General features: G+C 38.6%; 3 protein-coding genes and 3 long non-coding RNA genes across 10 annotated transcripts; 3 read left to right on the top strand and 3 right to left on the bottom strand.

Annotated features, from left to right (window-relative positions):
- Positions 1–1504: 1504 nt before the first annotated feature.
- On the bottom strand, positions 1505–10125 carry LOC145801967 (uncharacterized). Its single transcript, XR_014343938.1, has 5 exons — positions 9638–10125; positions 8663–8715; positions 3521–7897; positions 2545–2597; positions 1505–1779 (listed from the first exon to the last, which is right to left on the bottom strand). It is a non-coding gene; the product is annotated as an uncharacterized LOC145801967 (long non-coding RNA).
- Positions 10126–34938: 24813 nt separating this feature from the next.
- Positions 34939–38188, top strand: LOC114275381 (protein PLANT CADMIUM RESISTANCE 2). Its single transcript, XM_082893971.1, has 4 exons — positions 34939–35245; positions 35542–35613; positions 36304–36516; positions 37908–38188. Exons 1-4 carry the CDS (start codon positions 34939–34941, stop codon positions 37982–37984), a joined length of 669 nt encoding a protein of 222 aa, XP_082750097.1. The 3' UTR covers positions 37985–38188.
- LOC145801966 (uncharacterized) lies at positions 35755–53499 on the bottom strand. The gene is made up of 2 exons (XR_014343934.1): positions 53157–53499; positions 35755–38213 (listed from the first exon to the last, which is right to left on the bottom strand). It is a non-coding gene; the product is annotated as an uncharacterized LOC145801966 (long non-coding RNA).
- On the top strand, positions 38221–45167 carry LOC145801965 (uncharacterized). 2 transcript variants are annotated; one of them, XM_082893970.1, is made up of 4 exons: positions 38221–40541; positions 41299–43292; positions 43380–43962; positions 44072–45167. In XM_082893970.1, exons 2-4 carry the CDS (start codon positions 41313–41315, stop codon positions 44992–44994), a joined length of 3486 nt encoding a protein of 1161 aa, XP_082750096.1. In that variant the 5' UTR covers positions 38221–40541; positions 41299–41312; the 3' UTR covers positions 44995–45167. The 2 variants fall into 2 exon arrangements, with proteins under 2 accessions (XP_082750096.1, XP_082750095.1); XM_082893969.1 differs by lacking the exon at positions 38221–40541 and having other exon boundaries at positions 40548–43292.
- A 280-nt stretch (positions 53500–53779) lies between the features above and the next one.
- On the top strand, positions 53780–65102 carry LOC114302615 (uncharacterized). 2 transcript variants are annotated; one of them, XM_082893972.1, is made up of 4 exons: positions 53780–54604; positions 55201–55272; positions 57135–57274; positions 64747–65102. In XM_082893972.1, the coding sequence occupies exons 1-3, from the start codon at positions 54292–54294 to the stop codon at positions 57149–57151; spliced, it is 402 nt and encodes a 133-aa protein (XP_082750098.1). In that variant the 5' UTR covers positions 53780–54291; the 3' UTR covers positions 57152–57274; positions 64747–65102. The 2 variants fall into 2 exon arrangements, 1 of the variants encoding a protein (XP_082750098.1); XR_014343935.1 differs by lacking the exons at positions 57135–57274; positions 64747–65102 and adding an exon at positions 55969–56508 and having other exon boundaries at positions 53784–54604.
- Positions 58982–64326, bottom strand: LOC114302616 (uncharacterized). Of its 3 annotated transcripts, none has more exons than XR_014343936.1 (5): positions 64081–64326; positions 63378–63451; positions 63126–63307; positions 61705–62259; positions 58982–59358 (listed from the first exon to the last, which is right to left on the bottom strand). It is a non-coding gene; the product is annotated as an uncharacterized LOC114302616 (long non-coding RNA). The 3 variants fall into 3 exon arrangements; XR_014343937.1 differs by having other exon boundaries at positions 62177–62259; positions 64081–64324; XR_003643470.2 differs by having other exon boundaries at positions 58982–62259; positions 64081–64322.
- Positions 65103–72089: the final 6987 nt, after the last annotated feature.

Below are 72089 nucleotides of genomic sequence, written 5' to 3'. Positions count from 1 at the left end.
CGTTTCGTACTCAAAGTGAAGAAATGTGCCTCGATTCTTGGTCACCGACACTCTTGACTATCCATGATAGAGTTGTTGGCTTTAGGTGTTAACATGTGCATTCATTTCACATTGAGTCGTACAATTCGACTCCTCGGCCACCATGCATCGGAATGCGTGATTGGTGGCACAAGGATCGAGGACTACACTTCCTAGAGCTTATGCAATGACGAGGGGAGTAGTCATGCACACATATGTTGAAAATACCTTGCCTTCTCGCTCTTGCCTTTGTTGCAGAAAAACCAGAAACCAGGGGCAGAAACTGGTCGGCCGACCAGCTTTTGTGGTAGGCCGACCACCCTTTTGGATTTCTCCCACAAAAGGTGGTCGGTAGGTGGTCTCCAAGGCCATGAGCTGGTCGGTAGCCTTCCCATGGGTTCCCAGGGTGTAGTTTTAGCCTTCTGGAGCTTTGTGCAAGTTTCTGAAATCAATTGCAAACAAAGGCGAGTCGAGGCATCGCGATGGATTTCCCGACAAGGCGACTCGAGCATGCATGCATCCTTATCATTCCGAACAGAGCTGAGGCAGTCCATTTCATGTAGCTTGCATGCGAATTTATTTGCTTCCTTAGTTTAATTTGTTAATTAATTAATGTTGTGTAATATTTAGCTGTAATTCATTATTCATTTCGGTTGTGTAATAACTAGTTTAATTAGCTTAGATTAGCTAGTCGGTTCTGTATTATTTATTCGGACCCTCCGTCAAGAGGGTGAATTTTGTAATAAGTGTGCGTGTGTGTGCTGCATGTCTTCCAACCCCACGTCTTCTCCTTTTATTTACCAGCTTACGATGGTTAGTTTTAGGGCATGTTTCAATTAGCATCCTTATGCTTCGCATGTTTGCATTCATTCATCTGTCTTGCATGCACCAGGCTCGACGCATCATACTAACTGCATTGTATTTCAATTCCGAGTTGAATACATGTTATCTATAGCATCTCATATGCCATGTTAGAATACCCGAGCCTATCTTAGTTGCATTATTGCATGTGTTGCATTAGGCATCTCAGCATAGTTAGGATTCATGCATGTTTTCTAATTAGCTTCTTTTTTTGGCTCGGAGTACTCGGTAAGTGTTTATGCTTTAGCATCCTTGCATGCGTGTGAGTGACTGCCATGATAGCATGCTTACCACGAGGCTATGTGCTTATGTGATATAACTGCCTGATTGCCTGTGGGTGAAGGTTGGGTTGCTTAAGTTGGAATAATTCATCCAAACCCGTATTTTAGCCTACTTGCGAGTAGCAAACTTCAATCCATTTTCAAAACAAACTGATATGCGATGCTTTGCTCCAACTTAGGCAATCTAGTCTATACTTGTATGTTGTGCGCATCACATAGTAATTCTACGCTAATAAGCCGGAATAAGAGCACATATGTCACACCCCAAATCTAGGCATGACCGGCCGTGGCCCACAGGGACTTAGCCCAAGGCACACGTAAGCCTAAACACGAATCCAATCATATTGAACAACTGAACAATAGTCCAATAATAAATAACCAAAACTCAATCCAGACATGTCACAATTATAAACGGTAAAATCAACCGTAATCAAAAACCATCCAAACTTATGGCATAATAACAACCCACATATCAAAAATAATCCTAAATGAGCTTCGATAAGAATAAATATAAATATGCACAAACTTGACATAACACTCTAAACTAAAGGAATGCCCTAGAGGTCCATGCAATAGAGTCCCCGCTACGCCATGAGTCCACTCTAAGTCCTTCTAACACCTGGAAATGATAAAAACTAAGTCAGCTGATAGCTCAGTGAGTAGCAACATGGATAGTAAATACAGTTTTGAAAACAGGGTTCAATTCCAAAATAAGATATATATCACAGAAACTAGATTGGCATACAGTTTGGTAAATACAATCTGTTTCAAAAAGAAGGTTCCACAATTCAACACTTAAAATACTCATGTCTCGCAAGAACATGATAAACGACATTTTCCACTTAAAACAGATTATAACATGAACACCAATAATTTTCTGGGTACCAATAAAAACAAATAATCTGCCACACATTTCTCAGGCTATAAGCCTCGTTGGATCCAATACCGAACTAAGAGTCATCCTCAGGGTGGCACCTGGGCCTTTTCTCAAAGACGATCCGATTGAAGGTCACCTAGTTGTTTTTAAAGGTCTGTTCCTTACAATCGTTGAGCACTAGAGTCATCACGGCCCAACCCGGATCTGTTCCCTAGTGGCCAGAGTCACCACACACAGTGGAATAATTTCCCTGGACTAAATACACACATGGTCCCAATAATCAATACACATCAGTTTTCGCAAAACATGGTGGTTCATCATTATAAACATGAGACCAAAACAAATAGTTTACAGTATGCCAAGTTCACACGTGTTTCAGAAATAATTTGATTCAATTGATAATATAATAATTTATCAAAACAGTTTAATCTTGAAACAACAATTTGATTTTCCAACAATTTAGGGTAGGGGAACATTTATAAAAATATATAGCATGAAACTACTCACCTGAAACGCAATAATATAATCCTCGAATAGAGTGTAAAAGTCCAACTAGTGGCCTGAACCAAGTATAAAAACTACGCGTCACAATTAATTTAAAAATACTAAAGAATACGAACTAAGTAACCTCAAACTAAAGCGCACTAACACGGCTCAACCCAACTCACCGTTACTCTTAAATATTACCTAAGTTCATATTCTTCAAGGTCTAAAATCACCCAAGACATAGATTCCGATCGAAACTTAACTAAAAATAACTTTAAGATGAAACAGTGTTTTAAACAAGTTTTCCCAATCTATTCGCTAACTTTGAAAATTACAAAACTCACTCCACGCTATTCAAAAAATTCCAATAACCTCCAGATATAATCTAATATATCCTAAGTTTCAAAGCCAATTGGTTTCACTTGATTTGCTTATCAAAATAATTTTCTACAATTTATTATATCCAAACAGGTTATTTTCTGCAGCACTTTAAAGAAATTGACGGTTCTCTTAATATACACGAGCAATCAATGCAAGGCCAAAAACGTATGAAACTAGACTCGTAACCGGTTCTAATGACACTAATTTGATAATTTTTGGATTTATACCCAAAGAGAACAACAATCCCGAATTTACTGTTTCGGACTGGTTTCCTGGACAGATTTGAATACCTCAATTTATATGGATTTCGACTCCCAAAAATTATGAAAAAATTCAGATATGCAATTCAATGTGTAATTGATCTACTGTAAAAATTTCAGATTAAAATTCATCCGTTTGATATGGTTTCTTGATTTTTAAAGTTTGTGATTGTGTGCAGAATTTTTGAACTAAGAATTACACCCATTCTTTACACATAAATTTAGCTCCTCAAGTTTCTTAATAGGATATCTATATACACAATACATAAACCTACAACCTCTCCATCAATGAACAAAATAATTATAGAATAAGGATAAAGAACAAAAAGAAGAGAAGAAAACCAAGGAGGGCTAACCTTTGATGATCACACACAACACAACACACCCAAAAGTTCTTTGATTGCAACATCTTCTTCTTTTTTTTCCTTCTCTCTAACCCTCTCCCGTGGCTGCTGTTGTTGCCCTATGTGGTGCACAAATAATAGAGTAGGGTTTGTGTTTATTTTATTTTATACTAGTGGTGGGCACACATAGGTCAAATAAATAGATAAATATACAAAACATATGTATAAGTTACATGCAACTCAAATGGTAGGAGTCTTATATATTAACCTTGTGGTCTAGAGTTCAAGTCACCCCCTCCTCTCTCTCTCTTTTTATTTTTATTTTTATAATAAACCTTGTCTCTAAATTAAAGACTTTCACCATAAATTTATTTTAGGTTTAAAATTAATTAAAAGATCCTCCAATAATATTTAATTTGCACCTTAGAATTCACCACCAAAATATTTGAGATTGTAATATTATTATTTAATTATTTACTTAATTTTTATATTCGGGTTCTCACATTCTCCCCTCCTAAAAAAAAAGTTTCGTCCTCGAAACTAACCTGAGTAAATTATGAGAATAGATGTGGGTACTTCTCGCGTATCTCGTCCTCGCATTCCCAAGTCGCCTCTTCAACTAGATGATTACGCCACAGTACCTTAACCAATTTAATGACCTTTGTACGCAACCTTTTCTCTTTCGAATCCAAAATCTGAACAGGTATCTCCTCATATGAAAAATCCTCTCTAATCTGAAGCGGCTCATAATCTATCACATGCGACGGACTGTGCACATATTTCCTCAGCATAGACACGTGAAGCACATTATGCACTCCTGCCAACCTAGGGGGTAGAGCAACACGGTACGCAACCTCACCAACCTTCTCCAATACCTCAAATGGACCAATGTATCTAGGACTCAACTTTCCTTTCTTTCCAAACCTGATCACTCCTTTCCATGGTGATACTTTCAAGAATACCATATCCCCCTCATGAAACTCTAAGTCTCTCCTACGATGATCAGCATAACTTTTTTGTCTACTCTGGGCAGTCAATAATCTCTCTCTGATGGTGATAATTTTCTGTGTAGCATCCTCCACCAAATCAGTTCCCAACATTTGCCTTTCACCAACCTCATACCAACACAAAGGAGACCTACACTTCCTCTCATACAAAGCCTCATAAGGAGCTACTCCCAAACTAGAATGATAACTATTATTATAGGCAAACTCCATGAGCGGTAAATAATCATCCCAATTACCTCTCCACTCAAAGCACAAGCCCTCAACATATCCTCAAGGGTTTGAATAGTCCTCTCTGACTGCCCATCTGTCTGAGGGTGATAAGCTGAACTAAAATTTAACCTAGTACCCATAGCTGAGTGTAATGCACCCCAAAACTTAGACACAAAACGAGGGTACCAATCTGACACTATTGACACTGGTGCACCATGCAATCTAATAATCTCCTTCACATAAAACTGTGCAAATCGAGCTAGAGAATAGCTCATCCGTACTGCAATAAAATGTGCTGACTTGGTTAATCTATCAACATCTACCCAAACTACATCGTGATTACTACTAGTACAAGGTAAACCACACACAAAGTCCATGGTATCATGATCCCACTTCCACTCTGGTATAGGTAAGGGTTGTAGTTTCCCCGCAGGTTTCTAATATTCTACTTTAACTTGTTAACACACCAAACACTGAGCCACAAATTCTGCAATATCTCCCTTTATACCATTCCACCAAAAATGTTCATAAAGATCCCGATACATCTTAGTACTTCCAAGATGAATGCTATAACTATAACTAGAACTATGTGCCTCTGCCATAATCTCCTTCCTCAAATCACAACCAACAGAAACACAAATTCAGCTACGGAATCTAAGCAACCCGTCATCACTAACCACAAAGTCTACATTCTTACCCTCTGCCATCTCTCCTTTAATACACTCACACTGGTGGTCAATCTCCTTTGCTAAACGAATCCGTTCTCTAAAGGTTGGCTGAACTGTCAATTGACTACAATAAGCCCTATCACCAGGCGTAACAACCTCAAGCCTCAAACGTCTCATGTCTTCCACAAAACAACTCTTAATACACAAAGCAGCTGTATCTCCAATTGCGACCTTCTTACTCAAGGCATCCGCCACTACATTTCCTTCCCTGGATGATACAAAACATTTACATCGAAATCTTTTAGTAACTCAAGCCATCTTCTTTGCCTCAAATTTAGTTCCTTCTGTGTGAAAATATACTTCAAACTCTTATGATCAGTGTAAATCTCACATGACTCTCCATACAAATAATGTCGCTAGATCTTAAGAGCGAAAATCATTGTTGCTAACTCCAAGTCGTGCGTAGGATAATTTCTCTCATGTTCTTTCAACTGTTGTGCCGTATAAGTAATCTCCTTCTTATGCTGCCTAGGCACACATCCTAAACCTTGTCGTGAAGCATCATTATAAATCACAAAACCACCACCATCAGTAGATAAGGCAAGGATTGGAGCTGATGTTAACCTCTGTTTAAGCTCTTTGAAGTTACACTCACAATCCTCATTCCACTCAAACTTTACCTCTTTCCTAGTGAGGTTTATAAATGGCAAAGCAATACAGCAGAATCCTTCCACAAACTGTCTATAATATCCAGCAAGCCCTAGAAAGCTACGTACCTCTATCACAGAAATAGGTCGCGGCCAATCAATAATTGCTATCACCTTCGTGCTATCCATAGATACCTCATCTTTACTCACTACATAGCTCAAAAAGGATACACTGCTCAACCAGAATTCACACTTCTTAAATTTTGCATACAGTCTCTTCTCCCTAAGGATCTAAAATACTACCCTCAAATACTGCTCACGCTCCTCTTTACTCCTCGAATAAATTAGGATATCATCAATAAACACTACCACAAATTTTATCCAGTTTGGGGTTTAAATACTCAGTTCATTAAATCCATGAATGTGGCTGGTGCATTTGTGAGACCAAAAGGTATCGCCAAGAACTCATAATGCTTATAACGGGTTCTAAAAGCAGTCTTAGGAACATCCTCATCCTTTACTTTCAACTGTGCCTAACCTCAAGTCAATCTTAGAGAATACTTGAACTCCCTACAATTGGTCAAATAGGTCAACAATACGTGGCAAAGGATACATATTCTTCACTGTGACTTTGTTCGGTTCTCAACAATCAATACACAACCTCATAGACCCATCATTCTTCTTCACAAACAACACATGTGCTCCCCAAGTTGAAACACTAGGCTTAATAAAACATTTCTCTAACAACTTCTATAACTAAGTTTGAAACTCCCTCAACTCCAATGGTGCCATTATATAGGGGACTTTAGAAATAAGTGTTGTGTTGGGACCAAGTTAATGAAGAATTCTACCTTGCGATCTAGAGGAAGTCCAGGTAGATCCTTTGGAAAAGCATCAACACAATCACTCACTACAGGCAACTCCTCTAACTTCTATTCTGACAGTTCAATACTCACCACACAAGCTAAATAATCATTACACCCTTTACTTAACATTCGATTAGCCTAAAAGGAAGAAGTAAAACAGATAGAAGACCCTTTCCTATCCCCCTGAAAGAAAAACTCAAGTTGTCCCAACATAGCAAAAACTACCCCCATTCTAAAACAATCAATAGAAGCATGATGCTTCGTCAACAAATCCATCTCCAAAATCACATCAAAATCCTTCATCTCTAAAGAAATCAAATCCACTAGAAAAATCTAACCATCCATCTTTATCTGACAAGATCTACAGACATCTCTCAACACTACTGTTTCTCCTAATGGATTACACACGGTAATACAAACATCAAAGGCTCACAAAGAATCAAAAATCCGTGTAAATATCTAGGTACCAACGCTTAACCTCAAACTGAAATCAAGAAAGATTCAACACAAGTTTAAACAAAACTAACTTAACCAAACACTACTAAGTACTATAGGGACTCGGACCTCGTCTAAATGATGAAATGCAAGGTATGTAACTCGATAAACCTATAGCTCTGATACCACAATTGTCACACCCCAAATCTGGGCATGACCGGCCGTGGCCCACAGGGACTTAGCCCAAGGCACACGTAAGCCTAAACACGAATCCAATCATATTGAACAACTGAACAATAGTCCAATAATAAATAACCAAAACTCAATCCAGACATGTCACAATTATAAACGGTAAAATCAACCGTAATCAAAAACCATCCAAACTTATGGCATAATAACAACCCACATATCAAAAATAATCCTAAATGAGCTTCGATAAGAATAAATATAAATATGCACAAACTTGACATAACACTCTAAACTAAAGGAATGCCCTAGAGGTCCATGCAATAGAGTCCCCGCTACGCCATGAGTCCACTCTAAGTCCTTCTAACACCTGGAAATGATAAAAACTAAGTCAGCTGATAGCTCAGTGAGTAGCAACATGGATAGTAAATACAGTTTTGAAAACAGGGTTCAATTCCAAAATAAGATATATATCACAGAAACTAGATTGGCATACAGTTTGGTAAATACAATCTGTTTCAAAAAGAAGGTTCCACAATTCAACACTTAAAATACTCATGTCTCGCAAGAACATGATAAACGACATTTTCCACTTAAAACAGATTATAACATGAACACCAATAATTTTCTGGGTACCAATAAAAACAAATAATCTGCCACACATTTCTCAGGCTATAAGCCTCGTTGGATCCAATACCGAACTAAGAGTCATCCTCAGGGTGGCACCTGGGCCTTTTCTCAAAGACGATCCGATTGAAGGTCACCTAGTTGTTTTTAAAGGTCTGTTCCTTACAATCGTTGAGCACTAGAGTCATCACGGCCCAACCCGGATCTGTTCCCTAGTGGCCAGAGTCACCACACACAGTGGAATAATTTCCCTGGACTAAATACACACATGGTCCCAATAATCAATACACATCAGTTTTCGCAAAACATGGTGGTTCATCATTATAAACATGAGACCAAAACAAATAGTTTACAGTATGCCAAGTTCACACGTGTTTCAGAAATAATTTGATTCAATTGATAATATAATAATTTATCAAAACAGTTTAATCTTGAAACAACAATTTGATTTTCCAACAATTTAGGGTAGGGGAACATTTATAAAAATATATAGCATGAAACTACTCACCTGAAACGCAATAATATAATCCTCGAATAGAGTGTAAAAGTCCAACTAGTGGCCTGAACCAAGTATAAAAACTACGCGTCACAATTAATTTAAAAATACTAAAGAATACGAACTAAGTAACCTCAAACTAAAGCGCACTAACACGGCTCAACCCAACTCACCGTTACTCTTAAATATTACTTAAGTTCATATTCTTCAAGGTCAAAAATCACCCAAGACATAGATTCCGATCGAAACTTAACTAAAAATAACTTTAAGATGAAACAGTGTTTTAAACAAGTTTTCCCAATCTATTCGCTAACTTTGAAAATTACAAAACTCACTCCACGCTATTCAAAAAATTCCAATAACCTCCAGATATAATCTAATATATCCTAAGTTTCAAAGCCAATTGGTTTCACTTGATTTGCTTATCAAAATAATTTTCTACAATTTATTATATCCAAACAGGTTATTTTCTGCAGCACTTTAAAGAAATTGACGGTTCTCTTAATATACACGAGCAATCAATGCAAGGCCAAAAACGTATGAAACTAGACTCGTAACCGGTTCTAATGACACTAATTTGATAATTTTTGGATTTATACCCAAAGAGAACAACAATCCCGAATTTACTGTTTCGGACTGGTTTCCTGGACAGATTTGAATACCTCAATTTATATGGATTTCGACTCCCAAAAATTATGAAAAAATTCAGATATGCAATTCAATGTGTAATTGATCTACTGTAAAAATTTCAGATTAAAATTCATCCGTTTGATATGGTTTCTTGATTTTTAAAGTTTGTGATTGTGTGCAGAATTTTTGAACTAAGAATTACACCCATTCTTTACACATAAATTTAGCTCCTCAAGTTTCTTAATAGGATATCTATATACACAATACATAAACCTACAACCTCTCCATCAATGAACAAAATAATTATAGAATAAGGATAAAGAACAAAAAGAAGAGAAGAAAACCAAGAGGGCTAACCTTTGATGATCACACACAACACAACACACCCAAAAGTTCTTTGATTGCAACATCTTCTTCTTTTTTTTCCTTCTCTCTAACCCTCTCCCGTGGCTGCTGTTGTTGCCCTATGTGGTGCACAAATAATAGAGTAGGGTTTGTGTTTATTTTATTTTATACTAGTGGTGGGCACACATAGGTCAAATAAATAGATAAATATACAAAACATATGTATAAGTTACATGCAACTCAAATGGTAGGAGTCTTATATATTAACCTTGTGGTCTAGAGTTCAAGTCACCCCCTCCTCTCTCTCTCTTTTTATTTTTATTTTTATAATAAACCTTGTCTCTAAATTAAAGACTTTCACCATAAATTTATTTTAGGTTTAAAATTAATTAAAAGATCCTCCAATAATATTTAATTTGCACCTTAGAATTCACCACCAAAATATTTGAGATTGTAATATTATTATTTAATTATTTACTTAATTTTTATATTCGGGTTCTCACAACATATGTTTTCAAAAACAAGATATCATGTTTAGTAGTGGCAGATCTTTGATCGGGCGAACGGGGTGCTCATTGCATGACCTTCCCCAATCGTACCCAAGTTCCCAAGCTGAGGCAACTTTGGTGATGACGGACACGTGCCTTAGGCGCGAGTCAGGGTTTCCTAAATTCTCCCAAAATAAAATATTTAGGTGGTGACTCTGTATCTGGCAAAGCAGTCCATGTTTGGCACTTCTTTCTAAAAATCAATTTTTCAAAACGATTTGCCGGATTCAGACTCTTTGGTGATTTATCAATCTCGTATTGCATTTTACGAGATCATATTAAGAACCGTGACATCGACTCCAAACTGTAGTGAGTCCAATGAACAAAACGAGATTTTCCCGGGACGTTCAGTCGCGTCTACACACCCATTTTCCAGATGGCAGATGATGAACCACACGACGAGGCTTCTCCAGAGACTCCCTTAGTATTTCCACCTATTCTTGAGGTAGTAGAGCCAGCAGCTGACCTTGAGGCCAACCTTGAGGTAGAGTTCGATCTTGAGGCCAAGCTAGAGCCGCTACTGCTGAGGGTACAGCCTTTCGATCCAGAGAGATACCATCCCCAGGAAAATATATTGCCAGCCGGAGTCATCAAATGCTTCACAGAGTTTGCTCACGGTGCACCGGAGGACCTCCTACTGAGGGAGCTGGTTTCTTACCTGCCAGCCATTGTCGTTGAGGTATGAACTCTGTTTTCATGCATTTCTGCCTTTCTTTACTTGCATTTCTTGCATTGCCTTTTATTCGACTATACAATCATTACTGTTTTATCTAATCCATCTGTTCTTTATCTGTTGCATCTGTTCAATGCCACAAGGCGAGTGCCGTGCCTTCAGAGGGTACGGTGCTATGACTGCTCGAGACTGGTTTGACGAGCTCCCCGCTGGAGTTTGTGACATCATAGACGAGGCTGGCTTTGGCCTTTTCTGCTCTGGCCTAACACGGGTCATCGCGAGCCGTCCTCTCCTAGGAGCGCTCGTGGAGAGGTCGTAGGACACCACCAACTCCTTCTACTTTTCTACTACATGGGAGATGACGATGACTCCCTATGACTTCTCCATGATCACCGACTAAGACGTAGGGGAGATCCAATCCCTCTCGATATAGACGTAGAGGAGTGGGAGGCGGCCTGGTTCGAGCTGCTAGGAGCGCATCCACCCATATATCGGACAGGCATGGTCAGATACACCTAGTTTGCCAAGCGGTTCAAAGGGACCAAGCCCGAGACAATAGAGGAGATAGAGCAGTACGCCAGGGGCTTTCTGATGTTCGTCTTCGGAACCACCTTGTTTTTGAATAGGTGGAACACCGTATGCCTGCATTTGCTAAGCGCCCTGGTGACCCTTTATCGGGTTCGTTTTTATGACTGGGGCAGAGCTGGCCTCGCCACCTTATATGGCTACATGAGCTCGACCTCCCGTCTGAGAGGAGACTTGATCGGAGGCTACTGGCGAGCCTGGGAGGTACACATCTCAGTTCCCTCTTAGTACTTTACATATTCTACTTTACAGTTTCTACTTTACATCTGTTCAACACCTATGCTTTCTGCTTTGCACTTTCTGTATCTGTTCATACATTGTGCTTTCTGCTTTGCACTTTCTACATCTGTTCATACATTGTGCTTTCTGCTTTGCACTTTCTGCATCTACTCATACTGTATTAATCACATATCACTGCACTTTCTCCGTAACTATGGGTCAATGCATATTTTCCGACTCTTGCCCCAGAGTCTGTGGAGGAGCTTCCATTGGCAGTCCCCTACTCACAGAAGTATAATGGCCAGTTCTGTCATAGGACCTGTGAGACATTCACTTTTTTCTGCCACTACTTCGACACGGTAGCTGCCCATGAGGTAACCCAAAGCACAGTCATTTTCTGTTTAACGTTGTTCTGATTCACATTATAACTGATAGCAATTAACCATCCATGTAACTTCTATTCATAAATCATGTGGCAGCCATGGACCATGATGCCAGCAGGGATTCAGGACCAGTATGCCGGGGCCTGGGCCACTTCTCGCTTCTGCATTCTACTTGAGGGCCCAATCTGTCGGGCCTAATTCTTCGGCAAGCGATTCATGCGCCAGACTGTGGGCCTGCCTGACCCAATCGTCCCGATGGCGCCGCCAGAATCCATGCGATCAGCAAATAGCCTATCTGTTGAGGAGGTCATTCAATTTATGGTGGGCCTAGATGCCAACTACTTCCGAGTAGAGGGTGACTATGTGGCCTTCATTCGGACACATCTGATGCCACCTTTGACTGATGCTCGTGGAGGTAAGGAGGCGAGAGCTCTTGCTGCGCGAGAGATGCCCAGAATGACCCAAGTGACTAGAACGACCAGGGCCTGTGGTAGAGGGGCTTCCTGGGTGAGGCAAAGGACCGATTGGCTAGAGCTTTCGACTACGCTAACATGCTGGCGGCATACCAGAGATGCTTACCATGTTTCAATTGAGCCTATAGCGGCTGGTCACGAGCTTGTCGGGGTCCAAGGCCCGACTCAGATATGGACCATTCTTTACATTTGCACCCCACATTTCATTTCAGATATGTTCATTGTAGCTACTAATCACCCAAATGCATTTGCAGGACTCCATCGAGTACATAGGAGGCGCTCTTGAGGTGATAGCCTCCCTAATGGGTATGGTACAAAGGAGAGAGGCACTGCTCAGTCTCTACAGTATTCAGGTAATTTCTTCAGTTTAGATTTCATGCTATCAATTTTCCACTGATACACTAACACTAACATTTCAATTGAAAACTTCCCAAACTGCACTGATACACCGCATCTGATACACTATATTCATACGTTGTATCTAATTTCTGCATACACTCATTCTGTACATCATGCTTGCATCTGATATATATGTTGTAACTAATATGTGACAACTATCTTTCTAGATCCCACCCATACCGATGGCACCAACAGCAGCTGTAGCACCAGCACCAGCGGTACCTCCTCCAGCAACATGGAGGAGAGATAGAGAGAGAGAGAGAGACATGCTCCAACACGCGGCCGAGGTAGAGCTAGGGGCACCTGAGATGAGAGTGGTCCTTCAGAGCCCATTCTGAGTGATGATGATGCTGGGACGAGTGACTCTGAGGAGGCAGTGAGTCAGCATTCGGAGTCATCTGAGAGTGGAGGAGAAAACGTTGAGGAGGACTATGGAACAGAGGGAAAAGATGATGACGTCGGCTCAGGTTCCGACTCAGGTAGATTTAGACAGCGGAGCCGATGGAGACAATGCCCCAGAGTCCTCTCCTCTGAGGAAGAGGATGAAAAGGGCCTCTCGAGCCTGAGGCAATTGGCGCTGATTTTTTGTACTTTTGCTTAGTTTCTTTATGTTTATAGCATTAGTACACTGTATAGCTTCAGACAGGTTTATTTTCGTTAAAGACTTACACTCTTTTTTTGTAAAAAACCATGATCGGGATAAAAAGTAGTTTTTATAAATTAAAAAAAAAAAGTGTTGTATTTTGCATCATGAGCACCATATAACATGAAATGGACATGGAATCGAATTGGCCAAGAGCACTCTTGATTAAAACAAAATCTTAATCAGAGTAACGAACCGACCAACAACTGAATTACAAAAAGCAATATACAACTCGATAAACAAAACAACATACAACTTGATAAAGCAAAAACAACACAACAACTTAAATACAAAATAACAAACTTGCTAAAGCCGAAAAGACGCAAAACAAGACCTTAAAACACTCGAAGATCAAAACAAAACATATGCTTACACAGGTGGATAACAGGTCTGAGTGAGAGACTGCCAACCACAAATAAGGGTTACCGGCCATATGCCGACCATGAGAGGTGGCCTGCCAGCAACCAATGTCTCTTGCCGACCACCTGAAGGCCATCAATGTGATGGACCTCCAGATTGTTGACACCTGGCATCCACTCACTGCCTTATCTTCCACAAAAGGTTGAGCTTCGTGATTTCTTCATTTCAATTACAAATTCTTCACAAATGGAGGCACTTTTCGGCGAAAAACTTTCGGATTGGATTGTAACTTTAGACGGCTCGGAAAAGGTGAATTTTTGAGGTTTCAGCATAAATGCACTTTTCCTGCTGAGTCGTTCTCCGCTTTGTTTTTCGTTCCTTCATGCTGCAGCTAGATGTTGGAACCCGATTACACATGCCTTTAGTTTCGAGGGACAAGAGATATGCCCAACAATCGAAGAATTTCAGGTGTTAATGGAATCCCAATGCGATGAGGAAATCATACCTCAACCCCATTTCGGCCATGTCCAAGCTTTGGGACGAATGTGTGGGCTCATTTTACATGAGACTCAATCTTTGGTCCATAATGGAGAGCTGGATATTTCCAGTCTAATTCACCAATTTTCTGACGTCGCTGATCGAGGTAACCTTCTTTGGCAAGGTTTTCGGCAACACGCCCTTTGCTTATGTATGCTGGCTCATTTCCTTCTTAACCCTAGTTTCGACAGGTTTAGCATTCGGTTGATTGAAGTGGCCCAAGGTTTGAAAGAAGGCAAGAGTTGCATTGGCTTAGTGCTGGCCGAGATTTTGATGGGCTTAGACGCCTTCCATCAGCGAGAGACTAGCAAATTCACAGGGAGTCCACTACTTCTTCAGGTAATATTTCCCACCCTTGCTTATATGTATTTCTCACATCACTCGACACTCATACTCTATTTTTCTCTCAAAACCCTTTTCTCAATTTTCTCTCAACATACATCTCTCTAGTCTTTAATCTCTCTTTTCTTTCATCCATTCCCAGGTTTGGTTAATGGACAAGCTGAAGGTAGTGGACCCTTGCCCTGCATACTCAGCTCGAGCGTACTTCTTCCGCCAACAGCTAATGGATTCTGCAACGAGGGGTGGTGGTGCCACTAGATGTGCAGCAGGTCTGCTGCTGACATTGCTTAGCATTACCCCTGGCTTAATTTGACCGAGATGAGCTACAACATGACTCGGCAACCTGGCATACAGCTGATCGGCCTTGCACACTGTGTATTTTACTTCCCTTTCCAATTCAAAAGTTAGTTTGGACATGATCAAACTCGCCTAGAGGAGGGGGTAGAGTGCCCAGTTTCATTTCCTATCCAAGGTTCACATTTGGCTAGGTACCTCACTGCTTGGTGGATGAGAGAGCTTCTGGCCCCTGCCCCCAGTTTCAATTGCACCCTTTCTGGCAAATGCCTGGCTTGGCTTGAGGATGAGGCACAAATCGGGCCCACTTTGGCATCAGAAGCTTCCACAAGCACGAGCGGGGGACGTAGGAGCACCTGACTCATCTATGCCCCTAGTTTATTGCTTTGATCTTCTTTTCAAGTTTTTTGAGTGTAATGAAAGCAACTTTGATTTGTATCAAGAGTTGGAGAACTTTGTATTGAAATCAATGAAATTAAAGCTGTGGGCATAGAAAATTTTCCTTTTGATCCAAAAATGGTCTAAGTTGTAAAAGGTAAAATTTGAGCAAAAATTAACCTTTATTAAAACTTTTCAAAACCATTTTCGAAAAGGATCACCATTTGACATGCACGAAATCAATCCTCGAGATGTACAACCCCGAATCCAAAGATCACGAAATGCCCCTTGACTGAATAACACTACTCGGCACTATAACCAGTTTTCAGAATAGAGATCACAACCAAACTCTCAGATAAAGAACAAACAAAGATGACTTAATCAAACAGATGGATAGGATAGTTGAGTTAGAGGTGCTTACGGCCAGACTTCAGGATGAAGTTGCCTATGTATCCCGAAGATGGGAATCAAGCCTTACGTAGTTCGGTTCAGGTCGACTATTAACTCTCTCCTTTTGTGCTCTAACTTTTGCCAAGGTCGCCTACCTTTTGGGTTTTCGACCTAGCAAGCCTCTCAGGAATAGTATTTCTTCAACTTGTCCCTGTTGATCGCTTGCGAAAATTCTCAGCCATCCAGGTCCATGAGAATAACAACTCCACCTGACCAGATAGTTTTGATGATGTAAGGACCAGTCCAATTGGGTCTGAACTTGCCCCTATGGTAATGGATGGGAGCTCGGTTGTCTTTCAACACCAAAGCCCCTTCTTTGAGATTCTGGGACTTAACCTTCTTGTTAAAAGCCCTGGCAATCCTAGGTTGATAACACTGAACATGGTAAATGCTTTCAACCTTCTCTCATCAAACAACATCAGTTCTTCAAACCTACTCTACTGCCAATCCACCTCTGCTATTTGACACTCAGCCGTAACTCACAGCAACGAGACTTCTATTTTAATTGGCAGAACAGCTTCCATCCCATAGACAAGAGAGTAAGGAGTTGCCCCTGTAGACATCCGAATTGAAGTTCTATAGCCCTAGAGTGCAAATGGCAATTTATCTAGCCAGTCCTTGTGGGTCTTAACCATCTTCTGCAAAATATGCTTGATATTCTTGTTGGCAACCTTAACAACTCCATTGGTTTGCGGCCGGTATGTAGATGACTTGTGAAAAGCCGTATTGTATTTCTCTAACAAGTCGATCACTTCTTTCTTGAAGTGGGAGCCATTATCTGAAATGATCTCATTTGGGACTCCATAACGACAAATGATATTGTTTCGGATGAACTTAGCCACATGCGCTGCTTTCAACACTGCGTAGGACTGAGCTTCCACCCACTTTGTAAAGTAGTCAATTGCCACCAGAATGTATTCATGCCCATTCGACCCTTTTGGTGTGACTGCACCGATGACGTCGATTCCCCAGACCTAGAAAGGCTATGGTGATGTCATGTTGTATAGTTTTGACGGCGGGATGTTCATGCAAACAAAACCGATACAATCCTCCTCTATAGTGGACCAGTAATAACCTTTCCTGAGAATCTTCCGAGCTAACATTACTTCGTTCATGTGCGCTCCACACTCTCTCCCATGGATAGCCTCCATCAGGCGCTTTGCTTTGACACACAACTTGTGCATTCCTAGATGACCTCTTTTGTACAGTTTACCTTCGTAGATGATAAATTGGACGGCCATTCACTGTATTCCCCTTTTATACTTGGCGTTTGCACCTGGTGGATAAATCTCCTTTTCCAAGAAGTTCCAAATATTGTAGTACCAAGGGCTTTTGTCTTGAGCTTCGTCTATTGTGACGATAGTCTCATAGGCCGGCATATATCTCTGCTCAATGATAATCGGATGCATCTGGACTTCAAGCAGGATGTCTATCATAGAAGATAGAGTTAATATGGCGTCCGCGAACCTATTGTTTTCTCTTCGTAGATGCGTGAAAGTCAGCTTTTCAAACCTAAGAATTAGAACATCTAGGATTTGGTGATACATCTTCATCTTTTCTTCTTTGACCTTCTAGTCTCCATTTGCTTGAGAAACAACTAGGTTTGAGTCCCTGATAACATCCAACCTTTTTGCCCTTAGTTCCAGGGCGGCTTCTAAACCAATGATGCACGCCTCATACTCTGCTTCGTTATTGGATACCTTGAACCAGAGTTTGAAGGGTAAAGATATATGGGAATTGTCAGGTGTTATCAGCAACACACCTATCCCATAACCATACTGATTAGACGCTCCGTCAAAATACATTGTGCAAATCTCTTCCTCAACTTGCAGAATAACTTCATCTCGGAACAGGTATTCTACCATTTCATCTTCTTCCACTGGGTGATCTACCAGGAATTCCGCTACAGCTCTTCCCTTGACCGACTTGCAAGTGACATACTTCAGATCAAATTCGGAGAGAAGAAGCAACCAACGAGCTAGCCTACCCGTAAGCGCTGGTTTCTCAAAGAGATATTTGATGGGATCTAATCTCGAAACCAGAATTATGAAGTGAGCTAACAAGTAATGCCTTAACTTCCTGGTAGCCCATACCAAGGCTAGGCACGCTTTCTCCAGCGGGGTGTAACGGGTCTCATATTCCAGAATTTTCTTGCTCAAACAATAGATGGCTTTCTTCACCCTATCCTCAGATTCCTGAGCAAGCATGCATCTCATTGTTGTGTCGATTATTAACAGATATAGAATCAAGGCCTTCCCTGACTCTGGCGGCGACAACACAGGTGGATTCTGAAGGTACTGCTTGATCTGCTCAAAAGCGAATTGACATCAATCACCCCATCGAAATTTGTTTCCTTTCTTTAGGAGACCAAATAGTGGTTTACAAGTCAAGGTTAATCTAGAAATAAATTGTCTTATGAATTGCACTTTACCCAGAAAGCCTCGCACCTCCTTTTCAGTCCTTGGTGGTGTCATTTGAAAAGATCTACCTCTATTTTGAAAAGATCTACCTCGATGCCCCTCTGCGTAATAAAGAAATCAAGCATTTTCCATGCTGTTACACCAAAAGTACACTTCTGTGGATTCAACCTCAGTTTGTATTCTCTGATCTGTTGAAAGAATTTCTTCAAGGCGGTGTAGTGGCCCTCTCTTTTTTTGGACTTGATAATCATGTCGTCCACATACACCTCAACCTCTCTGTGGATCATATCATGCAGAATTGTGGTTGCAGCCCTTTGATAGGTAGCCCTAGCATTCTTCAGCCCAAACGTCATCACTCGATAGCTGTAGGTTCCCTATGGCATAGTAAATGCAGTTTTCTCTCTATCCTCGGGCACCATCAAAATCTAGTTATACCTAGAAAACCCGTCCATGAAGGAGATCAATGCATGACCGTGGTGAAATCCACTAATTCATCAATGTGGGGCAAAGAGAAGTCGTTCTTCGGACTGGCTCTGTTCAAATCCCTGAAGTCTATACATACCCAGATTCTACCATCCTTCTTCGGCACTAGGATGATATTGGCCAACCAAGTCGGATATTCAGATACTAACAAGAAACTTGCTTCGATCTGCTTGGTTACATCCTCCTTAATTTTCAATGCCCGATCCGGGCGTATTCTCCGGAACTTCTGTTTGATAGGTCGGGCCTCGAGATCGATAAGGATCCGATGCTGAACAATCTCAAGATCAATTCCAGGCATGTCTTCGTAGGACCACGCAAAAACATCTTTGAAATCTTTTAATAAAGTGACTAAGTGCTCGCGCTCCTCCAAAGGCAACGTGGACCCGATCTAGACCAGATGCGGATCGTTCTCAGTACCCACATTAAAAGCAATGATTTCATTAGCAAGGGGTTTTGCAAACCTCTCCTCCTCTCGATTAATCAAAATTTTCAAAACCAGAGGAATTCCTTCCTCTTCGTTTTCATTAAAATTTTGAAATTCCTGATCAATGCAATAAACAAGCGGCACAGAGAAATACTCAGAATCTGCAATAGCATTCTCATTCATAAGGTCCAGTTCATCCAGCTCTTCGATTACAACTGACTCAAAAGAAAAAGAAAAAGACGACTGGGACAAGACCTTGGCATCTGGGTTATCACCCCCAAGAATACCGAACTCTGACTCAGAAGAACCAGAATCTGATTCTGACTCCACAGACTTTGTGGAATCAGATTCTGGTTCACTACCTGACTCAGAACTACTAGAGAGGTAGCCCTCCTCCAACTGCCAAACGAGAGATGGCGCTTCAGACGTATCCAAAATGCTGCTAGATGGGTTCACACCCGGTTGGTCCCCGATCATGGAGATGGTTAGGTTTTCCCCCTGGCTCTTTGAGTCGACCGGAGGATCTGAAAGGAGACATGCTAGTGTTGCTCTTACTCCAAGCTCGCCGTTATCCAAGTCATTTTCTATGCTCTGTTCAGCTTCAGCAGTCGGTTCAGCCTTTTCCTCTGTATCATTGTCTTGCAGCTGCAAGTCAAAGAAAATTTCAAAGCCCGAAACACGCTACTTCCCAGAATTCAACCAGGGCTCGGGAAAGCCGCAAAATGGGAAGTATTCCCCTTCTTAAACAAAATGGCCATTCAGCGTTCCCTAGATCGGCCTATGAACAAACTCATAGCATTTCCCGGCTTATTTGGCTCTAGCTTTGCATACCATCTCTTTTCTTTTCCTGACCTAATCTTCTTTGGTGGGCGTATAGCCAAGACCAAAGGCATGTGGATTATATGGCACATCGGCCAATGCTGTGATACCTTTCCGGCCACTTTTCCCAACTCCGTTCCTCGCAAATGTTGAAGCTTGTTCATGAAATACACGGATTGGGCGCTAACATACAAACCCTCATTAGCTGCCAAGATGTTCTGGACCACTCGGGCATTGGCCAGAGTAAACCCAGAAAGGAATACATCCTCTTCGCTATGAACGATTTCTAACACAGGTGTAGTTACCTATGGCAGAGGATGGATGGACGAATTCCCAAAGGCGACAGCCACTCCCTTCCCATGAGGGTATTTTAGCATTTGGTAGAGGGTAGAGGAGACAGCTTTTACCTGGTGCAACCAAGGTCTCCCAAGTAGGACATTGAATTCAATATCCTGTTGAGCTAGGGCCACTTGAACTCTAATCTGTACCGTGGCCATAACCTCTATGCTCATATTGTCATACGCCCGAATCACCTGCGCTGTAGGCACGAAATCTACTGGTTTCAAATCGTTGGCAAAAGTTGTGCGAGATAGACAGACGTCGATTGCTGAATCGATGTTAACCAATACCACTGGCATCCACTTTTCTTTGCATTCAACTGATATGTACAAAGGTTTGTTGTGTGCTAAGCCTTTTGGCGGTAGTTCTTTCTCAGAAAAGGTTAGGGTTGGGCTAGCACCACCTGGGAAAACTAATCCCACTAGTTGTTCAAGGGTGGTGTCAATGGACAATTTGGCTTTGTCCATTGCTGATAATACAGCCTGTCGATGCACTCAAGAAGCCATGAGCAGCCCCAAGATCGAAATATCGGCTTGGATCTTCTTCAGTTGTTTCAAAGCTGCCTCTTCTTCTAACTGTTCTTCCTTCTACTTTTCAATTTCTCTATCTTTCACGGAGCTTCAACTTTGTCCAAGTGCGGCGGCTTAAAGTACCGTCCACTTCTTGTCATGTGATCAATCTCTTCAGTGTACCAGGTATTGTCTGGCAGGTCTTCACCCCAATCTTCATCAGTGTGAGCCAAAAGTAAATCGTCATCCTCCCACCATGCACCTCCGGTAGCCAACAAACAATTTTCGGGCTCTGGTCTGATCATTCTCACATTGGAAGTATCCCCCGCAGGGTGTTGGGCTTTTCCAGCTTCCCATTTGTCTTGATCCATTTCTTGCACAAACTGCTTCAACACGGCTTCCTGTTCTGTATCCACAGTCCTCACGGCGCCCAATTCCTAAGCTAAATTCTTGATGTCAGTGCTCTCCGGCAGTTTCTCATTTCCTCAGCCATTCCAGCCACTATAGCTATTCTTGCTTCCTTTTCTTCAGGTTTTGGTTCAGTTGCTTCCTCCTTGTCAGGTTCATCACTTAACTACCCCGAATTGTCCGTCGACCCATTCAAATTAAACCAGTCAATCTGCACGTCCCCTTGATCTTATTCGTCATAGAATTGCATATTGTCTAAGTCCTCTTCCAACTCTGCCAGATCATCCAGACCTTGTCTCGGGCCATCCTTCTGAACCACATTGACCTCTACTACTGTTGGTAATACCACTTCAGGCTTGGCTTGACCAACTAGCACAATGTAATAGCACGAGTCATATTCTCCCTCAATCAAATCCTTAGAGCACTTAGGCAACGGACTTGTACTCTCCTCTAAGGCCAACCTCTCTTCTTCTACCATTGTCACCACTACGGGTTCAGGTTAAAGTGTAGACGTGTCCATCATGCACAAGTCTTTGCTTTCAAGAATGAACACGGCCGTCTTGGGTAGGTAGAAAGGGGTAATATATACGCTAGAATCGTATGGGATGGCCAATGTATGTATCAGGCTTAGGTTCTTGGGTAAGGGAACTTGATTGTGGGCCGAGAGAGGGTTGGTGGTTACATTTGGCTTTTGGGATGGTGCTATCACCTTGTTTTCAATTAGATCTTGAATCTCATGACGCAGCTTGAAGCATTGGTCGATGTCGTGACCGTGCTGCTGGTGAAAAGCGCAGTGTTTGGTTGGATTGTGTTTAGGTGGAAGAGGATCGGGTAATGGGCGAGGCTCTAAAGGCTTAAGATGCCATTTTTTGATTAGCACCTTCATGGCTTGGGATAAAGGCATGTAAAGTGAGGTAAAAACCCATTGGGATCGGGCCTGGTTATTTGAGGCTTGTGGCGTTATGGTGGCGAAAGGGTTGGCGGTCTTGGCTGTAGTGGTGACGACATTCACATCAGATAGTCGCGCAGTTGTGCTTCCACTAGTGGTTGCATTGGAACTACGCGTAAAAGGCCTCTTGGCCTGCTCTTTCTCATCAGTTATCAACCCTTGTTTCATTGCATCTTCAATCTGAACCCCTATCTCATGGAGCTTAGTGAATGTGAACAACGGTAAGACAATCATCTTCTGTAATAATTTTCCTTGCAGATTGCGGACCACCATCCTGATTTGATCCTTCTCTGACGGCCTAGTAGTCGTCATCGAAGCCTTGGCCATCTATCTCGTTACAACGTCTAAGAAGCCTTCCTTTGGCTCCTGACGGGTTGCCTCGAGATCATGGGTTATGACCTCGATTTGCGTGTTCTCTGAGTATTGTGCGATGAAGGCCTCGGCCATTTCCTCCCAGCTTCGACTTGATGGACTGTAACTTCAGCTTGGCGGGCAGCATCTTACTGCATGGTTTCCACTGTTTGTTGGAGATGACGAATCAAGTCCTCCATACTAACTGTAGAGTACTCACCCTGAACTGGCAAATTGTGCCTAACTCTCCTTCGTCTAGTAACCAGTGGGAGCAAAACAAATACAGGTTGTCCCCTATCAAGATCCCCAGATCTGTAAAGTCTCCTTACACAAGTCTAGAGTGCTTGGGGGGTATCCAAACTATCTGAAGCAATTGTGATAAACTACCTTGCAAAAAGAAATAAAGCAAAAGGAAACCAAAAAATCAGAAATTGCACAGCACCTTAGCTCCGATGTGAACAACACACAGATGTAATCAAAGCTGTAGGACTGCACTCAACACTGAATTCTACCCGCCCAAAACTGATACCCAACTTGCAACTGATACGCACATTCCTATAGAGTTTTACTCTAAAAGTACATACCAGTTAAGTGAGAGCCAAAACACCCCTATGAGGGGGTAGGGTTACCCTTTCCTAGTTTCGTCAGGAACTATGGTTCACTATTCAAGCAAAGTAGTTTCACACAATCCTGCATTCGGGTAAGTAACCTGTCCTAGTTTGGAACAGTCTCTATGGCTTTCAATATGCAACTAAGCCAAATAATCAAAAAGGGTACCTTGGAAAGATTATGTAATATACCTCTCACACCTAACACTAAGAAGTGAAAGGTGGATCGATCGAACGATACAGCGGTAGTCTAGATCAAAGGGTTGTGTTCCCATCATGGTAAAGCTCGTGATCGGTCAGTCTTTTGGTAAGCTTTTAGGCAAGCCTCCGGCAAACCGTCCAAGAATTGCATATGGAAAACACAGTGACTTAAGCTCACTAATGCAAATGCAATGCAATACAAAGAAACATATAAGTGTAGATAAAATTTCATATCATGAGTTTGAGTCGAGTTCTCTAAATCCCCAGCAGAGTCACTAGAAACTGTACCTCGACTTTTTCGTACCCCCTTTCGGAAGCTCGAAAGAAGCGCTACAGTTCGGACTCCCGCGGTTCTAAATCTAATCTCACAAGCACAATGCGAAATTAATAAGCACCAAAGAGTCCAAATCCGAAAAATCTTTTGGAAAAATCGATTTTGAATCAAATTGTCAAAAATGGACTGCTTTGCCAGATACAGAGTCGCCACCTAAATATTTTATTTTGGAAAAATTTAGAAAACCCATGACTCGTGCCAAAGGCCACGTATCCGTCATCACCAAGATTGTCTCGACTCAGGAACTTAAGTACGAGAGCGAAAGGTCATGAATACATTTGAGCACCCCCGCTCGCCCGATCAAAGATTGGCCTCTACTAATCATGATATGATTTTTGTTAACTTTATATGCTCTTGTTCTGGTTTTTAGGCTAGCATTACTATGTGATGCGCACACACAAGGTATAGACTAGCTTGCACGAATTGAAACAATTCAATTTCATGTTTGTTTTTCAAAAAGGGTTTGCTTTTGCCACTTAACAAAGTGGGCTTAAAGCTTATGAATTTGCCACTTGACAAAGTGGGCTTAAATGTACATTCATTGAATCATTCCAATTCAAGCAATAAGCCTTCATCCACAAGCACTCAAACAGTTATAGCAATTAAGCACTTAGCCTCATGGCAAGCATGCTAGTCATGGCAATCACTCACACTCATGTAAGATGCTAAAGCACTAAAAACTTACATATTACTCCAAGCTAAGATAAAACAAAAGAGTTAGAAAAATATGCATGATTTCTAACTATGCAAGATGGCTAATGCAACGCATGCAATAATGCAACTAAAATAGGCTCGGCTACTTAACATGGCATATGAAGCAACAATTTCATAGCATGCGTTTAAACACATATTCAACGAGGTATTGAAATGACAATGCAGTTTGAATAATGAACCGAGCCTCGATGTATGCAAGACAAATGAATGAATGCAAACATGAGATATGCTAATTGAAACGTGATGCCCCTAATCTAAGCATCGAAAGCGGATAAATAGAAAAGGATAAAGACGTGGGGTTGAAAGACATACACATTATTACATCATTTCGCTCTCACGAAGGAGAGTTCGAATGAATTAAGCTAACTAGCTAACTAAGCTAAGCTAATTAATCTAAGGCTAAAGCTAATTATTACAAACAAAAATGAATAACTAGCTAAACTACCTAACTAATTATTACAACATCAAATAAACTAATTAGCTAGTCTAACTAACTAAAATAATTACATCATAACCAGTTAACTACTTAACTAATTAAAGAATTACAACACAATCAAACTAAGCAATTAACTACTCTGCCTCGGGAAATGAGTGATATGCATGTGCATGCTCAGGTTCCACCCAAAAAGACCGCTGTTTTACTCCTGTCTGCCTCTGTTTGCATAGTTGAACATTTCCAAAACAACTTTGCTCCACCTTACCAACACTCTGCTGAGTTTTGCATCAGTGGCCAGCCGGCAAAAGATGAAGGTTGCTGGCCACCTGCCAGCCATGAAAGTGGCCTGCCGGCTATCAAAGGTGGTCTGCCGGCCACTGATGCACTGGTTCATCTTGCTGCAACAACAGATAAACAGAGCATATACCGGGTATTTTCAAGGATTGTCTGGGCAACTCACCCCTCATTTTCATGAACAAATCCAAGGGTTTGTGAACCTAAGCCACAAATCAGCAATTGAAGCAATTTCATTGCATGATGGCTTGTGAACCCAAGTGTGCAAGTTCAGTAAATGCAAGAAAAAAAGACACAAACCTCCTCCCTTTCATGAAAGATCAAGGGAAGTGGTTGACCTTGGAGACTTGGATCATTTTATTATTAGCAAGTATGAAATGGTCCAAGTTCCATGTGTTCAATTAATGTCTGATTGAACACACCAAGTTATTATTTTGCTCACTTTTAGTCTCAAGTTTACTCATTTTAATTTACCAACCATCATTTATCCAATTAAGTCCAATGGTGAGTTGAGTCCTCTAAAAGAGAAGGAAGTGTCAAACAAGGGGCAGTTTAAGGCAAGAGAGAGGTGTCATGCCGTTGATAATGAACCCCTAAAAGAGGATTAAACCATTAAGCATGGACCTCAATCTCAAGCTTAAACAATCCCAAGGTTGAGACAACCCTCAAAGGAAACAAAGAGTGAATAAATAAGGGAGATTGCAGAGATTATGCTTGTTGAAATTAAGTGAGAAAAACACTAAAACAATGCAATCAACTCCAACAAGTGGTGTCTAAAGGCCTAAAACACCAAGCTTGTGAGGACTATTACACTAGAAGCAAGCAAAACAAGACTCAAATGCAACAACCAACCCAAAACAGAGGCAAAACAATCTAAATTAGAGGTTAAAACATGTTGGAATTGAGCTAAAACAAGTTAGATTAAAATGCTAAAATATGGCACAGCCTAGGCTTATAAACAAGATAGAAGGAGGGGAGGCTAACCCCTTCAAATTTGGACTTCAAAACATGATTTTGGCCACTGAAAAATCTCTGAAAATCAGTGTTAAAAAGCTTGGAAAAAGATAGAAAAATGATGAGAAACACAAGAGCAAAGGCCTTCAAAACAAGGCACAAAGAAGGGTTATCAACCCCTCAACCTTTAATGGCCTTAAACCCAAGCTTCAGCCCAAAAAACACAAAGTTTTGACAGCCCAAAACAATGGAAAAATAGTAGGAATAGAAGCAAATAAAACAAAGCTACAAGCAAAGTCTTATACCTTTGAAGAGAAAACAACTCCATGCAACAAAACCAAGTAAACAACACCCTCTAGAGCTCAAACCAAACTCAAAAGTACCTCATCTCAAAGATGGTGAGATTTGGTTAAGGATGTATAGGCAAATGTTAAGGAATTGTAGACAAAAGTGTAGAGAATTTATAGAGAGAGAGAATTGTAGAGAGAGAGGAAAATTTTTGAGTTCAAAATTTTCTAATCTTGCTACAAGAGAGAGGAGGTCCCTACATATAGAAAACATGAAATTTCTTCAAAGAGATCTAGCCCTACACGTAGGTGCAGATGGTTGCATCTGTGCAAACAGCTTGCACAGCTGGCATAAAATATCTGCAAAATACACTGGTGGCCGGCCGACCATCACTGGTGGCCGGTCGGCCATCATTGGTGGTCGGCAAGCCACATCACTGGCCAGCTGCCCAAAAGTGATGGCCGACAGCCTCTAGGGATGGCCAGCAGGCCACCAGAGGTTGTAGGCTGGAAAGACCAAGGCATGGTCCAAAAATGAGACAAAAATGATGTAGAGTTTGAGAGGCTCAAAGTTGTGGCGTTCCGCTGAGAACTTGGAGCACTTGGCAAGCAAACAGACACATCATCGGGTGTGCATGAGAGGACGTCAAAGTCGTAAGGGCTATAAAAAATAGGGTGTCTACAAGGGGTTAAAATTGAGAGTTAGGTACTTCATGGTGGGTTGTTTTGGGGGTTTTTTTGTGATGGTCTTTCCTCTGTCAGTCATGGCTGAGTCTTCCAAACGCCACAAAACCACCGTGTCTCGTCCCACTTACAATAAAGATAAATTCCAATCCAGAGAAAAGTCTTGTCTTTATCGAGATTTTTATGAATCTAGGACAATTCATTTAGAATGGAATGTCCAACCCAGTGCTTTCAAGTCTATCCTCATCCAGTCTGTCTTTGATGCTTTGGGCGGTGACCAAGTTCTTCATTTCTCCAGTCCACAAAACCTTAGTTGGATCCGGGAATTTTATTGTAACATGCATTGCATCAACAAGATAGCTCTTTCTTTCCACACTTGGGTTCGCTACAAAGAGATTTTCATTGATGAAGAGGTTATACTCCAGTTTCTTGGCTTTCTTGAAATGTGGAACTGCCACTATCCATTCCTTGTTACCTGCAACATTGTGGATTTTGACATGGTTGCAACTGAATTATGTGGCACTCCCTGGACTTGGATAGTCGGGGTGCTCATTCGGTAAAAGGAGCTTCTTCCCCGATTCTGCCTTCTCAACAGCATTAGTTGTGCCAACATTCATGCCACCACTCACTCCTCCAGCATTACCCAAGATCAGGGTTATGTTTTGTATTGCATAGATCATCGCCTCCCCATCGACCTATTTGAAATGATCATCGCCAAAATTATAAGCGTGTTTGAGGGTCGAAAATCTTTAGGTCTCCCTTACGGGTGTTTGCTTAACCGATTCCTCACTTCTCTGGGTGTCTTCACCTTTGATGATGACAAGTTTTCCTCTCCCATTAAACCTATCACCAAACTGGCCGTCTCCCAAAGTCAAACCCATGTCAGGGCGGTTGTCTGGAGATGCGGTTTCTGATGCTGGTGATGATCCACTCGCCGAAGAGGCTGAGATTGATACGGCTGATGCAGGTGCGACAAAGTTGTGCCCCCGATCCTTTCGCGGCCAGCTTCGTTAGTTTGAGCAATCCATCACCCACCACCTCGATCAGACAGATACTTGGCTCGCTGCATTTGATGGTCGTCTAGATCAGCAAACCACTGTGCTTGCTCAGATTCTCTCTCTTTTGCATATGCAGCTGCCACCACCTCCTTCATCGTAGTGATTTTGGGTAGTTTGTGTTTTTGTGGATAGTTTTTTTTATATTTTATTGTTTTTAGTATTCTTCTACCATGTATATTCTCTTTCCTTTGTCTCTCCCGGTCAAAAAGGGGGAGTATAACTTTTGGTATATTTTTGGGATATTGGGTATGCATTCGCCTAATCACTTTTTGGGATATTGGAATATTGTTCATAATTTTTAGGATATTGGGTATGCTTCGACTAATCCAGTTTAACTTGTTAATCTGATTATCTTAATTTGTTATTTACTCATGATTGATCAATCTATCTATTCCTAGTGCTTTGGATTATGTTTTTTTTTTTTTTTTTATAGGCTGTTTCTTGCAAGGTGTTTTGCATAAATAGGTTTGGTTTAGCCTATTTCTGTTAGTGGTTGTGTTTGGTTAGTTGTTGGGTGTAGTGTGTGTGTTTGGTAGGAAAACTTGTTAGAATGTTTTGTCTGGGAATTGACAAAGGGGGAGATTGTTAGGTCCCTTAGTCTTGCCAATTCCGCGAACAAACATAGTTTATTGAGTAGTAAAGGTTCCTCAAAATTTGGTTGGCTTGCTCGCTCCAGTGAAGGACTTCTGGCTCGAACGAAGAAACTTTTGTCCCAGTAATTTGCACTGTCTGCAAAAATACTGGGAAGGAGTATTATGCACTTGAGGGAACCTTTTGGTGGCTCGAGCGACGACACTTAAGGAATACATGCATATTAGTCTCATCGCTCGAGCGAGAGATCCTGCGATCGAGCGACCGTCGTGGCCCTGTTCGCTATAAAGCTGTGTTTCAATCAGAATTTAGGGCACAACTTCCAGATCCTCTTTTTAGGTTTTAGGGTTTTCTTCTGGAGGTTATTTGCTAGGTTTCCTTTGATTTCTTTGTGAGTTTGTTCATGAATCAAGAGAGTTAAATCAAAGGGTTGTTGATTTGATTTCATAAATACAAGAGAAGCTTCTCTTTGGTGGATTCTAGATATTCAAGCGTGGAGTATTCAAAGGAGTTCGAAGCTGCGCGTGGTTGTTGATTCGACATGGATGTTGTAGATTCGACATCAAGCTGATCAATTCCGAGACGAATGTAGTGGTGAAAGAGATATAGATTGTTGAAGACAAATTGACCGAGTATTAGTAATTTTTTTGGTAAATTTGTATTCTTTCTTTCTTTCTTTTATAGTGGATTAATTAGTGACGTTTCGTCTGTGGTTTTTTAATCATAATTGGAGGTACTCAAATTATGATTTTTTCACGTAAAAATCAGTTATGTCAATTTATTGATTTTGAAGTAACAACCTAAATCACTTTCGTATGTGGTAGATGATTTATATTGTTAGTTTTACTTGTTTGAAAATTATTGTAATTAATTCTGATCCGAATCATGAATCACTTAGGTTTTTCACTAATAAAGTCTAATTAGATTAAGAGATAAAACTCCAAAAAAAACAATTCAGAAGAATTAAGAGGACATTATTTTGCTTGTTGAATTTAGCAGGGTAGACGCTTCATCGTGGAAGATACATACCCATTAGAATAAGAAAGTGATGTGTATTATTTATGACGAGATGATGAAGGTCAAGCTTTTTGAACACGTCAAAAGTTAGTTTTGATCCATTTATAAATTGCAACTTACACTCCCAAACGCGGTGTTGCAAGTTTCCAAGCATTTACCCTTTCAATTTCAGGCACGCCCAATTGACTCGACCATGGTTTGTTTTCGCAGACTTTCGACATCAACATTCAACACCTGTCTCTCTCTCTCGCTCTCTATGCAGGTAATCTATGTATAACATTAGAAAATTTTAACTCAAGACTAAACGTAATACTAATATTTTTAGGCCAGCGCTCACAACTACTCATGTCTCTTATTGTTTAATTTTGGAATTAGAATGAAAAATAAAAATGACTAATATTTTTTACTCTTATGATATCGGGGTCTTACAAATTGGGTTGGTATTTAGTACAAGGCTGATTAGTTTTGTAACTTAAAAAATAAAATTATTAATAATATTAATTAAATATAATATAATATATTATAGATAATAATTTATAATTAATAAAAATTAAAATATGTAAGATGAAAAATAAAGGATTGAAAATCAATGATAAGTGTGTTATTTTAGTAGTTTAATCTTATTATATTAAATATATATATATATATATATTATTTTTATATAAATATATATATTTTTTTTATCAACAAAAGAAAACTTTATTGATGCACAAGGCTAAATACAAGCAAAGAATATCAACAAAACAAGGAAGAGCACTTAGCAACAAAGCAAACCTCAAATAGATTTAAACAAATATAATCTAAGATTGGACGAGTTAGAATGGCGTGGGAGAAACAAAATTTGTCGTTGCGCCCACTTCTTCTTTGGGCCAAAGAAAATCTATACGGGCGGCAACGGCTGGAGATGCAGGGTAGAGCGGTTGGGAGAAAATACAATCCTAACAAAAACTGTCTTAGAAATAAATAAAAACTGTATTGTATTTAATAAAAAAATATTTTGAAAATAATAAAATGTTTATCTAATTTTACTCTATTTGTTGTGCCATAGAGGCACTAATTAGCAAAACTCATATTTATGAACATGTAATTTTATAAAAATAGAATTAATATACAAAACTTCATATAAAATGATGTGACAATAATACTTTTAAAATTATCATCAACAATGATGGATTTTTTTTTTTATTTTTTTATCAATGATATAAATGTGACACCAATAGAGATGGGCCTTTTTAATTTTTAATTAATTAATATAAATAAGATATATCATTCGATATGAATGAAGTCTATATTGAGCGTATTTTATATGGTTAATACTATATAAATAAAATTTCATATAAAAATGGACAAATTGCATTAGTAGTCCATGTATTTTGGTCATTATGTCATTTTGGTCTCTATAATTTCAATTGACTCGATTTTAATATTTAATTTATTATGTTATTTCAATTTAGTCTAATTAATTACAATTCTTAAAAAAAATTTATGAAAAATATGCATATAACTGACATGTGTTGAGCCCTATATAGATGAGCACATAATAAATCAAAAGAATATATTTACTATGTCATATTATGAGTCAAATTATAAAAAAATTTTCAGAAGTCTCAAACATTTTTCATTATATACCAAATATATATTGAGTATTCTCAATTTTTTTTACAAATATAAGTTATTTTCATTATTTTTGTTTTAAAATAATAAAATCAAAACTACCTTATCAGTTTGATTTAATTTTGGGTAAATTACAATCACCTCCTTTGAGGTTTAAGAAAAATATAGTTAGTCTCGCACTTGTAACATTCAGTCGGGCATTCGGCCAATCGTTCGGTGGATTCACACTCGACGGCTATGCACAGTAAATTGCTAAAAAGTGCAAGACATCCTCAGTTTGGTGAAAAATTTGAGCCGTTCTCAATTTGATATGGTTTTGAAAAAACTGTAGGAAAAAAAATTTGTCTTTTTCACCACATTCAAATTTGGTGATGAATTTGGTGAATCGTTAGAGATGACCTATCAAATCAAAAACAAATACATACCATATCATATGGTGAGTCAAACTAAAAAAAAAAAAAAATTACAGGTCTCTTAAACATTTTTCTTTATATATCAATCTAGTATTTTTAATTTATACAAATATAAGTTATTTTCATTGTTTTTGTTTTAAAGAAATAAAATCAAAACTACCTTATCACTTTGTTTTAATTTTAGATAAATTACACTCACCTTCTTTGAGGTTTGAAAAAAATACAATTAGTCTCATACTTTTAACATAATTATACTCACATTCATTCTAGTAAGGCTAAATTGATCCAAACTAATGCAGATGGTAAGTAGATATTGAAATAAACATGATTAATATACATTTTAGTAGAAAAGATATGACGGCATCATTTTTTTTTTTTCATACGAGTAATTAATTATCAATGAAAAATATTATAACTATTCGATAAATTAAAATTTCAAAAAAAAAGTAATATAATTATGTAAAAAAAATATGATTCTAATTATATATATATATATATATATTTCTAAACATATCAAGAGGGTGAGTGTAGTTCACCCTTTAATTTTATATAAAAATTTTCAATTTTTAATAACACTAGTCATATATAAAAGATGAAAAAAAATTTGTTGTGCAATGCACTCTGTCACAAAATTACATAAATTTTCATAAATTTATATAGGTGATCTCAAAAAAATTCATAAATTGAACATAAATTCAAATAAATTTTATATTTTTATGGACTTACGCAAATTTATATTCAACTTATTATTTTTATGAGAAAAATTATATAAATTCCTAAAAATAATAAAATTACGTACCTTGGATATTGCACATTGAAACATTTCTGGTGTTGTTGACTAAAATCATTGGTAAACAAAATTTAGGGTAAATTACACTTATACCTCTGAAATTTGGATTTAATACATATCATTCTCTGACGTTTGAGAAATTACACTAACTCTTCTGTCATTGTAATTATTTAGACGAAATGAATATATTCAATTCATGCACTCTCTCTTTTTTTGCTTTGCTTTACTTTCTTTTTTATTTCCCCTTTCCTTTCCTTTTTTTTTTTTAAATGTAATTTTCTCAATTTTTTCACTAGGAGTTGTTACCTTTTATATAAGCATGTGGGTTTGTGAAATAACACTATTAACCACAAGGGTAAGAATGTAATTTCCAAAACGTCAGGGGATGGGTAGTAATTGGACCAAACCTTAAGGGGTGTCAATGTAATTTATCCCAAAATTTAATATAATTGTTCAATTTTTTTTAGGGTAAACTATCAATAGATTTTAATAGTTGGATTTAATTCCGATCAAGTCCTATTAAAAATAAGTCTTGGTAAAATTATCGCTAAAATTAATTTTTTGTGACAATTTTTTATATGTGTCGCTAAAATTTAGCAATTAGTGACTTTTTTTGACAAATTTTTTGCATATGACCTAATAAAAAATAAGGGTAAATTACACTGACAGTCCCTAAGGTTTATATTTATTACAATTCCCCCCTCACGTTTTGGAAATTACATCTCCCCCCTGAGGTTTAAAGCTTCATTACAGATTCCTCCCCCAGCAATTTAATTTTTTGAAATACCAATTTTGCTCTTATTGATAAATTACATTGACACCCCTCACATTTTAAAAATTATAATCCCCTCCCTAAGATTTAAAGTAGCATTACCAATTGCCCCTTCCGTTAGTATTAGTTCGAAAAAAAAATTAATTGAAAAAAAAATTTGTTAGTAAACTTTTTAAATTTCTGTTTAAAAACCAACGTAAACTCATTTTTTGAATTTACGTTTTTTCCTCAAATTTACAAACTGAGACAACCATTTATAAACTAAAAAAATTATCAAACAAGTTTTTATGACAGTTTTTTTAATTTTTGTAAATAAAAATTAAAAACTGAAAACGAAATGGTTACCAAACAGGTTTCAGATGATAAAAATGTCATAAAATTAACAAATAATTAAATAAGTTACCAAAAGATTTATAAAAGATTTTTAGGCTATGTATGGTTTGATTTATAGAAAAAAAATTTAAAAATTAAAAATTAATTTGGTTAAGAAATAAAAAATAAGAAATAACTATCATTTTTATATAATTTTTATCTTTCGAGTGGTTAGAAATATTTTTTTACAAATTAAATTGAAACAGTCATACGTATGTATATAACCTGCCCAAAAGTTAAAATGATAATTATTTTTTACCCTTAAATGATAATTATTTTTATTTTTTATTTCTTAACCAAATTATTTTTTAATTTTTAAAAAAAAATTAAAAATCAAACCATACATAGCCTAAGAATCTTTTAATAAGTCATTTTTTACGTTGGTAACTTATTTAATTATTTGTTAATTTTACGACATTTTTACCATATGAAACCTATTTGGTAACTATTTCGTTTTCAGTTTTCAATTTATATTTACAAAAATTTTAAAAACTGTAATAAAAACTTATTTGATAATTTTTTTGGTTTATAAATGGTTGTCTTGATTTGTAAATTTGAAGAAAAAACATAAATTCAAAAAATGAGTTTATGTTGGTTTTTAAACAGAAATTTAAAAATTTTACTAACAAATTTTTTTTCTAATTAATTTTTTTCCAACTAATACTAACGGAAGGTGCAATTGGTAATGTTACTTTAAACCTTAGGGAGGGGATTATAATTTTTAAAATGTGAGGGATGTCAATGTAATTTATCAATAAGGGAAAAATTAGTATTTTAAAAAATTAAATTACTGAGAGAAAAAAATCTGTTGTAAAACTTTAAACTTTAAGAAGACAAATGTAATTTCCAAAACATGAAGAGGAAACTAATATAATTTACTCAAAAAAAACAAATTCATTTATTAGCATCTGGCCGCAAGTACCGATTTTATTTTTACAACTCAATTTCATAAAAACAGTTATAAAACTAGTCTATGCCGAAGTTTTAATAAATGCGTTTGCACTACGCGTTTGCACTCCTTGACCAAATTCATATATAAATATCACCAAAGGATCAATCAACTCACCCAAACATCCATATCTGAGTCATTAATTCTTCCTATCCTCTCTCTCTCTCTCTTCAAGATCTCTCTCAATCAATTAATCCACAAAACTCCATTTCTAAATCCACTACCACCACATCATCATCATGTATTCCTCAAACCCAACTGATTATCAGAAATTCACTGCGTCACCACAACAATCAGCCCCACCGCCGTACAGCCATCCGGCGACTGGCATCCCAGTTAGCTCCACCAACCAATTCTACCATGAGATGCCCCACCACCAACCACCCTCAGCGCCGTCGCTGTACGGCCAACCCCAAAGTGGAGTCCCAGTTAACTCCGGCAACCAATACTACTCTGAAAAGCCCCAACCAGCAATCCAGGTTCTGCCCAAATCACAAGTACCATGGTCCACCGGCCTTTGCGACTGCTTCGACGATGTCCCTAACTGTAAGTTCCATCGTTTTTCTAACCTGTACCTGGGTGTTTTTTAAGATTGGGGGTGGCAAGTGAATTTCATGCGCTGCCACCAAAGAGGTTTGACTAAACTCAGAGGTGGTTTAACAACCACCTAAATATATAAGTGACTTCTTTATTTATTTGTTATAAATTATCACATTAATTTTTTTATTTTTTACATATATATTTATAAAAAATTACTAAATAAGTTGTACCCAATCCAACCCCTCAGTGCAGATGTTTTCACGTGTCTTTGTTTTGTGACATTTTTTCTTGTTTTTTTGCAGGTTGCATAACTTGCTGGTGTCCTTGCATCACTTTCGGACGGATTGCTGAGATTGTAGACAAAGGATCAACATGTAAGTACTAATAAGGACCTGTTTTTCTTATGAAGTGAAATAGTTAATATATTTGGGAATTGTTTTCTTAATTGTATTTAAAAAAAGTAAAATAAAATTGTAAGCACTCTGCTTCATGACATCTACAATTTCGAGAATTGATTTACTTTTTTTTTTTAAAGTATATTTAATCTAACTGTCAATGTTCAATAAACTAGATTTTGGCAGGAAAGCTCCTTTATTTGAATCATACAAAACGAACTATTCATATCAATGTAGACCCATCCGCACCCTCAAAAAAATTATTTTATCCAAAGTTATAAAAAAAAAAAAATTATTTTTAATTTTTGAAAATTACCCCACTAAAGTTTTTAAAATACTACTATTGGCTACAATTTTAAAAATTGTTTTTGAAATTACTGCATTACTCTATTCGTATAAACTTACCGACATTTATTTTAAAGATTTTTTTAGTTATTATTATGAAAAATAGTACACTCCAAAAATTTTGTCAAAATTTTTAATAAATGTCTCACGTATGTGTGAGACTCACAGAGTCACACATTAATTGATAAAAAAAAATAAATAAATAAATTATTAAAATTTTTAAATCTTTAGCACTAAGCTATTATTATTTAGTACATTTACAACAGCCGTGTGCGATTGGAAATTATAATAAGATGTTTGGTGGTGATGTTTTTTTGGGTGCAGCATGTGGGGTGAGTGGGGCTCTATACACATTAATATCAATTGTGGTAGGGTGTCCATGCTTCTACTCTTGCTTCTATCGTTCAAAGATGAGGCAACAATACCTATTGCACGAAAGCCCTTGTGGTGATTGCTTGGTTCATTGCTGTTGCGAGTCCTGCGCCTTGTGTCAAGAGTACCGCGAGCTCAAAAATCGTGGTTTCGACATGACCATAGGTATTTTTTCTCTCCTTTCTCTCTCTCTAAATATAAAAACACATATATAAATATTATTTAATATCAAATTTATACTATTATTTTGTTTCAAAGTTCATATGTATTAATCAATAGAAGTAATAAATAAGACTTCCTATCATAGGTGAGAAATCACAATTACATAAAATATAAAAAAATTGGGGGATGCACCAATAAATCTCAAATTAATAACTTATACACTGTTTAGTCCTAAAAGTTTTCTTATAGACTGAAAAGTCCCATTACAATGTTTCAAACATCAGATTAATGTTTCGAACATTAAATTTCGAACATCAGATTAATGTTTCGAACATTAGATTTCGAACATCAGATTAATGTTTCAAACATTAGATTGATGTGCAAATGGGGCTAAATGGAGCATAAGAAAATTTTTAGGACTAAATGGTTCAACTTTTCAGAAACTAGGACTTATGGGTAAATTTTCCAAAAAATTTGATAAAATATGCCAATGATATATAATATTCTTATATATTTATACACAATATTAATAATAGAGTTAGGATTTTTGTCAAATGAAGGACAAGTCTTATTAAAACTATACCCATAAAAAATAGAGAGCAGAGAATCAAAACTTAAAATTAAAAATAAAATAAAATATTTAGACGAGCAAATTAGTATTGTCCAAACACTTTGTGGGAGCAAAAAATAAAATAAAAATATTAATAAATTATAAATAAAAAAATATTTTTTCTGAAGTCAATAGGCCAACAGCCGCCACTTGGCCTGCCACAGTGCACAATCATATAGCTAACTATATTTATCACTTTGGGACATGTACATAAGGGATTATTAGTTTTGCGTTTAATACTTTTTGATATTATCCGCCCTTCAAATTACATTTCATATCCATATTTTTAATACTCCTGAATTAGGATAGAATTAGTATAATCATTTCTTATTCCGTTGTTCTACCGACCACGAAAAGTAATTTTTAAATTTATCACCAAAGTAGAAGTTTCAATACGGCTCACCGCATGATTTTAATAAAAAAACAAAAACTACGACTTCGTCATACTTTTTGTTATGTCTAATTTTTTTTTCCTATTTCATATTTGTTTGAAATTATTTGGATATTGACTATATAGTGTAATGATTGGTTTGATAATATTTTAACTCCTTAATATGACTCTCTTAATCCCTCATTTTGTATTCCACCTCTTTCATGAAACTCAATAAGCCCCCATATGGAGACCGTTTGGGAAAATAATCGATTCAATTGACTAATTTTGTATCCAAACATGAGATTGGAGATTAGCCAAGACATATAATACAATTTCATAACCTAATTACCCAAACAAACACAGCCTTAATGCATTCTTATTAATGATATTTGGTTGTTGTAAATTGTTTAGGATGGCATGGCAATGTGGAGAAACAGAATCGTGAAATGGGTGTGGCACCAGTGGTTGAAGGAGGAATGAGCAGATGAAGAGCTATGCTACAAGTATAGAAATTATTCATAGAATGAATTACATACAAGATGCAAGAGGATGAGATTCACAGATAGATCTCATATATGGAACTTATTCTCTTATATCTTGTATGTTTATCGCTCTAATAATTTGTATACAGATACTTTTACTGGCACATAAAAGAGAGAATAAATCAATCTTGGATTGTTTGGCTGTGTCAAGCTGTGAATTATTAAAAGCATAGACCTATTGTAGGAGAGGGTTCAAGAAAGGAGTTGGAAAATTCGAAGATCGAATTCTCTAGAATATGATGAGAGGCTTAGATTCTTCAATAATCTCAACTTAGGAACACAACAACAAAGGAGATGATGGAGATAAGAGATTGGGTGAAGAAGAAGGCAAAATGGCTAGAGAATAGAATAATGGCAAGGCTCTCCCATTGATCTCCCACTTTCACTCTCAAGGTTGATAATGGAGAAGGGAAATTAGTTCTTTCCCAAGAGTTAAAAAATCTCCAAAATCCATCCCTTGTAAAGCTATGGGTGGGTGCTATTTATAGGCACCTCATGATGTAGGATGGAGCCCATGTGCAAGGCACATGGGGGATATTCTCTCTAACCACCTTGTCCGAGGGGGTGACCTCTCCGAGGAGGTGACTTCTCCGAGGAGGTGACTTCTCCGAGGATGAGAAAACCCCGAAGAGGAGATCACTCCCTCGGCGAACCCTTCTTCTTAGCCACACCTAACCAATGATCCCCAATCATCCCAAAGGGTCAGGGGTAGTCCCAGAGGACGTCCTGCCGCAAAATATTGCCGAGTCTCATGGACCCCCCGGGGTCGTGCCACCTCGACCCGGGTATAGGCTAGTTTAACCGAAGAGTGAATTTATCTCCACTCACCGTCCTCGGGATCGGGTCCTTTGTTCGGACTCCATTACGCCCATGGTTCTGGTACGTAGACCCCGGAAAGCTCCGAGCCCGCAAGTGTTCTGGGACTCATTAACGGAGCGACTTCTAGATTGCGTCTGAATCCGTTCGAAGCCAAGTACTTCGGATCTCTAGATTCGTGGATCCGAATCCTTTCGAGTCCGAGTGCCTCGGATCTCTAGGCTTGCTTAATACCCTTTCGAGTCCGGGCCCGAGTAAGTCTCTAGGTTCGTGGATCCGAACCCTTTCGAGGCTTACAGCGATTCAATCCGTTTGATGGCGATAAATCTGGGCCCATCGATTCTTGGACTTGCGATAAATTCGGGCCCACTAATCTTGGGCTATTGGGCCTAAATAATTTAGTGGGCTCAAATTAGCCCCTCTTACATTTGCCCCTTGCGTGTATGAGAAATTTTAAATTTCTCAGACATGCATACTGTCATTTCTTCGACCCTGTTTCGCATCACGTTTCCCAAAAAAAAAACGTTTTGTCACGACAGAGCCTATGGATAAAGCTGATGACGCACTTCAATTTACAGAAAAAATTGACAAGCAAAAATTTTATTTTTTTTTTTTTTTTTTTTTTTTTTTTTTTTTTTTTTTTTTTTTTAACGGCTACACACATTTTATTTTATTACTTTCGTTCAACAACCTGTAAAGTTTCAAAATCACATATTTTATATATACATAGCCTTATCACCAGAAACAAACTTTATCTTTTTCTTTTTATATTATATTTTTTTTTCTTTTTGGAGATATGGACAGCACCCTTCGGCAGCACCCTTCCTCTCTCTAAAAAGAGAGACCCAGCTTCTTCATCTTCAAGAAAGCTCTGTTTCTGTAATAACAGAGGCCGACCCCAGTTACTTGCATCCACGGCATCTCTTTTATTTATTTATTTTCTTTTCTGTGCTTCATCTTCCTTACCTCAGTAACGAATTTTTTTTTTTTAATTTATTTGCAGGAGATCAAACTCCAAGGACCCATTTCGGCACACTTCCTCTGCAAACTAAGATCAACCCAAGCTTCGTCTTCCTTACTTCACTATCGAAAATTTTCTGGTTGTACGTTGTTCATCGCCTCCGCTGCAGCTTCATCGCCAACCCACTGTCGGTCTCTCCGTTGCGACCTCTCCGCCAACCTTGACTGTTGTTCCGGTACCCACCACACACGTCGCCCGTTCAACGCGTCGTGTGTGGTCACCAACTCCTCAACGACGTCACTGCCGCTTCTGGCCTTAGGCTGCCGAGCTCGACCACTGTTGGCCTCTCTGCTGCAACTTCGCCATCGATCCCGACTGCCCAGAGACGACCACACCGTTGCCCATTCAACGGGACCCGTGTGGTTGTCAACTCCTCTGCGACAACACTGCTGCCTCCGGCTTCGGATTGTCCGACATTGACCACACACGTCCGCCCACTCAACGCGACGTGTATGGTCTTGCCTAGCACTGCACAGCTCGTCGTCGGCCTTGAGTGTGCTTGTTTCATATCTACGATCCGTGCTTGTGCGTCTCACACTTGCGGCCTTGCCACTGCCTCTAGCTGCGGCTTGCTCCGGCTCCGGTTTGCACCATTTCTCGGTTGGCACTATTTCTCAGCTTCTTCTTTGTCATTGTTGGCTTAAATCTACTCCGTCAAATCTGTGGGTAAGTATATATATATATATATATATATAAATATATATTTTAATCTTGGTGTAAACTTTTTTTGTAGAGTAAGCTTTTCAGAATTTCTAATTCCCATTTTTTTTAGCTCAAAGACTTTGATATACTAAGCCTTAATATTGATGATTTGAAATTCCAATGTGAGGCCTGAATTTGTTTGGATTTTGCAATTTTTGAAATAGGCTATGGGATTTATTTAAACGATTTTTCTGACTTGAAATTTGCCAAAGAAATTCTGGACTATTGCATAACTTGAACCATTGCTGCTGAATTTTGCCCTCGTAATAGAATATTTGCCACTTGAATTGAGCAAATAATATTGACTTGGGAGGAACACTCTTGTAATTCACATGACAATCCATTGAATCTTGCTACTGATGAGAAATGTAAAATACTTCGGATCTTGGGCCTGAAATTTGCTATTGAACTTCACTCTGTCCAAATTTTGAACCCCGTATAAATTGGACCTTTAATATAGAACATAGTGACTTTAAGAAATTGACCCAATTGAACTTCATCATGAAGCGACCTATGACATTGCACCTCTTATTGATGATAGAAGACGAAAATCTATATGTTGATGATGCACCCATTGGTATTAAAATTTGTTGAGCTTGAAGAATATCCAAGAAAATGAATTGTTGATGACGTCCGAAGTTGAATTTGTTGATAAACCCATCATGTTGCATGTAACAATATTCTGAATTTTAATACGGTCAACTCTTTAATATTTATACAGGTTATTTCAGCCATATGTCTTCTCGAAAGAAACCCGTTGTCCCGGGGTCATCGGAACCGGCTCTCATGAAAGAGAGGGATGTACCTCCGGTATCTGAGTGGAGGAAATCTCCTTATTTTGGTCGGAAGGACCCCTTCTGGCGGGCGGCTACCTCCACCACTTCTCTTCTATCTCCGAAGGCGGCTCCATTATGTCTCACTGAGGACACTGAGTCTGGACATGAGGCCCTCATTTCTCCTTCCTCGGTGCTACGCTTTCGAATTGAGCAGGGGGACTTTCCATACTGTTATCCTCAGTTCAAGGCCTTCTCAAACCCTCCTTTCGGTTGGCAAGAGTGGGTCGATGATGTCCTCTCGGACAGGAGCCTCTGTCAACGACTTCAGGAGGCCCGGCTATTGATCCCGGTGAAAATATCTAGATCTCTATCCATCCGTCGCAACAATGCTAGCCTGGAAGCCATGGCTCTTCGATGGAGCACCGAGACACACACCTTTATACTTGGCCAGCACGAGATGGGGCCCACCCTTGAGGATGTGTTCATGTTGCTGCGTTTGGAAGTGACCGGCCCTGATGCCTTCGACCCTGAGCAGACACCCCCCGAAGATGATTCTTTGATCCAATCTCTGAAGCTAAATCTTCAAACTTGTGGTCGGTGGAGTTCTGTTTTTGATGGTTCAGCGAGGAGGACTAGTCGAGTAAGGACGGACCGTGCCTCCTATACTGCATGGATCCGTCACTTCTTCAAGGATCTTCAGCCCTTGGCCAGAGATGCTGATCCTGACTCTCGGGAGTATGAAGCCGGTCCGATGTATGGCTCCAGGCTCTATTTCTTGGGATTTCTGGCTTGCTTCCTTTCATTCTTCATTCTTCCGAGCACACCTCCGGATTCCCTCAATCCTTTCGTCTTCCCCTTGGCAGTCAGGCTCTTCAGAGGAGATCGGATCCCTTTGGCTCCCCTATTTCTTGGGAATCTCTATTATCGGCTGGATCTGCTACATCGAGATATGGTTCGCTCCGTGGGTCGATATGAGCCTGTCTCCTTTATTCACAGCCAGTTCCTGCTATGTTTCTTCTTCGAGAGGTTCCCAAAATTTGCCCCTGCTCCGACTGTATTTGAGGCGGAAGTTCTTCGGGAGATAGTGGATAAAGATGGCCTCCCCGTGCTCGATACTGATGGGTCTCGGACATTTGAGAAAACGAAGTCTTGCCAGCCGTTGATTACACGTTGGTCACGTACTATTTCCACCTTATCCTTGAATACTCTGGTGGATGTTCCCCGACGCTTTGTGGCACGGCCGTATGTATGCCCACCTGTAGGTGTGGCCACACCGCTTATCTATCATGGTTCCTCCCGCTTGGTGTCCTTTCCTTTGCCGAAGAACATCCCTGCACCCTTTGTTGATATGCTAATTATGATCCGTCCGAGTTCATTACCGGTGTGGCATGAGGAAGGCGTTGATAGTGCCGTTTATAGGCCTGACCGTGTAGCATGTCAATTCGGGTTTGATCAATGTGCCCCGGGGCCAGCACCTCATTTATTATCATTTTCAGAGAGCTACGGGCGCTTCAGTCGCCGGCTTATACACACCGTGCTTCCCATATCCGGCTCTTTGACGATGCCAGGCTTGAGCCGAGTAGGGGGTTTCACCCCCTCTTTCAGGCGGTATTGGCAGAAGAATATCGATGCGTTTATTGCATTTGTCCAGAGCAGACCGACCGTATGTTTGCCTCCGCCGATTTATAAGAAGGATTCTTCTCTTCGGCTACCCGAGAGCCGAAAATCTGACCACATGTACGAGGGTTTCTTCACTTCATCTGCTCCAACTGACCCTTCTGCTCGGGCATCTGCTTCTAGCTTGGCAATTACTTCTCCAGAGCCAGTCCCTTTGAATAAGGCCTCTGGTCCTCGGACGACCCGCCTTAAGAAGATGGCTCACAAGAGGACTTCTGATGCCAGTCCTTCCGCTCCTCGCCTTTCCAAAAGGCTTCGTGAGGTACCCGAAATTCTTGATTTGAAGCTACTTTCCTTCTTGCGACTATACCTTCTAAAATGAAAACTTTTATTTGCCCATGTTATGTAGGATCCTGCGGTTGTTGACGTTCTCGGTACCGTGGCTCCTGGCCATGCTGCCTCCCCCAGGCCGGACTCAGACTTGGACGACACCCTCCCTTTGTCTGCAAGACTTGTGAAGATGTGCACCCCTCGTATAGCAGTTATAGATGACGATGATGATGAGGCTGAGTCCTTCGATCATTTTTGTGACCTTATTCCACGCACGCGTCGTCATCGCCCTACCGTAGCTGAGGAGGAGCACTACCTTGGTGACGAGTTTGTTGGGGCTCACCGTTCTGATGTTGAGATTGCTGGAGGGACTGATGCCACAGAAATTGATGTCGCGGGCCATGCTTCTAGAGGCGATGTAGAGATGAGGTGCGCCTCTGGGAATGGTGTGGAGGTGGATGTGCTAGAGATCTCTGAGACTCGCTCTGGCACTTATGGTGATTCTCATCCTCCGGCCCTCCTTCCTTCTTCAGGGATGACTACTACTGTTCAGGCTTCATCAGACATTGAGATCGATCAGGTGGTCTCTACACGACCAAGTGACTTTGTTGATGCTAGGAGTCCTTCAGTTGCCCCTGCTTTGCATATTGATTCTCCCTCTGGTAATCTTTCTTTCTGAAGTTTGTCATTTACTTATATCTGTGAGAAATCTTTACTTAAATGACTTTCCTGTTCCCTACCTCTAATAAGGCCTTCTTATCTTTTCTTCAGTGTTAGCTGCTAACGGGGTCTTGCCTTCACCTACCTCAGACTCTGCTCCAGTGTTAGCTGCTACCGGGGTCCTGCCTTCACCTGCCTCGGACTCTGCTCCAGTGTTAGCTGCTACCGGGGTCCTGTCTTCACCTGCCCCGGACTCTACTCCGACTCTCTTTGTAACTCCTCACGGTTCTCCTTCTCAAGGGGGAACACCTGCCTTTGAGACGACTGCCAGAGGTTCTTCATCGCCAGTGCCTTCAAATATTTTGGATTTGAATCTCAGTGATTTCCACATTGATAGTGATGCTTTTGGTCTGTCCCCTTATCGTTCGGCATTCTCAGGCTCGGGACCTCTGCCGGGAGTTACCCCTCCGGGTGGTTCATCTAACCCGATAGACATTGGGGAGATTCCTGAGACTAGCAACTTTCCGGCCCCAATTCCTCCTTCGACTTCTGGCAAAGTATCATTTCTCCATTATTGGGTAGCTCCTGAGTTTGCTTCAGTTCTACAGCTTGTGCATTCAAGTTACCCGGAGACCTTTGCTTCATTTGCTTGCCAGTGTCCACTCATTCAGACTGCTCTTCTCGAGTCTTTTGCCACTATCTTATATAGCTTGGACACGCAACGGTTGTGTGACCTTAATGGAAAAGTAGTCGAGACGGCGTATCAGGGGATCTCTGACATGGAGCGTCACCAAGTGGACTTATCATGGCTTCGGAAGCGCCTGGATATAGCTTCGAACGCCAGTCATCGGCTGGAACTTATGTCTGTGCTTGCCTCTTATCGCACCTCTATAGATGAGACAAAGGCAACTCTTCGTGAACTTGAGTCGGGTTATGCTCGGGCCTTGGAGACTTTAGAGGCACACTCTACTGTTTGTCCTCCAGATGTAGATGTGACGGGCAGCTTCTTCGAAGGTGTCTTTAGGAAAGATTGAGTTTTTTTTTATCATTACTTTCTTGCCCCTTTCGATAAAAATGTTTTATCTAGGACAATGCAATGAAATGACAAAATTTTTGTTGTTTGGATATTTTCGCATTGTTTTCTCATTCTACTTGATAAAATATTTATTTCGAATGATAGAACAATCATATGCACATGTTTATAAAAGCTGAAATATTCTCATTAGTTCTTCAACTTTCTTGACAAAAGCATAATAGATTCACTGTAGGTGATGGGATAAAACATACACCATAGAGAAAACCAGCTTCTTCATAACGCAAGGGAAATACAACCTTTAGACAAAGTAAGAAAGTGAAAATGAATTTCAACATAGATGAGTCCAACTATGGGTAGTAATGCTTGATAAACTTTGCATTGAGCGGGCCAGTTCGGAAGCTGTCTTCAACCCTTACAAGTTTGTAGTACCCGCTTGAGCTTGCCTGAACCACCTTGTAGGGCCCTTCCCATTTTGGAGAAAACTTGGGTAAAGGCTGTCCTCGCATGATTGGGTCTACAATCTTCCATACTAGATCACCTTCTTCAAACTTCCTTGGTACCACAGTCTGGTTATAGGCTCGGGCGATGGACTCATGATACCTTTCCATGACTTTTGCAGCTCTGTCATGCTTTTCCTCTAATGCTTCCAATCTGGTGGTTCGAGGCTCCAATACCATTCCCGAGGCGAGAGCCATTCGAGCAGATGGCGTTTCCAACTCTATAGGCAACACTGCCTCGGACCCATACACAAGGGAGTAAGGAGTTGCTTGAGTTGGCTTTCTCTTCGAAGTGCGATACGCCCATAGGGCTACTATCAACTGTTCGGACCAAGTCCCCCCAAACTCATCCATCATCTTGCTCAGAATCCTTATCAGTGTCTTGTTTGTGGCTTCCGCCTGCCCGTTCCCTTTTGGATAGTAGGGTGTGGATTTGTGATGCTTCACTTGGTAAGTCTCTAGGAGGCTCTTCACATCTTTGTTTATGAAGGGAGTGCCGTTATCCGAGAGGATGGTGTTTGGTACTCCAAATCGGCAAATGATATTCTCCTTGATGAAGTTCGCAACTGCAGGCCCCGTAGCGTTCTTCAGAGGAATTGCTTCGACCCACTTTGTACTCAATTCTGTGGCTGCGAGAATCCACTTGTACCCCTTAGAAGATGTAGAGATGGGCCCTATCAGATCAAAAGCCCAGGTATGGAACGGCCATGGCGTTCGGATACTATGCAGGTCTACAGCTGGAGCATGGATCAAATTTCCGTGTTTCTGACAAGTCTGGCACCTCTTCACGTGATGGGATGCATCTGACTCCATGGTCGGCCAGTAATACCCAAGGTGTATAAGTTGCTCGAACAGCCGAGCCCCTCCTTGATGTTCAATCTCGTGGGCTCTTCCGAGGACTAGATCTGACTCCTCCTTGGAGAGACATCTCAGGGGAGTGCCCTCAATACTTCTTCTATACAGCTTGTCCTGATCAAGAAAGTACCGCCTCGCTCTCCTCTTGAGGTGTGCAATGTCCCTCGGGCTCTCAGGTAGTGTTCCCTCTTTGAGATAGTCAATGTAGACTTGCCTCCAGTCAGGGGTATCAATTTCAAAGCAACTCTCATCCTCCCGGATGTATGACTGACACTTGGGGCATTCCCTCTGTAATTGATTTGAGTCCTTCTCCATCTCGGGCCAATAATAACCTTGTCTTTGGGTTCTTCTATACAGACTGATATCCCCATCCCCGCAAGACTTTTCATGGATCTGTTGTAGTCGGAAGCTTGCTTCTTGTTGGCCAATACACCGGGCTAGGAATCCGGTACCTCCTCGGAAGTAAAGTTCACCTTGAATAATTGTGAATTGGGCAAGCTTGGCCATAGTCAGTTTTCCAACTTTGCTTCTGAGTTGCTCGAGGACTTCTCCTCTCCAGTCCTCCGGAAGGCCTTTGTCTTCGGGTATTATTGAAGGTTCTGTTCTCTTCTTGATAACAATTGTTGCCTCTTCCTCTGGAATGTCAACTCTTGCCCCTAATGTTGCGAGGGCATCTGAAAACTTGTTGTCGGAGCGAGGCACATGCTCTATTTCGACCTTCTGAAATTTGTCAAGAAGCCTTTGGACTGTTGTTCGATATGTGGCCAAGGCAGGCTCCTTTAAGACGAACTGTCCTGAAACTTGCTTCACTATCAGCTTTGAGTCCCCCCGGATCCGAATCTTCTTGATACTGTGCTTCTCAGCTGCTATCAAGCCTAAAATAAGAGCCTCATACTCGGCTTCGTTATTCGAACAATGGAAATCCAGTTTATAAGACAAATATAACTTTTCCCCACTTTTGCTTGTAAGGACTATCCCGGTTCCTCCCTTCCCTCCGGCTGCTGCTCCGTCAAAGCTCAATGTCCAGAAGTTTTCCTCGGAAGCCATAGCTGCATGCACCTCTCCTCTTAATTCTTCATTCACTGGTTCATAGTCACCACTTGGAAATTGGGCAAGGAGATCAGCTAAGGCTTGGCTTTTGATCGCCTTGGGGGCTACACATGTGATCTCGAATTCACCTAGTGCTAACAACCATCTTGCCACCTTCCCGGTTAGAGCAGGCTTGCTGAGGAGGTATCGGATTGGATCACTTTTAGTGACAATCCGAATCTGGTGTGCTAAGAAGTAATGTCTGAGCTTTTGGACAGTGAATACCAAAGCTAAACAATGTCTCTCTACCGGGGTATATCGGACTTCTGCTCCTCGAATCTTCCGGCTGATGTAATACACCGGGCGTTCTGCTCCATCTACATCTTGGACCAATAATGCCCCTATGGACTTGGGGGTTGAAGTTAAGTACAACATTAGCGGCACCCCGGGCTGCGGGGCTATCATGGTCTGAGGCGAGGTCAAGGCTGCCTTGATTCTCTCGAAGGCCTTTTGGTGCTCCTGGTTCCACTCGAACTTGGCATCTCCTTTTAACAATGAACCGAAAGGGGCCGAGATCTCTGCAAGTGCTGGGATAAACCTCCGAATGTAAGACACTTTCCCGAGGAACTTCTTTAACTCCTTCTGAGAATGCGGGGGAGGCATTGCTCTGATAGATTTGACCTTGTCTTCATCTGCCTCGATACCATGCCTATGTACAAGAAACCCGAGGAACTTCCCGGCCGTCACCCCGAAAGCACATTTGAGAGGATTCATCCTCATTTTGAATTTCTGACACCTCTTGAATACCTTCTCAAGGTCTCGGAGATGGTCTTCTTCTTTCTTGGATTTCACCACTAGATCATCAACATAATCTTCCACCTCATGATGGATCATGTCATGAAAGATTGCAGTCATAGCCCTTTGGTAAGTTGCACCGGCATTCTTGAGTCCGAAAGGCATGACTGTATAGAAGAAGTTTCCGAGAGGTGTTCTAAAAGCAGTCTTTTCTGCGTCCTCTTCAGCCATCTTAATCTGATTGTATCCACTGAATCCATCCATGAATGAGAACATCTGGTGTCCCGAGGTAGTATCCACGAGGGTGTCGATGTGAGGAAGAGGGAATTCATCCTTCGGGCAAGATTTGTTCAAATCTCGAAAGTCTACACATACTCTGATTTGGCCATTCTTCTTCTTTACTGGCACGATGTTTGCTAACCACGTGGGGTACTGTATTGGCCGGATGAAACCAGCCTGTTGAAGTTTTTCAATCTCCTCCTTAATCTTCTCTTCGAGATCTGGATGATATTTTCGAGCAGCTTGCTTAATTGGCTTGGAGTTTGGGAACACATCAAGATAGTGGGAGACTAGGTCAGGATCTAGTCCGGGCATTTCCTTATATGACCAAGCAAACACATCTGAGTATCGGCTTATCAACTTTAACAACTGTTCCCGCTTTTCTGGGCTAAGGCTCGAACTCACGAATACCGGCCTCGGTGCATCTTGTCCATCACTCAGATCTATTTCGATAAGTTGTTCAGGCTGAGGCTTCGGCCCATCTTGCATACATTCTGGAGCCACTTCAGGCTTTATTACTATATCATTGTCAGGAGGCTCTTCTTTTGACTCGGAGTCGGTGACTGAAGAAACCGACTCCCCGCACCTTCATAAATAGTACACCATCTTGCCTCCTTCTCGAACTTTCATCACCTTTCGAGGAATAGGCGGACTTTCTGTTCTAGACATTGCCCGCTTACTTGATTCTGCCATCGGCTCCTTGTCATCTTTGATATCCTCCCAACGAGGAATTTTGACCCCTCGAGGCTTAGAGGTGGTGGGAACTTCTTCGATAGCCAGTTCGGTGAAGTAGATGGCATCAGAATAATGAGCTTCATGGATCTCGAAAGGCCTTTCTGTAGCCTGAATTGTCACCGTCTTCTTTCCCCATTTAGCCTTAACACACTGATGATAACTCGATGGTACAGCCCCATATCTATGCATCCAGGTCCTCCCTAGAATGATGTGATAATTTGCCTCAGAATCGATAATATGGAACTTGGTGGCCGAGCGAATCTCTCCAACGGCTAAATCAACAGTTACGCATCCGATAGTAACTCTCCTTTCTCCACCGAAGCCAGTGATGACTATCGGCTGCTTCACAATGCGTTCTTCAGAGATTCCGGCTTTTTCTAGAGTAGCGCGAGTCATAATGTTGATAGAGGCTCCACTATCTAGAAAGGCCCTTTTGAACTCAACCCCGTTAATAAAAACAGTCACATAAAGCGGGCGATTGTGAGAAAAAGGATACTTCCGATCAGCCTCGGAGAAAGTAATGGCACTAGATTGCTCTTTTGCCTTCCTCGGGATAGACCCCTCAGTCGACATGCATTCCTCATGGTGTGCCTCGGCTATATTAATGATAGACTTGGTGATTTCCGTTCTTGCCTCCCTGGAAAGTCCAAGCTGGTCAAAGAACTGCTTGAACTTTACACAGTCTTGCAGGGTTTTGGCATAGTGATCCGGATCTTTTTCCACTCTTGGAGGCTCGTAGTTAACCATCTCCTCGGTCTCCTCAAAATAAGATGCCACATAAACATGGTGTCCTCCTCTTCCATAGCATTCTTCTCCTCCTTCTGGATCAAAGGGATCTTTGCCATGAGTCATAAATGTTCTGCCCTCTGGATCGAGAGCACTTCCATAGTAAACTTGCTCACCCTCTGGCTCGAGGATGTCGTCCAGATAACAGTCATCGTCATCGAGATTAGCGATAGCCTCGATCATCGGGCCTTCATAAGCTATCATAGCAACATTCTTGCCCTTGTCTCGGTGTTGAGGATATGGTTGTTCTCGGATGTCTTGAGTCCCTCGCTTTTTGAACCTCAATTCGTCTGCCTCGACTTTATCTCTGAAGATTTTCCTGAGAGTCCAACACTTCTCTGTCGGATGTTTCAATGTACGATGGTAGACACAAAATTCAGGGCTCTCGCGGTCCTTTTTTGAAGGCATTTCTTCAACATAAGGCAATTTTAGCTCTCCGTCAGCCACCCATTCCTTAACTAGAGCTTTTACTTCCTCGATTCCACATGGATAAGAAACATTCCCCTTTTCACTATTATATTGCTTCCTCTTCTGGCCTCTATGACCTCCTCCTTGTGAATTTCGGGTATCCGGGGCAGAGGCAGCAGCAACGATAGGTCCACGAGATGACTTGAAACTAGTCTTGTAACTGGCTTTAAATCCGGACTCCTGAGCCTGAGGAATGCTAATGTTCCGAGCTGCTTCTATTAATGCCGAGAAGGTGGGTAGCTTGTGGTTAACTAGAAACATTTTGTACCTGCTCAATGCCCCTTCTAGACAAATTTGAACCAGATAACTCTCCTCAACTGCTTCATGACAATCCACGGCCTTGTCCTGAAACCTTTTGACGTAGTCAAGGATGTCTTCACTTTCTTGTTGCTTCTCTTTACACAATGTAAGTGTGGTCACCTTCTCCGCCACTTGAAAGAACTTGGAGTGGAATTTGTTAACCATTTCCTCCCAACTTCGGACAGAGTTTGGGGCCAAATTAACATACCAACTATATGCTCGGTCGGTGAGGGACTTAGAGAATTCTCTCAGTCGGAGGACGTGGTTTGACCCATGAATACCTAGAGTCTCGATGAATCGCACAACATGTTCTCGGGCATTTCCTTGTTTGCCGTCGAACTTGATGAACTTCGGCACTGTATACCCCTCAGGGTATGGATAGCTCAGCATCTCAATGGGGTAAGGCGGCTTGACGTCTGGATCAGGCAAAGAGGGTAAGGTCCTCTTGCCCCGTTCGAGATCGAACATGGCCTGCACATCGGCGAGAGTGAGAAACTGTTGAGGGAGAGAGTTTGATGGTGGTATTCCCGGGACTTGGCTTATGTACCCGAAGACTGAGCTAGGGGCGTCTTGGCCATTCTGGTGCTGCGAATTCATCATTGGTGAGGACATTTGACGATACTGGCCATCAGCGCCTATAGACAAGCCAGTTGGTGATGGGATATTGAATTGAGGCCCATAGAGTCCACCGCACGGCGCCGCTATACCGGGTTGTGCTTGCAGGTTTGTTGTCGGCACCAAAGGAGGCCCGCTTGGTGCTTGGGTAACATTTACTGGTGGCGTGACAAGATTAGGTACGGGCAGAGCTCCCTTTTGCGCCATCATGCTCCTTATGCTTTCCTGGACACCAACAGTCGCCGGAGCACCATTCATTACACCAGAAACTCCCCTAGTCACCATTGGATCTTGGCTTGGCACGCCATGGAGCCCGGGTATGGGCAAACTGCTGCCGCCTACTGTGGTTTGAGCATGTGTTACTGTGGCTGTGTTGCCATGAGCCATAGGTTGATTGGGGCCTACTTCTCCTTGGATTTGATTTTGCGCTCCGGCGGGAATAACTCCACCACCAGTTTGATTTCCGTTTGGCGCCGGTGCAAAGTTGGAACTCATCACCAACATGGTGTGAGTGAGATTCTGAAGAGTGGTAAGAATCTCTTGCTGAGTATTCTGAAGTCCTTGAATGGCTTCAAGCAAAAGTGGTTGATCTGGAGCTATGGTTCTGTCATCACCACCATTAGAGGATCCTTGTTGGTGAACTTCATCTTCTCCCGCCATCCTTGTTGGAGTTGTGTGGATTCCAGATCTCGTTGAGACCATTAACCAATCCGCCTCCCCAGCGGAGTCGCCAAAATGTAGGAGAGGGTTCAAGAAAGGAGTTGGAAAATTCGAAGATCGAATTCTCTAGAATATGATGAGAGGCTTAGATTCTTCAATAATCTCAACTTAGGAACACAACAACAAAGGAGATGATGGAGATAAGAGATTGGGTGAAGAAGAAGGCAAAATGGCTAGAGAATAGAATAATGGCAAGGCTCTCCCATTGATCTCCCACTTTCACTCTCAAGGTTGATAATGGAGAAGGGAAATTAGTTCTTTCCCAAGAGTTAAAAAATCTCCAAAATCCATCCCTTGTAAAGCTATGGGTGGGTGCTATTTATAGGCACCTCATGATGTAGGATGGAGCCCATGTGCAAGGCACATGGGGGATATTCTCTCTAACCACCTTGTCCGAGGGGGTGACCTCTCCGAGGAGGTGACTTCTCCGAGGAGGTGACTTCTCCGAGGATGAGAAAACCCCGAAGAGGAGATCACTCCCTCGGCGAACCCTTCTTCTTAGCCACACCTAACCAATGATCCCCAATCATCCCAAAGGGTCAGGGGTAGTCCCAGAGGACGTCCTGCCGCAAAATATTGCCGAGTCTCATGGACCCCCCGGGGTCGTGCCACCTCGACCCGGGTATAGGCTAGTTTAACCGAAGAGTGAATTTATCTCCACTCACCGTCCTCGGGATCGGGTCCTTTGTTCGGACTCCATTACGCCCATGGTTCTGGTACGTAGACCCCGGAAAGCTCCGAGCCCGCAAGTGTTCTGGGACTCATTAACGGAGCGACTTCTAGATTGCGTCTGAATCCGTTCGAAGCCAAGTACTTCGGATCTCTAGATTCGTGGATCCGAATCCTTTCGAGTCCGAGTGCCTCGGATCTCTAGGCTTGCTTAATACCCTTTCGAGTCCGGGCCCGAGTAAGTCTCTAGGTTCGTGGATCCGAACCCTTTCGAGGCTTACAGCGATTCAATCCGTTTGATGGCGATAAATCTGGGCCCATCGATTCTTGGACTTGCGATAAATTCGGGCCCACTAATCTTGGGCTATTGGGCCTAAATAATTTAGTGGGCTCAAATTAGCCCCTCTTACACCTATCCACACTTTTTTTTTGTTTGCATACTCTGTAATGTGTTGGATTGTTGTTATAGTTACATTGTGACTAATAAATAATTAATCTTTGTTTTAAGCTTCATGACGCGGCATGTCCCGCTAAAAATAGTGATGATGTTGATGCTTTATTTTGGTAATTAGACTTAACAGTGTGTTTGGATTTAATAATTCAAATATAAAATAATGTAACATTTTGATTCAATTAGTCTCATATTTTTAACGTAATTACACTAACATCTATTTTAATAAGATTACATTGATCCAAACTAATGTAGATGGTAAGTAGATATTGAAATACACATGATTAATATACATTTTAGTAAAAAAGATATGGCGGCATCTTTTTTTTATTCATACTCTAATAAATTATTGATGAAAAATATTTTAACTATTAGATAAATTAAAATTTCAAAATATATATAAATATATATATATATATATAATTATGTAAAAAATATGATACAAATTACATTTTTTTTTTTTCTAAACATATCAAGGTGGGTGAAGTTCACCCTTTAATTTTATATAAAAAATTTCAATTTTTAATAACATTAGTCATATATAAAATATGACAAAAATTCCACCGTGTGATGCAGCCTGCCACAAAATCACGCAAATTTTTATAAATTTACATAAGTGATCTCACAAAAATTTATAAATTAAACATAAATTCGAATAAGTTTTACATTTTCACGTACTTATGCGAATTTATATTCAACTTATTATTTTTATGAAAAAATTTATATAAACACATAAAAATTACATAATTTTAAGATAAAACTACATACCTTGGTTATTGCACATTGAAACATTTCTGGTGTTGTTAACTAAAATCATTGGTAAACAAAATTTAGTATAATTGTTCAATTTTTATTTATACAACTCAATTTCATAAAAACAGATATGAAACTAGTCTATGCCGAAGTTCTAATAGATGCGTGTGCACTCCTTGACCAAATTCATATATAAATATCACCAAAGGATCAATCAACTCATCCAAACATCCATATCTGACTCATTGATTCTTCCTATCCTCTCTCTCTCTCTCCCTCTTCAAGATCTCTCTCAATCATTAATCCACAAAACTCCATTTCTAAATCCACCACCATCATCATCATGTACTCGTCAAACCCAACTGATTATCAGAAATACACAGCGTCACCATCACCACAACAATCAGCCCCACCGCCATACAGCCATCCAGCGAATGGCATCCCAGTTAGCTCCACCAACCAATTCTACCATGAGATGCCCCACCACCAACCACCCTCAGCGCCGTCGCTGTACGGCCAACCCCAAAGTGGAGTCCCAGTTAGCTCGGGCAACCAATACTACCCTGAAAAGCCCCAACCAGCAATCCAGGCTCTGCCTAAATCACAAGTACCATGGTCCACTGGCCTTTGCGACTGCTTCGACGATGTCCCTAACTGTAAGTTCCATCGTTTTTCTGACCTGGCTATTTTTTAAGATTAGAGGTGGTTTAACAACCACCTAAATAAGTCACTTATTTATTTATTTGTTATAAATTGTCACCAAGGTTCTAAATCGCTATATCGAGTAACGTAACGGTATTGATCGCAGTGTATCGGTATCGGTATTGGTAGTATCGATCGGTACATATCGGGAATCAAGTATTGCGGCGATGAATTTTAAAAATCATTTCACAGATTGTTCAACTTTTTCTTTCCTGTACCGATCCGAATCGGTGAGTATCGGCCCGTTACAACTTGTGTAACGGTTACAGACCGATACGTATCGGGACTCGGTTGATACTTCAGCAATTTTAAATCTCAGCGGTATATCGACCTGTATCCGTCGCGGTACCTTATTTTTCCGATGCGTATCGACCGATACGTAGCGTATCAGCCGGTATTTAGAACTATGATTGTCACATTAATTTTTTAATTTTTTACATATATATATATGTATAAAAAGTTACCAAATAAGTTGTACGCAATCCACTCGCTCAGTGCAGATGTTTTCACGTGTCTTTGTTTTGTTACATTTTTACTTGGTTTTTTGCAGGTTGCATAACTTGCTGGTGTCCTTGCATCACTTTCGAACGGATTGCTGAGATTGTAGACAAAGGATCAACATGTAAGTACTAATAAGGACCTGTTAAATTTTAGTTTTTCTTATGAAGTGAAATAGTTAATATATTTGCGAATTGTCTTCTTAATTGTATTTAAAAATAAAATAAAATAAAATAAAATTGTAAGCACTCTGCTAAAATAGGGATACTTATATGATCAGATCACATATCCCATGACATCTATAATTTCAAGGATTGATTTTTTTTTTCTAACTGTCAATATTTAATAAACTAGATTTCGGCAGGAATGCTCCTTTATTTTAATCATACAAAATGAACTATTCATATCAATATAGATCCATCCGCACCCTCAAAAAAAAATTATTTTACCCATAATTAAAAAAATTTAATTTTTGAAAATTACCCCACTAAAGTTTTTAAAGAACTACTTTTAGCAACGGTTTTAAAAATTATTTTTGAAATCACTGCATTACTCTATTCGTATATACTTAACATTTATTTTAAAGATTTTTTTAGTTATTATTATGAAAAATAGTACATTCCAAAAATTTTGTTAAAATTTTTATTAAATGTCTGAAGTAAGTGTGGAACTCACAGAGTCGTACATTATTGATGAAAATTTTATTAAAATTTTTAAATCTTTAGCACTACGCTATTACTATTTAGTACATTTACAATAGACGTGTGCGATTGGAAATTATAATAAGATGTGTTTGGTGGGGATGTTTTTTTGGGTGCAGCATGTGGGGCAAGTGGGGCTCTATACACATTAATATCAATTGTGGTGGGGTGTCCATGCTTCTACTCTTGCTTCTATCCACTACAAGAAAAATCATTTTTGGCGACTAAATTTTTAGTCGCCAAAAGTCTGCTTTTAGTCGCCGAAAGTCGAGTTTTTACTTTCAGCAACTAATTTTTTTAGTCGCCCCTTTTGTCGCGCATACGCGGTCGCGATAGGTATCGGCGACTAAACTTTTTTTAGTCGGCAAAAAAGAGCTCTTTAGCGACCAACTATTTAGTCGCCATTGGTGCATTACACTTTTTAAAAGCATACATTTAGCGACTAATATTTTAGTCGCCAATAGTCCATGAATCGCCGACTAAACTATTTTGTCGCCCAAAATAACACTTTTGGCAACTAAAAGTTTAGTCGCCAAAAGTTCTTCCGTAAAAACAAAAAAAAAAAAACAAATTCTTTGGTTTTTCTGAGATTCGAACCGTGAACCATTCCAACTGCCAAACACCTTTACCAACATACTCCCTCCACTATGCCACTTGAACATCACATGACTATATATGCAATATATATTATTTATATACTATTTTGACCGGTATTCATACAAAAGCATATATGTAAATATAATTATTTTTATTGAATATAATTTATGTAAAAAATAAATTATTTATTATAAAAAAATGTAGGCCACTTTTGGCGACTAAAACAATTATTTAGTCGCCAATTCTATGATTTTTGGGTTACTAATTAATTTGTTGTCGCTAAAAAAATATGTTTAAATAAAAAATAGCACTTTTGGCGACTAAATCTATTTTTAGTCGCCAAAAACGTCCCGTTTTGGCTACTGAATTGAAATTTAGTCGCCAATTCACTGTTTTTAGCTACTAATTTTTTTTTTGTAGCCAAAAACCTTCATTTTCAGCGACTAATCTTTTTTTAGTCGCCAAAAACCGTCGCTTTTGGCTACCAAACAACCTTTAGTCGGTAAAACTGCTACATTCGGCGACCAACAAACAGTTTAGTCGCTAAAACCCTGGTATTCGGCGACTAATTCATTTTAGTCGGCAAAAGGCTTCATTTTTGGCGACTACATCCAGTTTAGTCGCCATTTGGTCAACTTTCAGCGACGAAATTCTTAATTTTAGTCGCCATTTGTGCTTTTTCTTGTAGTGATCGTTCAAAGATGAGGCAACAATACTTATTGCATGAAAGCCCTTGTGGTGATTGCTTGGTTCATTGCTGTTGCGAGTCCTGCGCCTTGTGTCAAGAGTACCGCGAGCTCAAAAACCGTCGTTTCGACATGGCCATAGGTATTTTTTTCTCTCCTTTCTCTCTCTCTCTCTAAATATAAAAACACATATATAAATATTATTTAATATCAAATTTATACTATTATTTTGTTTCAACGTTCATGTTTATTTGTCAATAAAAGTAATAAATAAGACTTCCCATCATAGGTGAGAAATCACCATCACATAAAATATAAAATTTTTGATAAAATATGTCAATGATATATAATATTCTTATATATTTATACACAATATTAATAATAGAATTAGGACTTTTGTCAAATGAAGGTCAAGTCTTATTAAAACTACACCCATAAAAAATTGAGAGAAGAGAATCAAAACTTAAAATTAAAAATAAAATAAAATATTTAGACGTAGCAAATTAGTATTGTCCAAACACTTTGTGGAGCCACAAAAATAAAATAAAATAAAAATATTAATAAATTATAAATAAATTCTGAAGTCAATGGGCCAACAGCCCCCACTTGGCCGGCCAGAGTGCACAATCATATAGCTAACTATATTTATCACTTTAGGACATGCACATAATCTAGTTTTGGGTTGAATACTTTTTGATATTATCAGCCCTTCAAATTACATTTCATATCCACATTTTTAATGCTCCTGAATTAGGATAGAATTAGTGTAATCATTTCTTATTCAGTCGTTCTACTGACCACAAAAAGTAATTTGTAAATTTATCACCAAAGTAGAAGTTTCAATATGACTCGCCGCATAATTTTAACAAAAAAACAAAAGCTACGACTTCTTCATACTTTTTATTATGTCTAATTTTTTTTTCCTATTTTATATTTGTTTGAAATTACTTAGATATTGACTATATAATGTAATGATTGATTTGATAATATTTTAACTCCTTAATATGGACTCTCTTAATCCCCAATTTTGTATTCCACCTCCTTCAAGAAACTCAATAAGCCCCCCATATGGAGGTTATACCGTTTGGGCAAATAATCAGTCCAATTGACTAATTTTGTATCCAAACATGAGATTGGAGATTAGCCAAGATATATAATACAATTTCATAACCTACTTACCCAAACAATACTACAATAAAAAAGGTCTTTGGTGACAGATTGATTTTATCTCCAAACATCAAATTTTCGTCACTAAAGTGATCTGCGACGAAAAAACTTTGTCACCGCGTTCATGGTCTATACGTCGTCGCTGAAAGTACCTGGTGACGAAAAACAGTTTCGTCGCCTATTTTTTATTTTTAGCGACGAAATGTTTCGTCGCTAAAACTTGAATTTTTCGTCCTCTATAACATCAATTTCGTCGCCAAAACTAAATAATATTTTATTTTAATTGTTTTTCACGACGAAATATTTCATCACCAAATAGATTTTAGTGACGAAAGTTTTCCTCACCAATGATATGGATTAAGGTGACAAAAAAGTCCGTCACTAAAATGAGCGAAAAGAAAATTCTTCAATGACAAAAATATTTTGTCACCAAATATTTCAATTTAGCAACGAAATATTCAGCAAATGTGACGAAATTATTTGTTTCGTATTATATAATTAGTGACAAAATTATTCGTCATGTTTTTGAAAACTAATAGCGACATTTTTTATTTCGTCACTAATAAAAATTAAAAATTTTGAAAATGGGGATACTATTTTCTTTCGAAATTTTTTCTTTTCAGTAACAATTCCCTGCGCATTTCAGTAACCTGTTCAATAAAATATATATTACAAATGAATATAAAAATCTGTTCATTTTCATAAACATCACAATCGAATTTCAGCACTATCCACAAAAATATAATATGAACTGCATGTGGATTATAAACATGTCTCCTAATATCCACAAATAACGTCTACTAATATCTACAAAAATACCATATCAACCGCATGTGGATTACCAAACACATCTCCTAATATCCAACAACAAAACTTGTCTACTAATATCAACGAAAATAAAATATCAAGGGCGAATTACCCAACATGCCCTATAATACCAACAAAAATATAAAATTTACAATGCAAGCAAAATACATGTAAGGTAATATGAACAAAAACACAAAATGAGCTACCATCTGCCCTCCAAATTACCAAACATGTCCATATCAAATCTTGAATCTGCAAAAAAATGAAACACAAAAAAAAAAAAAAAAAATACAAATTAGACAATTATTATCTTATCTTTAAAAATATACAATTTAACATGCATTTTTCGAATTAGTTTTCAAATCGAGAACCCGGTGCAAGTTTCGTAAGTTTCCACAACTTACATTAGTCCCTCCCAACGTGTTTGAGGTGTTCCCCCGGCCGTCCCGTGGCTGTTGCACGATTTTGGCTCCTGAAGGTCTATTTTCAAGCTTAAATGTGAAAAAGTGTAATTTTGGACACAATTTTCAAACCTAGAGTCCCGTGCTAGTTCCGTAAGTTTTCACAAATCACATTGGTCCCTCCCGAGGTGTTTGAGGTGTTTCCCGGGTCGTCTCGTGGCTATTGCACGATTTTGGCCTCCAATGGCCTATATTCAAGCTTAAGTGTGAAAAAGTACATTTTTTGATTTAGTTTTCAAATCGGGAATCCTGTGCTAGTTCCGTAAGTTTTCACAACTCACATTGGTCCCTCCCGAAGTGTTTGAGGTGTTTCCGAGGACATCTCATGGCTGTTGCACGATTTTGGCCTCCGATAGACTATTTTCAAGCTTAAGTGCGAAAAAGTACATTTTTGGACTTAGTTTTCAAATCAGGGGTCCCGTGCTAGTTCTATAAGTTTTCAAAACTCACATTGGTCCCTTCCGAGGTGTTTGAGGTGTTTCTCGGGCCGTCTCGTGGTTGTAGCACGATTTTGGCCTCCGATGGCCTATTTTCAAGCTTAAGTGTGAAAAAGTACATTTTTTAACTTAGTTTTCAAATCGGGAGTCCCGTGCTAGTTCCGTAAGTTTTCACAACTCACATTGGTCCCTCTCAAGGAGTTTGAGGGTTTCCTGGGCCGTCTCGTGGCTGTTGCACGATTTTGGCCTCCAATGGCCTATTTTGAAGCTTAAGTTTGAAAAAGTTCATTTTTCGACTTAGTTTTCAAACTGAGAGTCCCGTGCTAGTTCTGTAAGTTTTCACAACTCACATTGGTCCCTCCCGAGGTGTTTAAGGTGTTCCCCGGGCCGTCTCGTGGCTCTTGCACGATTTTGGCCTCCGATGGCCTATTTTGAAACTTAAGTGTGAAAAAGTATATTTTTGGACTTAGTTTTCAAACCGGGAGTCCCGTGCTAGTTCTGTTAGTTTCCAAAACTCACATTGGTCCATTCTGAGGTGTTTCAGGTGTTTCCCAGGCCATCTCGTACCTGTTGCACGATTTTAGCCTCTGATGGCCTATTTTCAAGCTTAAGTGTGAAAAAGTACATTTTTAGACTTAGTTTTCAAATCGGGAGTCACGTGCTAGTTCTGTAAGTTTTCAGAACTCACATTGGTCCCTCCCGAGGTGTTTGAGGTGTTTTCCATGTTGTCTCATGGCTGTTATACAATTTTGGCCTCCGATGGACTATTTTCAAGCTTAAGTGTGAAAAAATGCATTTTTGAAAAGAACTATGTTTAGAAATAGTTTACTTATTAATCAGTTTTAGCCAAAGTAATGACATACAAGGAAAAACTACATAATAAATGGATAAAACAGAACTGGCAAAATATTGAGCACAATGTATGTAGTGTCTCAGTCGAAGAGTCAAAATGTAAAAAACAATAGAAGGCATAGAATATAAAGAAGTTTGTATCGATATAAGAACAAAACATTTTTTTTTTTCAGGTTGATCTTTCTAGGGCTTTTCAGAATTAGGCATCTTAGTATCTTAAGACCAAAAAAAAAAAAAACTGAATATAAATTTCTCCTTTCCCACTAGCTATGTGGCCAAGGGCAAGGAGTTTTTGTATTGAGTTGTGTCCAAAATTAAACCTATAATCAGGTTACTACTACACATTTGATCAATGTCTTACCTGGCAGTACTGAGCCAACAACCATTGCTCAATTTTCATTTTCAAGCATTTAAAGAACTCTACAACTTCTAAAAACTGGAGTGCATGCTTTAGCTAAACATTTATTTAGTGCACATGCATAACAATTTTTTTTTCATTTTCCATATATATATTTGGATTCTTGAGACATTTGTTACACCATACATAAATCAAAGAAACAGACTACTGGATGCCAAATGCAAAACTTAGGGTCAATCTAGTTACAATGAGATATTTACCAGCCATTTCAATTTGTTGGGTTCACAAAAGGTCCTAAACAGTTTTTAAAAGTCAAGTAATACACTACCATATTTTCCTTGTGCCTTTCTACTATTTAGTACAATAAATGTTATAGATTTTTAGAATCCCCAAGCACCATATTGCATAAAACTATGTGCAAGTTTAAGTATTAGGTGCACATGAGAGGAGATAAAGGCAGCATCATCCAATATAAAAGAAAACCACTTACAGTTACAGACTGTTAGATTGCCCACATACATATACACTATGACATGCTGATCTACTTCTGTAGACTGCCCACATACATATACACTATGACATGCTGATCCATGATTACTAGTGATGTGCAAGTTTGATGGAATCAGCCACAGACAAGGCAAGAAACTTTAGCACACTATACCTGCATTCAAAATTCAAATAATATATCCTTTTTTTTCTCATCACTTCTAATCTCCAAACATGCTCACTTGCACCAAAGATCCTAGCACAAAAAAGCAAAAACTACGTTCTACTAGTTGCACATTTCAACAAAAATATATACTACTCACTGCACCTATAGAATAGAAACCATTGGGAATTGGTTCATAAAGCGTTACAGTGACCCACAGAATCTGTGAAGCTCTGTTTAATGCCAAACCCTCAACCTTATGCTCTTGGCCTGGAGAAAGTGTTATAGTGCAATTATTTTTTCCACTCCTTACCCCATAAATGACAATTGATCCTACGAGAAATTCCTTCAATAAAATGTTTCCTTTTTGTTTTCTTGGCCTGGAGATCATACAGCCTGCAAATTTGGACATCATGCTTGTTATGATAAAAAAATCAAATGTACTAATTCAAATAAATTTGAAATAAAGACCCAAAGGTAGTTTCGATGCCAATTTACTCATGTAGAGAAATAATTTATGTCTCGCTATCATGTAGAGAGATCAAAGTGTTTTTCTCTAGCAACCCAACCTCACCACCAACCACCATTTACCTTTATTTTCTTCTCTCATAACACTGTTTGTAATCATACTAATATCTTAATTGCTAAAAGATTTTTTAAAAAAAAATTAAATTAAAATGCTTCAATCAATTGATAAGAATTTTCTTCAAGAACCATCGTGGAACTAAAACTACCATTTAGGCCTCATTTGGGAACCCTTCTTTTTAGCCAAAAAGTCAAAAAGTTACTAAATTAGCCAAAAAGCCAACAACTCATACCAAAAAATCAAAGATTCTCTTTTCTCTCTACTTTTTGCACATCTTTTCGTAAAAAGCCAATAAGTCATCCCAAACATACTAGTTTTTTTTAGCCCATATTTTAGCCAAATAGCCAAAAAGTTACTAAATTAGCCTGTTCCCAAAAATGGCCTTACTAATAGCTTAGGCTTTTGGGAAAATTAGGAACTTAACACTAATATACCTGGACAAACAAGGAAAACCAAGGAAGAAGAAAAAAATTGCAACCAAATACAACAATTTGATATACACCAAGGATATAATTGTAAAAATTATGAAAAACTAATTTACATTGAAGCCTAAGGCAATGCCCATGCAATTTAATCAAAAGAATTGACTATTTATTGAAAACACTAGAATTAGGAAGAGCATAAGGTAATGAATCATTAAAGTTTTCAAAAAATAAGAGCATCCCAACAAATATACCTGATGATTTATAACATTAGCAGATAGCCTTTGAATTTCACGCTCTTCATGATCTGCAAACAGTTTTGCCTTTGTTGCAGCAGCAGCAAGACTAGCTTTGGCAGCAGATCTCACCTTTTCAGCAGTTAATGGAGCAGCCTCACCATTCTAATTCCATTGGCCATGTACTTCCAAGTTATCTTCTGAAAATTTTAATTTACACGAATCGTTAGGGAAGATAAATTAGATCAATAAGCAAAATTAGCATTCTACCTTTTTGTTGACTTGAGTTTGTATTTTCTCCATGAGAACTGCCTTCACTATTGCGCATACTCTCCATATTCATCCTTCATAGGTCAAACAAGAAGCTTTTAAGTTTATTTTCAACATACATCACATAAATACCACATTTCCAATCTAAAGCTTTGACAAAGTTTCTAATGAGCTATAGAAATTAAATGTTCCTCTATACTTCCAAATCATTATAAAAATTTTCTCCCAAAAACTAGAAGCACAAAACACTCTTGAATGATAGCTTAAGGATTTGCAAAACAATCAATTTACCATTTCCTTTTGTCAATTTACAATCAATTTACCATTTTTTTCAAGAACAATCAATTTACCATTTTCCTTTTGTTAATTTACCATTATAACTGCCATTTGAAAACAAAAAATATCGAAATCTCAGCTGTATTTCAAATTTCAACTGAATTTTGTTTAATTGTGAAGTCTCATTAACAAAGATGTAGTGGTGCATTGGCAGTGAAAAGACATGGGTAGTGTCTACATGGGTAAAACTCCAAATTCAAAGAAAGAGAAATCAAAGAAAAGAGGGAATAAAACCCCAAATTCAAACCTTGATAAACAATCAAATCATTATAGACAATCAAACCATTATCCATTTTAAACCCAGATAAACAATCAAACCATTATACACTTGAAGCATAGAGAGAAAGACAGAGAGGGAGAGAGGTACCGGAGGGGGTTTGAAGAAGTTGATGATGATGACAGTGGTTGTGGTGGTGGTGAAGCCAATCGAAGCACAGTGGGAGGGTTGCGACTTGAAGCCACTAAGGAGCCAACTCGGTGAGCTAACCGAAGCATGGTTTCGCCAAAACACTGAATCGGGAATGAAATCTTACCTTGCGAGCAGCGAGTTGGAGGGGTTACAACCTGAAGCAGAGAGGGGGAGAGAGAGAGAGAAAAAGCGCGAGAGAGATGAATTGGGAAGACAAAACGGCATCGTTTTGTCTCTTAAATTATAGGTGACGATATTATATTTGTCTCTAAAAAATTTTACAATGGTGACGAAACTTTTTGTTTCTAATATGGCACCCAAATTTTTCGCCAAAATTTCCAAGAGTGGGAATTTTTTTTGCGACGAAAAATAAAATTTAGAGATGAAAAAAAATTTCGTCATCTATTATTTTATTTATTTTAAGCATTTGGTGACGAAATTTTGTTCTTGTCTCTAAAAATAATACAATTGGAGATGAAATCTTATTTTCATCACTAAAACATATATTTGGAGACAAAATATTTTTTCGTCATGCGTTTTCGTCACCATAGACCTTTTTTGTTGTAGTGCAAACAGCCTTTATGCATTCTTATTGATGATAGTTTGTTATTGTAAATTGTTTAGGATGGCATGGCAATGTGGAGAAACAGAATCGTGAAATTGGTGTGGCACCAGTGGTTGAAGGAGGAATGAGCAGATGAAGAGCTATGCTACAAGCAAAATTTTTAAAGGCGAATGCGTACCTCGAGGCGTTTTATCCTTATGAGGCAAGACGTAAGCCTCAGGGCGTTGAGGCGTAAGCATTTCAAATTTTAAATTTTAATATTTAGCGAATAAATTAAATATTTTAAAATAGTAAAAAAATAAAAACAAAATTAAATATAAAAGTGTAAATACTTTTCGCTTTAATGCGTTGAATATTTTACTGCATAGAAGGAAGTTTTCCTTCACTGAAAGTGAAATTGATATTCTTAACTTCAGTGATTGAGTTTCTCACTTGACCATTAATTGTATTTTTTCTTGATTGATCATTTACTTAATTTTTCTTGTAAAATATAGTTGCAAAAAGGGATTCTTTTTATTTTTTTATATTTAAACAATCCAATAGACTAAGTTTAACAAAAGCCCAAGGCAACCTTTGCATGTGCATACTCCTCACGTGTTTATACGCAAAAAGCGTACAAAGTGCACCTAAGGCGCATGTCTCAAACTATGATGCGCAAGCCTTTGGGGAGTAATGCTTAAAAATCAAAGTCTTGATGCATTTTACCTTAGCCTCAAGGCGAGGCGAGTATCGAGGCGAGCCTCAGAAAAGCCTTTTAAAACTCTGGCTACAAGTATAGAAATTATTCATAGAATGAGTCACATACAAGATGCAAGAGGATGAGATTTACGGATAAATCTCATATATGAGACCCATTCTCTTATATCTTGTATGTTTATCACTTTATCAATAATTTCTATAGAAATAATTTTTTTTTTTTGGTGAGTATACAAATAGTTTTACTTGCACATAAAAGAGAGAATAAATCAATCTTGGATTGTTGAGCTGTGTCAAGCTGTGAATTATTAAAAGTATAGACCTATCCACACTTTTTGTTTGTTTACTCTGTAATGTGTTGGATTGTTGTTATAGTTACGTTGTAACTAAAAAATACTTAATGTTTGTTTTAAGTTTCATGACACAGCATGTCCCGCTAAAAATAGCGATGATTGGATTGTTGTTAGAGTTACATTGTGACTAATAAATAATTAATGTTTCTTCTAAGCTTCATGACGCGGCATGTCCCGCTAAAAATAGCGATGATGTTGATGCTTTATTTTGGAAATTACACTGAACAGTGTGTTTGGATTGAATAATTCAAATATAAAATAATGTACCGTTTTGGTTCAATTATTATAATTTGGAATAACTAATATGAGAGATTTTATCTCACATAGTAAAATTATTTTTTCATGAGAAACAGTTGGGATAAGTTATCAAGAGATAATGCTTTTATGACAAAATGCCCTCTTAGAATAAGATAAATTATAAATTATCCAATTTAATCATAGCGGTAAATCAAACATGAGAAACATATCTTCGAGCACCCAAAAAAATGAGGCACATATCTTGTAATTTGCATTTTGTTTTGAGAAGCAGGAAGTTTATTACTTTAGAATTTTTTATTATTAAGGGTTGGTTTGGGAAGTGGGTTGGCTTTTTGGCTTTTTGACTTTTTTGACTATTTTAGCCTGGACTAAAAAGCTTAGTTTAGGAAGGACTTTTTGACTTTTTGGCTTTTTCAACTTTTTTTTTAGAGAAGAGTGTAATGATTATGGGTTGGATGTGATGTTTTGTTTGTTGTAACTAAAATAGCTTATTTTGTCTTGTGGCTAAAATAACTAAAAAAAACCCACAAAACCACTTCCCAAACGGTGCCGCTTGAATACTATTAGGTGAATCTGTGCGATTCACGAGAATTTATTTTTAAAATAGAAAATTAATTTTGAACCTTAATATTTTATGTGTAAAAATTTTTAACAATTGAAAATTAAATATAATAGATTTGTTAATGACTGATAAATTTTTTTTACTATGAGTGTAATTCTATGTAAAAAGCTCATAAAAATAATTTATTTCAAAGTTAAAAAAAAAAAAGGGGGGTATATGTTCAACCTGGAATCAAATCTTCATTTGTGTTAACCAAATTTACCAAAAATCATTAATTCCACTTGTATCAAAATATTTTTACTGAAAAAATAATAATAAAAATTCTATAATATACAAATTATAACTTGGTTACAATCGAAAAGGCCTTTTTTAATTTCTCATGTTTTTTGTTATACCTAAAGTGATGCATTGGGTCTTTAATTATACTTAAGGTGGTTTTTTTGTATTATGATCTATTATAATACTTTTATATAATAATATTTAAAGATTTTATTAGATGAAAAAAGTGCTTAAGGGTTATTTACATTGATGCATAAAAAATTACAAATTCAAATCATAAAGAGTGTCCTCAAAGAGAATCATGCATGTTATCCAAAAAGAAACCTAAGAAGGAGGTGAATGAGATTTCTGCAGGTGAATTAGGTTTCTGCAAATTAAAATAAATAATCCCCCAATAAAAATTACAAACTAATACACCAATTAGAATAGTAGGAAAATCATATAATTATCACAAATAATGTCATATAAACATGGCAGTGCAAGCAAATTAAAGAGATAGCGGAAGAGAAAGTAAACACGATTTATAGTGGTTCGGCTTCAACCAAGCTTACATCCACTCCTCAAACTCAGTTGAGATTTTCTGTTATCTTCTAGCTTTGCAAGGGTGCTAGCAACCTCTCAACACATGGTGCAATCCTCTACAGATTCTAGCTTTACAGGCTTGCTAGAGACCTTAATTTTCCTAGCTTTACAGGTTTGCTAGTGACCTTTACAAGATGAGTATGATGTTTTTGCTTTCAAAGAAAGTTCACAATAAATATCTCTCACAGATGGATATACAACAGTGAAGCTCTCAGATTTTTGGTACAACCTCTCAAAAGCAAATATGCTTAAGGCTAAGCTCTTTGTGTGTTTTATGAAGGAAAAATAATCAAACAATAATGGAGAATCTTCAGATAACTCTAAGGATGAGTTTGAGACTGATGACAACATCAAACAAAGTTTCTTAGCTCAAGTCTCTTGGATTTTCTAATAACCTCTCACAGATAGATGAGCTTAAGGCTATAGCTCAGTCTTTGGTTTTTGAAGGAAAAGTGATTAACTCGAAATGAAGAACACTTTAGGCAATTAGTGTAGAGAGAATATGTGATTGATGAATGATGGGAAAATGTTGAGTTCGTTGTCTCTCACTTTCTATTTCTTCACAGAGCTCTGGAACTCTATATGTATAGCAGAGCTTAGTGCTTTGTTCTGTTTGACATGGCCCATTCCTTCTTCTCGCTGAGGAAATATGATGGTGATGGGTGAGAATTTTATAAAATTCATTGCTCACAAGTTGTCTCTAATCCTTGTGAGTTTTGCCTGTTAGAAGATGGCTGTGAATTAGCTAGTCGTTGCGAAGTTGAACTTTGAAAATTAGCTATTGCAACACAGAGTGGTCGTCCACCCGAATGTCCCAAATGAAGTTTTTCTCTTGATGGTCATCCGCCTGGATGTCCTCTCGAATGTCCTCCTAGACATCCGGTCAGGTCCTGGTTGTGAAAGATGATTGTCGCGATCATTGACTATACTACTGGTTTGACAGCCGGAATGAAGCAGAACTAAACTAAAGCAAAACTGGGCAAAAATTCCATGGCCAGTTGTCCTCCCGGATGTCCGGTCGGTTATCTAGCCAAAAACCTGTCCAGATGGCCAATATATCTGTCGACCAACCAAATGACCTGTACGGCCGGCCAAAGGCCTTTACAGCTTGCCAACTTTTTTCTTGCAGTTCTAGAGCTCTTTTGCTACTATTTTGGGCCTGTTTTGGTCTTGGAATATATCTGTTTAACATCATTTGAGCCTCCAAAGAGATAGATTAGATTAATATAGATAAAACATAATATATTGATCCATTTAATTTATCAAGAACAAAATCGAAACATAATCAAATAATCATCAAAATACAATATGGCTAACAATCTCTCTCTTTTTTTATGATGGCACACTATGATGTTTTAATTTGTTTGAGAGGAAGAAAAGTTCCTCCTCAAGTCATGCTCCCTCTGAAAGTTTGCTTCTTATAGATATAAGCATGTGCACATTAGCTATATATCATAGCATAATTGATAAAGATATCAACAGATAAACTTAGGAGATTTTAATTTTTAAAAATCTTGCCTAGGCTTTAGATACCAAAAAAAAATATATACATAGCACCAATTTTCTTTTGACAGTTCAATATCATTTCTCCCGCTATCTTTAAATCATAACAAGTCCTCCCCCTATGACATTATACCAAATCCCTGTGACATTATGCTATAATCTCAATCCAAAACATTTAAGCTCAAAACATCACAATTTCTCCCCTGTGCCATTATCAAAAACACATGAAGGATATCATAATGTAGCATCAAGTGTAGATAAATGCCATGAGTGCAATAAGGAGAAGTTCAAAAGGTCAAGAATGAGGCACATATTCTGTGTTTTTTTTTTAAAAAAAAATTAAAAAAATATGACAACAATGAGTCAATGAAGAATTCATGCTATTTCATTTTATTTTCAAGCAAAAACCAAGGAGATACCAAATTGTTAATAAGTATATATGAAGCATTTAAGCGTGTTCTAATTCTAAAAAAAAAAAAATTATTTATTTTTTAGCAAGAGCATACGAATATGAAGATTAAGCAAAAGCATACAAATCTCAAGACTATAATAGACATAACAGAGCATAGATCAAACAAGGTTGTTAAGCAAGGGCATAAATATAGAGCTAAAGTTCAAGTCATTCTTCTTTTCAGGAAAACAATCTTACTCTTACATTATCAACAATTAATCAGCTCAAAGGTCATGTTGTACGAATTAAGATACCAAAAGCATAGAGATGCCAAAATAATCAGAGATACCAAAACAATCAAGTCTCTTTTTCTCCCCTGGTGACATTTTCAACAAAATCAAGCACAAGTAGGGAGTATGGTACAATATATAGGATGAAAGAATATAAGTCTCATTATAGCACAAATAATCATCCATATCATGATAGCTCTATGATACCAAAAAAATAATAGCACATAATGATCATACAATTGAAGCTCAGACCATTTGACAATAATGGGCAAAAAAGATAGCAACATGTGAAGGTGCAAGCCCATAAGTTTGATACCAAAAATAAAATCGAAACTGAGAGGATTTTGAAAAAATTAGTCAAGTTTAAATTCTCCCCCTTATTTTATTTGGCAAAATCAATAAGAGATATGATAATTGAAAGCTCATAACTGAAATGTTCTCCTCAAAGATACCAAATAGGATGCCAAACGGATACCAATATGCAATTTAGAAGATTTAACAATCACAGCACAAGTATTATGTAGAATACCAAATATTGCTCATAATAGTTTAAACTCATCATAATCTTATGGAGCTAAAGTAATTCCACAAATGAAACATGTTCAAAGTATAACAATCCATACGCCTAGAAAATCATGAAACCAATATATAGCATAAAATTTAAGCATAAGCATGATTTTAGGCAAGAGCATCATCAAAGAATATACAATTCAAGTCACATGATGCATAATTAAATCCATAGATATTCAATTCCTTTCATGAAAGTGATAAAGGAGTTGGCTTAAAGGATCTCACATAGAATTTTTAACACAAAAGCTCAAGAGAGTATAGGAGGCATACCTTAAGTTCAAGAGATGGAAGCTTTTCAATCTTTTATTTTCTTTCATGAGGAGTTCATCGCAAAAAGGAAGTATATTAGCAAAATGATTTCACCCCCTAAGTTGGTGCTTCCCTTTTCTATTATGATTTTGTGTAAATATAGCAATCACAAAAAAATCACAATTACTCAATAAAAATACAACACAAATCACTTCTTATCACAAACTCAAAAAATGAAAAATAATTCAATATGTACCATAATCCACCAAGAGTTTGAAATGTTATTTTTCATAATTTTCAAGTTGTAGCACATAGCATAATATGCATGAGAAAATAGTTTTATGCTCTTTGTTTTATCAAGAAATGATGCAACAATCTCATTTAATCACATAACATTATCAATAGGCATTTTCATCAATTCAATCCACATACTCAAGTGTGATAAAACATTTTACTTAATGTGGAACACAATATGAATGTTATAAACAATTAATTCCACAATTTATCACTCAAAAGCATTTCATGAGATATATGCGAATATAATCAATATCCAAAAGATATTCAATAAGATAGATATAATGTCTCTACAAACATATGATACTTTCATTTAGATATTGTTGATAGATCATAATCAAGGAATTTCATAACTCATTCAAATATTCCAATGTAAAGCATATAAGTATGAAATTTTTATATTGAGCATATTCTTGAGATCACAAATGTACAATTTTCAAAATATAGATAGTATACATATGAAAACATGTTATGACATCAAAATTGATTCTACAGAGATATGACTCAAAAAGGAATTAACATGTTAGTATGAAGTCATATATAAGAGTATGCTAACATAATAGGAATTCATCAAAATAATATAAATCTCAAATATGAGTTCAATGATGGTTTGAAAGAGAACATGACTAATCCAATCTTAGTACAATTAGGTTACATGGAAGTAATGATTAGACACAACCTACTGTACACAAATCACACCTTAAAGAATATGGAACTTTAAGCTTAAAGGTGTGTTAGGAGTTATACATCATTTACCTCTTTGGAATCTTCACCCATACATTACCTCTTTTGTTCATCTTTGTGATTTTCTTTTCATCATTCTTCTTATTGTAGGGGCTGATTTTGCTCTTTGGGTTAAACACTCTTTTTGTGCATTTCCTCTCCAAGTCATTGGTATTCTTTGAGATTACACTAACAAAATATCTTGATTTCTTTTTTGGTACCTATACTTTCTTAGGTTCATGGGAATTAGTCTAAAAAACATTTAATCTCATAAAACACATTGTAATATAGTCTAGCTCTATTATTATACACAATAAGAAGCTCCAATGTATGTTTTAATGTAATAAATGTTTAGGTACTCTTTTATTTTATTCCACTATATTTTTCATCTGATACATTTTGATATTAACTTATATTATTTTCCTATCGCGATGCCTAATCTCTGAATATCAAGATTGGGTCGTGACAGATGGTGTTTCGGAAATGGATGTTTTCGGCTATGGGTATTTCTTGGGGGCACCTACATTGATGATCGGTGTGGGAGGCAGAATGATGCGTGATTGGAATGGTGGCCTGAGGCAGAGTTGTGCTTTGGGAGTTGTGGGCACAGTCGTGGGAGACAAGAATTGGCCTAGGGAAGTGTACAGGTTTG

The sequence above is a fragment of the Camellia sinensis genome, chromosome 11, assembly GCF_055761805.1.
Source record: "Camellia sinensis isolate YWXY chromosome 11, ASM5576180v1, whole genome shotgun sequence".
NCBI classification, from domain to species: Eukaryota; Viridiplantae; Streptophyta; class Magnoliopsida; order Ericales; family Theaceae; genus Camellia; species Camellia sinensis.
The sequence above is the reverse complement of the archived record's forward strand: the minus strand, read 5'-3'. Positions and strand labels throughout refer to the sequence as shown.

Excerpts from the sequence above, each read along its gene's own strand:
- LOC114302615 (XM_082893972.1), top strand. The coding sequence starts at position 54,292 with ATGTACTCGTCAAACCCAACTGATTATCAGAAATACACAGCGTCACCA. Across the intron at positions 54,605-55,200 it reads CTTCGACGATGTCCCTAACT|GTTGCATAACTTGCTGGTGT; the intron begins GTAAGTTCCATC and ends GGTTTTTTGCAG.
- LOC145801965 (XM_082893970.1), top strand. The coding sequence starts at position 41,313 with ATGTCTTCTCGAAAGAAACCCGTTGTCCCGGGGTCATCGGAACCGGCT. Across the intron at positions 43,293-43,379 it reads TTTCCAAAAGGCTTCGTGAG|GATCCTGCGGTTGTTGACGT; the intron begins GTACCCGAAATT and ends CATGTTATGTAG. Across the intron at positions 43,963-44,071 it reads GCATATTGATTCTCCCTCTG|TGTTAGCTGCTAACGGGGTC; the intron begins GTAATCTTTCTT and ends TCTTTTCTTCAG.
- LOC114275381 (XM_082893971.1), top strand. The coding sequence starts at position 34,939 with ATGTATTCCTCAAACCCAACTGATTATCAGAAATTCACTGCGTCACCA. Across the intron at positions 35,246-35,541 it reads CTTCGACGATGTCCCTAACT|GTTGCATAACTTGCTGGTGT; the intron begins GTAAGTTCCATC and ends GTTTTTTTGCAG. Across the intron at positions 35,614-36,303 it reads TGTAGACAAAGGATCAACAT|CATGTGGGGTGAGTGGGGCT; the intron begins GTAAGTACTAAT and ends TTTTGGGTGCAG.